The 55,980-nt window shown below is 44.9% G+C and overlaps 1 protein-coding gene across 1 annotated transcript; it reads left to right on the forward strand.

Moving 5' to 3' along the window:
• The first annotated feature begins 645 nt into the window (after positions 1 to 645).
• On the forward strand, positions 646 to 32,939 carry SMC1A (structural maintenance of chromosomes 1A). The gene is made up of 25 exons (XM_019943520.3): positions 646 to 831; positions 6,146 to 6,334; positions 6,453 to 6,565; positions 7,873 to 8,076; positions 8,170 to 8,408; positions 9,031 to 9,289; positions 9,393 to 9,533; positions 10,379 to 10,461; positions 10,616 to 10,823; positions 12,157 to 12,342; positions 12,436 to 12,615; positions 12,716 to 12,862; positions 12,958 to 13,095; positions 14,077 to 14,193; positions 14,300 to 14,406; positions 17,525 to 17,666; positions 19,643 to 19,788; positions 19,877 to 20,030; positions 21,083 to 21,193; positions 29,381 to 29,537; positions 30,013 to 30,167; positions 30,287 to 30,438; positions 31,539 to 31,608; positions 31,894 to 32,004; positions 32,434 to 32,939. The coding sequence occupies exons 1-25, from the start codon at positions 723 to 725 to the stop codon at positions 32,515 to 32,517; spliced, it is 3,702 nt and encodes a 1,233-aa protein (XP_019799079.2). The 5' UTR covers positions 646 to 722; the 3' UTR covers positions 32,518 to 32,939.
• Positions 32,940 to 55,980: the final 23,041 nt, after the last annotated feature.

Raw genomic sequence — 55,980 nt, forward strand, 5'->3', positions numbered from 1 at the left:
GAGGGAGGCGGGGGATAGGGACAGTACCTCTGGCCATAGTTTTCCCCAGCCCGTATCCCAGTCGCTCCAGAGTATCCTCATCTCCATCCACGCCCCATCCCCCTTCACACCCCATCCCACCTATAACCCCACCCCACTCCACTTCCAACCCTACTCCACTCTCAGCAAGATCTGAACTCTAACACGGAATCCTCCCGCTGGCCCCTCCTTCTTGTACAGCCCTCCGCTCCCTGGGGTCCTTCCAATTCCCGACCCCGTTCTTGTTTGAGCCTTCCCGCCGGCCAGGCAAAAGCCGCAGCCGAGCTCCCACCTTCCTCTTGCCCTGGAGGGCATAATCCTGCTGTGACTCCTGGCTTGTCTCCGCAAGGATCTGCTCCTTCAGGTTTCCCTCATCCCAACAGCTGCAGATTCCTCCCGGCCCCGCCTGCCTCCTCCAAGACTATGTTGGGTGTAGCGGCGGTTTGCGTTGCCGTGCGACGAGAAAGTGGGGAGGAGCCCAAACGCCTGTCGTAACCTCGCGCCCTGGCAACGGATCTAGAAAACCTCCACGTCAGCCCGAAGGCCCCGCCCGCGCCGGAAGCCGAAAATCCCGTTAGGCCTGGACTTATTATCGCGAGGTTTGCCGTCCGCCCGGCCTGCACTGCGGTGTTTCCCGCGCGGGCTATCCCAGTTCGCGGGCGTACGGCGCGGCCTTTCTAACAGCCGCCGGCGCCGCCACGGTCATGGGTTTCCTGAAGCTGATTGAGATCGAGAACTTTAAGTCGTACAAGGGTCGGCAGATTATCGGACCATTTCAGAGGTTCACCGCCATCATTGGACCCAATGGCTCTGGTGAGATAAACCCGGCTGCGGCCCTGCTTAACGTCCCAGCCTGGACTCCCCTATCCGGCTGCACAGTAGTACAAACCAGCCTGTGCAGCCTGAAATGTCGCGAACCCTAACAGGTTCCTTGCCCTCCTGAGGGGTTCGACCTGGACCCGCTTTTCCCGCTCGGGTGCTCTGACGCGAACCTCTTCCCCAGGTGTCAGCTGCCCGCTCTTTGTGCGACCCCCTTCCCGGCCCGAGTGGTACGGGCCGAAGTGTACGTTACCCCGCCCACTGCCCCCTGCAGCCAAAAGTGGCGCGTCCGGAGCCGGCTGCCAGTCGCTGGCCACGCAGTTCCTCCCCGGAGCAGCTGCATCCGGCCTCCACGCATTGTTTGAACCCCCCGGCAGATGCAGGACCGCTCGTGGCCCTCCCGTAGCTTCCGGGCCAAACGGTGTACTTCTGCTTCATCCCAGTGCCCCCTCCCGCCTCGCGTTGGTACACTCCAATTCCTTTTTTTTTTCTTTCTTTTAAAAACTCTTCTCTGGAGGCGGCACTTTTGAATTTCGGACTCCGTGCTCGCGTCTCCGGAGTGCTTGGGGTCTCGACTCCCCGGCCTCAACTGAGAGGTCGGGATGCCTCGAATTCGAGGCATGCCTTTCTTACCACTGAAACCATCAAAAGTCAGAACTCATTCGCTCGTCAAATTTATTGAATGCTTACAGCTTTATAAGGAGTTATTCAGTCAAGGTGCTGTGGAAACAGCGGAGAACAGAATAAGCCATGCTTTCGGAGAACTTACATTCCAGAGGGGAAAGACGATAATAAAGGAGGAAATAAGTTATTTTTCGGCTGTGATAAGTGCTGTGCAGGATTGATGTGATACAGTGATGTGATAGAGTGACTTGGATGGCTTTTTAGGAAGAGTGGTCATTAGTTAACAATACTGTATTGTATATTTTGTATGTTTTAAAGTAGAGCTTAAAAAAGTCACAAGAAAAAAATTAACTGTGAGGTGATGGATGCTAACTAAACTTATTGTGGCAACCATTTTGCAATATATACAAATACAGAATCATGTTGTACACCTGAAAGTAATACAGTGTTGTATGTCAGTTATATCTTGTTAAAACTGGGAGAAAAAATAAAAAGAAAGAAAAAGGAAGGAAAGGAGGAAAGAAAGGGTAGTCAGATAAGGCCTCTATTTCATATCTAAATTCCCCATCTCTAAATTATACACCATGGAGTCCTCCCATCTACGGACATTAGAGGTCTGTTTGGAATCCTGCTGTGTTCCTTCACCTCAGAGGTGTTCCAGCTAAATCACTTTCTAGCCTGAGGGGCTGCTCTTGCTGAAGTAGCTGTAACTGATGACCTTCCCTGGAGTCTTGCCTAGATATGGCTCTCTTTTAAGCAGGGTTTCTCAACAGCAGCACTGTTGACATTTCCAGTGAGATAATGCTTTGCTGTGGGGTCCGTGCTTGTAGGATGTTTAGTAGCATCCTTGGCTTTTACCCACTAGGATGTTTAGTGGCATTGTAAGGTGTAGGATGTTTAGTGGCATCCTTGGCTTTTACCCACTAGGTGACAGTAGCAACCCCACCCCCACCCCCTCCAGGTGTGACAATCAAAAATGTCTACAGGGCTTCCCTGGTGGCGCAGTGGTTGAGAGTCTGCCTGCTGATGCAGGGGAGACCGGTTCGTGCCCCCGGTCCGGGAAGATCCCACATGCTGCGGAGCGGCTAGGCCCATGAGCCATGGCCGCTGAGCCTGCGCGTCCCTAGCCTGTGCTCCGCAACGGGAGAGGCCACAACAGTGAGAGGCCTGCGTACCGCAAAAAAAAAAAAAAAATGTCTACAGATATTACCAGATGTCCCCAGGGGGGAGGGGCAAAATCACTCCACCCTCTCCCACCTCATTTGAGAACTACTGGCCTAGACGGCTAATGCTTGGGGTTCCACTGCAGTTTCTTAGGATTTTGGTGTGGTGGCCCCTGTGGAAAGAGCTGAGATGCACCTCTTGGCATTCAGTCTCCTCAACATGGGTAAATTTGTATACCCAGGTATTCCGAAAAGGCCCTTGGTCTGACTGGCCCTCCCGTACCCTGTGTTTTTTTTTTTTTGACAGGCAAGAAGTAGATTTATAGGATGCTTGTGAGGGATACAAGTGGGAAGGTGAGGGAGCTCTGCTCCAAGGATTAAGTTGAGCTACATTTTTATAATCAAAGGAAAGTGGGGGAGGGGGAAGAGACCGCCTTCTTCCTCATTCTTCGAGTAGATGTCAGGCTTACATCCGACCCCATTCTTCAGTGCCCAGCTCCACAAAGCATTCTTTGATTCCCCTCAGTGAATTTCTCTCTGCCACATAGTAGACACTTGCTACATGTTAACGTTTATTCTGTTTTGTATCTTCATCACTGGTCTATGGAGTGCCCCAAAGAAGACATTCCTTGAAACATTATATCGTTGTTCAGGTCATAATGCTTGTTATAAAAATGTTTACAATATTGAATGATTGTGAGTAGGGAGGCCTTTGGTTGTGAGATGTTCTTGCCATCCTTGGAGAGCATGGGAGAAGCCCAAAAGTTGGAAATGGGTGCCTAAAAGGCTGACTCCTGGTCAGCATGATGTGCTAGTCCTGCTGTGATGAGGGAGACTAAGCTAAGAGTCCAGACTGGTTAGGATAGGATTGCCATTTATTGAGCATTCACTGTGTGGCAAGTACTTTATTTATTAGGACACTTTACATTTAAATTCTCACAGTGACCCTAGGAGGGAGATACCATTATCTTTGTTTTATAGATGAGAAGACCCAGGCACAAAGAGTTGTGATCACTTGCACACTTGATTCTCAGAGCCAGGATCAGAACCTGTGCCTGTCATACCTGTGCTCCTGCCACTCCCACAGAGAACTATGTGCCAACCATTGTTTTAGATGCTTTTACCCATGAGTCTTGGTTTTTCAGATTTTCCAGGTGAGGGAAAGGAAGGTCAGCTAAGAAGTGGTGAAACTAAGATTAGAACCTGGTCTGTTGGACTAGAACCCAAGCTCTTTTTTTTTTTTAAATTTTATTTATTTATTTATTTATTTTTGGCTGTGTTGGGTCTTCGTTTCTGTGCGTGGGCTTTCTCTAGTTGTGGCGAGCGGGGGCCACTCTTAATCACGGTGCGCGGGCCTCTCTTGTTGTGGAGCACAAGCTCCAGACGCACAGGCTCAGTAGTTGTGGCTCACGGGCCTAGTTGCTCCGCGGCATGTGGGATCTTCCCAGACCAGGGCTCGAACCCGTGTCCCCTGCATTGGCAGGCAGATTCTCAACCACTGCGCCACCAGGGAAGCCCCTAGAACCCAAGCTCTTAATCACTGTCTTGTACTGCCTCTGTGGAAGGACCTGGGCTGCCATTTTTATAGTTGGGTAGAAGGGTTTTAGAAATCAGGTCCTCAGTTCAAGGTCAGATAGCATGTTGGGGGGAATCTTGAGATAGAATTTATAGAGATTAAACTATTCCCTACCCCCAACCCCAGTCTAAATTTTTTTTAATATATTTTTTTCTGAGTCTAAAATAGAGAAGGTAAAAACTGTGACTCCACTACTGAAAAGATAATCATGTTTAATGTTAAAAACCTTATTTATTTGAATAGTGAATATATGCACATGGTATAAAATTCAGAAAATTCCAAAGGATGTACAGTAAAAAAGAAGATTCTCTCCCTTCCCTGACTTGTTACCTATTTTCTTTCCCAGAAATGATCACTGTTATACTGTTTATATTTTTATGCCTTTCCCTCTCCCCAAGTTTTTTATTTTTATTTTTTGGCTGCATTGGGTCTTAGTTGTGGCATGCAGGATCTTTCGTTGCAGTGTGCAGGCTCTTCGTTGCGGTGTGTGGGCTTCTCTCTAGTTGAGGCGCGTGGGCTCATTAGTTGCAGTGCGTGGGCTCTCTAGTTGTGGCATGCGGGCTTAGTTGCCCGCGGCATGTGGGATCTTAGTTCCCCTACCAGGGATCAAACTGGCATCCCCTGCATTGCAAGACGGATTCTTAACCACTGGACCACCAGGGAAGTCCCCCCAAGTTTTGATTATGAAACTTTTCAAACTTACACCTGTGTTTTACTTAATCATTTGAAAGTAAATTGCAGACATAATGACGTTTTACCCCTAAAGGATTCAGCATTCATCTACTAAGTTCACTCTTCTCCTGTTTACCAGTATACCATTATCATACCTGAGAGAATTAATTTCCTCATGTCATCAGTTATCCAGTTTATATTCAAGCTTCCCAAATTGCTCCCCAAAATGTCTTTTTGGGATTTTTTTGGAACCAGAATCCAATCAAAGTTTGTGTGCTGCCTTTGCTTGTCTCAGTAATCTCTGTATCCTGGAATGGTTCTCCCTAAAAGACATTGACTTTTCAAAAAGACCAGACCAGTTGTCTTGTAGAATATCCCACATTCTGTGTTTGTCTTAAGGTTTCTTCATGGTGTCATTTACCATGTTTCTCTAACTACTGTATTTCTTATAAACTGGAAGGTAGGTCTAAACGTTTGTTTAGATTCAGGTCAAATATTTTTGGTAAGATACTTCATAGGTGATGCTGTCTGCTTCATGTATCACTATAGGAATATGCCTTTTTAAAAAAAATTATGTTAAAATACACATAACATAAAATTTACCATTTTAACCATTTTTGAGTGTACAGTTCAGTAGTGTTAAATATATTCATATTTTTGTGCATCCAATCTTCTGAACTTTTTCATCTTGCAAAACTGAGACTATGCTCATCAAATAACAGCTCTGCATTTTCCCCCTTCCCTCAGCCCCTGTGTGTTTTTTTGTTTTGTGTGTTTTTTTTTTTAAACTTGGTTGAGATCAAACTATGTTGAGTTTTGTATCATGCTTGTTTCTCCTGTTGTGGGTATTTTCCCATGTCATCAAAGGTTGTAGAGGGACTTCCCTGGCTAATACTCCACACTTCCAATGCAGGGGGCGTGGGTTCGATCCCTGGTTGGGGAACTAAGATCCCACAGGCTGCACGGCATGGCCAAAAAAAAAAAAAAATGTTGTAGAATGATTTATTCTGTGAATATACCATTTCCTTAGATGGGGTTCTAGTTTTTGGCTGCTGTAAGTGGTAACTGCAAAGGAGCTGTTTTTCTAAGCCTTTGATCCAGGGCTTTGGTCAGGCCTAGCCTTTACAGGGGCAAAGCAGTATTTTGTCCTCCTGTTAGTCTGTGCACTGAGTGATTAGGGAACATTTATGTTCTTGTCAATGTCTCCTTTATTCCTTTTCCTCTCCCCTTCTTCCTGACTTCCCCTCCTCTACTTTGTCCTGTCCTCCCTTAGGTAAGTCAAATCTCATGGATGCCATCAGCTTTGTGTTGGGTGAGAAAACCAGCAACCTGCGGGTAAAGACCCTGAGGGACCTGATCCATGGAGCTCCTGTGGGCAAGCCAGCTGCCAACCGGGCCTTTGTCAGCATGGTCTACTCTGAGGAGGGTGCTGAGGACCGCACCTTTGCCCGTGTCATTGTTGGTAGGTGAGGCTGGCCAGAGGTTCTCCTTGGGTCCACGGGCATCGGGGGGTGGCTAGACTAGTTTGTTGGGGTAGGAGGGAGGCCTAACCCTCGGCTGACTCATGCATTGTCTTGTAGGGGGTTCCTCTGAGTACAAGATCAACAACAAAGTGGTCCAGCTACATGAGTACAGTGAGGAATTAGAGAAGTTGGGCATTCTTATCAAAGCTCGTAACTTCCTCGTCTTCCAGGTGGGCATTTTTAACAATTATTGGCTACCTGCTTTTTGTTCTATTCCCCACTGGACCTGCTCCATCTCTGGCTTCATCATCTCTCCCCTGAACTAATGTAACAGCTTCCTCACTGTGCTTCCCGACTCCAGTCTTGCCCCTTCCTGTTCATCCCCTAGGCCAGGATCATCTTATGGGAGCACAAATATGTTTCTTTCCCTCCTCTCCTTAAAACATTTCAGTGATTTCTCATTGCCTTCTGATGGCAGTTCTCAAATTGTAGTCTCCAGATCAGCATCAACTGGGGACGTGTTAGAAATGCACATTCTCAGGCCCTACCCCAGACCTATAGGGGCAGAGACTATGGGGTGGGGCCCAGCAATTTGTGTTTTCCCAGGCTCTCCAGGTTATTATGATGCACACTAAAGTTTGAGAACCATTGCCTTAGCATGAAATCCAACTCCTGTCATTCATGAAACACCACCCTTTGGTTCTTGCTTACCTCACTAGCCTCATATGCCATTACTCTTCCCTTCTAGCCCTGCCCTCCAGCCTAATTAAGGCTTTTACAGTTCCCCAAATTCACCTGCTTTCTTTAGCCTGCAGGCCTTTGCAATATTAATTTTCCTCTACGTGAAATAACCTCATCTCTCTTACTTTCTTTTTTTTATAAATTTATTTATTTATTTTTGGCTGTGTTGGGTCTTCGTTTCTGTGCGAGGGCTTTCTCTAGTTGCAGCGAGCGGGGGCCGCTCTTCATCGCGGTGCGCGGGCCTCTCACCATTGCGGCCTCTCACCATTGCGGCCTCTCGTTGCGGAGCACAGGCTCCAGACGCGCAGGCTCAGTACTTGTGGCTCATGGGCCTAGCTGCTCCGCGGCATGTGGGATCCTCCCAGACCAGTGCCTGAACCCGTGTCCTCTGCATTGGCAGGCGGACTCTCAACCACTGCGCCACCAGGGAAGCCCCCTCTCTTACTTTCTTGGTTAGTTTCTTCCTCATCTTCCAAACTCATCTTAGATGTCACCTTTGGGAAACCTTCCTACATAGGTACCCCTACCAGTCTCCTACACTCAAGCTTCATTTAGTTCTTTTTCTGTGCTACTGCTGTCACTGCACGTAACACACGGTGTTGTCTCTGCTTCTATCTCTTCTGTTCCCCATGTACCTCAAAAGGCAGGGAATATGTCCTCAAAGCTCATTGGTGAAATGTGGCACCCAGTGTGGGGAAGGGATCAGTGAACTTTTTCTGAATGATTGAGTCGGAGTGGGTAGCGGGAACTGGGCTGGCTAGGGTCTAAGTGGGGAGAGTGTTTTGACCTTTACTAGGGCGCTGTGGAATCTATTGCCATGAAGAACCCCAAAGAGAGGACAGCTCTTTTTGAAGAGATCAGTCGCTCTGGGGAGCTGGCCCAGGAATATGACAAGCGAAAAAAGGAAATGGTGAAAGCTGAAGAGGACACGCAGTTTAATTACCATCGCAAAAAAAACATCGCAGCTGAACGCAAGGAGGCCAAACAAGAAAAAGAAGAGGTAGGTGGCCAGGTTGCCTCTGGGCTCTGAGAGGCCAGATTGAAGCCAGTGCCTTACTGATGCACCCCTGCCTCCACACCCCTATTTGCACAGGCTGACCGCTACCAGCGCCTGAAGGATGAGGTGGTGCGAGCTCAGGTACAGTTGCAACTTTTCAAACTTTATCATAATGAAGTGGAAATCGAGAAACTCAACAAAGAACTGGCCTCTAAGAACAAGGAGATCGAGAAGGACAAGAAGCGGATGGACAAGGTAGAGGATGAGCTGAAGGAGAAGAAGAAGGAGCTGGGCAAAATGATGCGGGAACAGCAGCAGATTGAGAAGGAGATCAAGTAAGTGGCAGGCCTGGGCATGTGACATGTGGAAAGCCAAGAGGCTGTGCTGTTTCCTTGGGCTCCTCTGAGCCCAGAGCCCAGTGCCTGTACTAGTTTCTCTATCTTCCCCTTGACTTGCTTTGGCTAGAATCAGATACATTTGTTGACTTGCATTTTAGACAAATAGAGTATTTAAGTACTCAGACTCCGGGTAGATAGGTACTCAGAAGATGAGAACTTGAAAGGGGTGGTGGCTTTGCCAAGTGAGAGGAAGTGATGGGAAGCCACTCGTGGCTGGTAGTCTCTTCCTAGAAGAGGAAAACTGGAGCTTGAAGTTTAAAGGACAGAAATTTGAAAAGGTTAAGTCAGATTACGTGAACACAGGTTACTCTTGGGAGTTGTTACTGAGGGCCCTGGCCTGGCTAGGGTTGAGGCAGGGGTGGTAGCTTTACCTTATAGAGTGGCTGGAATGCATTTCTAGGGAATAGCCCCTGTTTTGAGGATCTGTGGGGCATCAGGCCCTTGTTCTTTTAGGCACTTCCCTGAGGCTTGGAGTTTAGGCCCCCTTTGGATTAAAAAGCCTTGGAACCCTCCCTTCTCCCACAGTGCTAACTGGTTTCCCCCTCCCCTCTGGCAAAAGGGAGAAGGACTCAGAGCTGAACCAGAAGCGGCCTCAGTACATCAAAGCCAAGGAGAATACCTCCCACAAAATCAAGAAGCTGGAAGCAGCCAAGAAGTCCCTACAGAATGCTCAGAAGCATTACAAGAAGCGTAAAGGTGACATGGATGAGCTGGAAAAGGAGATGCTGTCAGTGGAGAAAGCCCGGCAGGAGTTTGAGGAACGGATGGAAGAGGAGAGTCAGAGTCAGGGCAGAGATTTGACCCTGGAGGAGAATCAGGTAAGCTCTTGGGCGGGGGTTGGGGGGGCGGGAGTAGAGAGATCGCTGGGCTGACATGGACTGACTTGGTCATCCCTGTCCTCTTTCCCTGTCCCTGACACAGGTGAAGAAATACCACCGGTTGAAAGAAGAAGCCAGCAAGAGAGCAGCTACCCTGGCGCAGGAGCTTGAGAAGTTCAATCGAGACCAGAAGGCCGACCAGGACCGGCTGGATCTGGAAGAGCGGAAGAAAGTAGAGACAGAGGTGGGCATGCTGTACAAGATTAGGAATGATGGTCCAGAGAAAAGGAAGTAATGATGGCTTAACAGTAATGACAATAGCTAACATCTAGCAAACACTGTGTGCTAGACACTGTTTTTTACATGTATGCAGTCATTTAATTCCTCATTTTCCAAATGAGGAAAGTACAGCACAGAGGTGAAGTAATTTGCCTAAGGTTATTAAGTGGCAGAACTGGGACGTGAACCTGGGCAGTCTAGCCCACACTTTTTTGGTTTGAGCCTGTCTTGATTGGTGAGGAAGTTAGCCCAGGCTGGGTAGAACACCTATGAGAGGGTTTCATAGGGCCCAGGGTGACCCCATCAGTTAGCAGAGCCACATTGAACACCATCTGTGTGTCTGCTTTTTTTTTTTTAAGATTTAATTTGATTTATTTTTGGCTGCGATGCATCTTCGTTGCTGCTGTGCGGGCTTTCTCATTTTGTGGCGAATGGGAGCTACTCTTTGTTGCGGTATGCCAGCTTCTCCTTGCGATGGCTTCTCTTGTTGCGGAGCACGAGCACTAGGGTGCTCGGGCTTCAGTAGTTGTGGCTCATGGGCTTAGTTGCTCTGCGGCATGTGGGATCTTCCCGGACCAGGGATCGAACCCATGTTCCCTGTTTGGCAGACGGATTCCTATCCACTGTACCACCAGGGAAGTCCCTATGTGTCTGCTTTTTAATGGGCCTCCTGCACTAGTGACCCATTGTCCGTGACTGTTGGGCTCTTGGATGAGCAGGCACATGGGGAGGGGGATGAGCCAGGGCCCCATGGTCTTGGAGTTAACTTACTCAGCCTATGGTGATGTAGTGTATTTGTCTTTCTCCCAGGCCAAGATCAAGCAAAAGCTGAGGGAGATTGAAGAGAATCAGAAGCGGATTGAGAAACTGGAGGAATACATCACAACTAGCAAGTATGTGGCCTTGTAACCTTCCCTCTTACTTCCAGGCCTGTTCTTGTGAACCCTTCCTGTCCTACCTCTCTCCAGGCAGGACCCACAGAGTCCCTCTCGGCCAGGAATATTTTCTGGCCAGCCAGGGTAACCCTTGTGTTTCCTTACTTTGTAGGCAGTCCCTCGAGGAGCAGAAGAAGCTAGAGGGGGAGCTGACAGAGGAGGTGGAGATGGCCAAGCGGCGAATTGATGAGATCAATAAGGAGCTGAACCAGGTGATGGAGCAGCTGGGGGATGCACGCATTGACCGCCAGGAGAGCAGCCGCCAACAGCGTAAGGCAGAAATTATGGAAAGCATCAAGCGCCTGTACCCTGGCTCTGTGGTAAGAGTGGAGAGGGAACTCATTTCCTGAGCACTTACTTTCACACTCACTGTCAGATAATTTTCACAGCAGCCCTGTGAGGACAGGATTGCTAATCCCATTTTTACAGCTAGGGAAACTGAGGGTCAGGGAGGTTAAATGACTTGCTCAAAACAGCATAGCTTATAAGTATAAGAACTGCAATTCAGGGACTTCCCTGGTGGGGCAGTGGTTAAGAATCCGCCTGCCAGTGCAGGGGACACAGGTTCGATCTCTGGTCCAGGAAGATCCCACATGCCTCAGAGCAACTAAGCCCGTGCGCCACAACTACTGAGCCTGCGCTCTAGAGCCCGAGCGCCACAACTCCTGAAGCCCGCGTGCTTTGAGCCCGTCCGCAACAAAAGAAGCCACCGCAGTGAGAAGCCCGTGCGCCGCAACGAAGAGTAGTCCTCGCTCACCACAGCTAGAGAAACCCTGCGTGCAGCAATGAAGACCCAACACAGCCAAACTAAATAAAATTTAAAAAAAGAAAAAAAAAACTGCAGTTCAGACCCAACTTGTTCTGATTCTTAACCTCGTGTTCTTTGCATCACACCAGTTGTATCTTCCTGAAAGTTTTGTCTTGCTTGTGTCCACTCCTTTGTGGGAGGTGGGGAAACTGGAGAGGGCTTTGGGAAGGGAAGGGGCCACAGGGCAGGAATTAGCTCCCAGGAAGTAGCTCTGTGCAGGCTTCAGTATGAGCTTCTTTGGCATGTAACAACCAGCTCATTCACTAGGCTTTATCAGATCTCTTGGCCTCTTAAACCAAATCCTGAGTCCCCAGATTCCCTAAATATTATTCCTCTATTGCTGTAATTCCATCCCTGGGTTCAACTTAATTGAGTTCCACAACTATTTCCTGATCTTTCCTATAGACACTGCTGGGGAGTTGATAAGGAGGAGTTAGGCTCAGTCACTGCCCTTAAAGATCTTACCCTTTATCTGATAGTTCTTAGGGAACCATGGTTGATTTGGGAGACATGGGGGAAGTGAACTGAACAAAGAGATTTACTTTGCTGGGTGTTTGTGAGAATTTGATATAATGCATATAGGGTCTCTGGCATAATGCCTGGGGTGGCAGTGGTCTGCGAAATGGTAAAAGTGAGGTTTAGAAAGATGATTTTTGGATTCAGACATGACTGCCTGAAGTTGTTGTTGCTTTAAAGCCAGAGTAGGTTTTTCTTCCGTAGTGTGGGGGCTGTGTTCCTGATAGAAATTCTGACCTGCTCCCACCCCCTTCCAAGCTGGGAATTGGGGTTCCCAAGCCAGCTCCCAAAAGCCTCATGCTTCACTTTTCTCTTCTGACTTTCCCTAGTACGGCCGCCTCATTGACCTCTGCCAACCCACACAAAAGAAGTATCAGATTGCAGTAACCAAGGTTTTGGGTAAGAACATGGATGCCATTATCGTGGACTCAGAGAAGACAGGCCGGGACTGTATTCAGTATATCAAGGAGCAGCGTGGGGAGCCTGAGACCTTCTTGCCTCTTGATTACCTGGAGGTGAAGCTGGTGGTCATGGGGTCAGGGCAGTGTGAGAGGGCTGCTCCTCCTAGCCCTCCGTGTTCTGCCACTTAACTGAGCTTCTTCTCACAGGTGAAACCTACAGATGAGAAACTCCGGGAGCTGAAGGGGGCCAAGCTGGTGATTGACGTTATTCGCTATGAGCCACCTCACATCAAAAAGGCCCTGCAGTACGCTTGTGGCAATGCCCTTGTCTGTGACAATGTGGAGGATGCCCGCCGCATTGCCTTTGGAGGCCACCAGCGCCACAAGGTATGGATTCCCTTGCCCATATTGGAGCTGGACAGGCTTAATATTGGCAGTTCCTCTGTTTAGCTTCTCCCCTCTCCTCTCTTCTCCCTGCTGTGTGTAGACAGTGGCACTGGATGGGACCCTGTTCCAGAAGTCAGGGGTGATCTCTGGCGGGGCTAGTGATCTGAAGGCCAAGGCCCGGCGCTGGGATGAGAAAGCAGTAGACAAGTTGAAAGAGAAGAAAGAGCGGTTGACAGAAGAGCTGAAGGTAAGCCATAGGCAGGGCTGTCCCTAGGAATGGGGGTCCGAAGCCCAGGCCAGCCGACCACCTTCTTACCACCTAGCCCCTCTCGTCCACTTTAGGAGCAGATGAAGGCAAAGCGGAAAGAGGCAGAACTACGTCAGGTGCAGTCTCAGGCCCACGGACTGCAGATGCGGCTCAAGTACTCACAGAGTGACCTAGAACAGACCAAGACACGACATCTGGCCCTGAATCTGCAGGTGGGGCCTGGCCTTCAGCCCTGTTTGCCAAAGGCCATCCTCACATTCCTGGCCTAGGTTTTTCTGGGGGTGGGGAACTTGTCCCACTTCCTTTGGGGAACTGCTTTGGGGAACCAGCCATAGCATAGAGTCAGACAAGCAGGGGTTCAGATCTTGGCTCTGTATGACATTAGGCAAGTTACTAAACCTCTGTGTTGTATCTGTTCAAATCTTTTGCTCATTTTTGTATTGGTTTGTAAGTTTTTTGAAAAATATATTCCAGAAACAATATCTTTGTCAAGCATATGTATTGCAAATACTCAAAAAACAAAACAAAACAGGAAAAAAAACAAAATAAACCTCTCAGTGTCAATTTTTTCATCTTAATCTGTAAAGTGGGAGGTAAAATTATAGGGTCCTTACAAAGATTGAATGAGTTAATATATGTGAAGTATTTAGAGTGATTCCTCATAGCCAGTGAATGTTCAGTAAATGTTAGGTGCTATTAACATAACTAATTCATTCAACAAATATTTGAGTTTCTTCTGAAAGTTTTCAAAGTGAGCTACAGATATTTCAGTCCCTGTGAGTGGGGGTACTTTTATAGATATATTAATGTGTTTGATTATGGGTGCTTCCCCAGCTAACCCTGGAGGTGTTATGTAATATGTAGTATATGTATCATTTTTCTAAAATCAAAAAGTCTGAATTCCAAAACATATCTGGCCCCAGGGGTTATTGATGAGGGAGTGTGGGCCTGTAAGTAATGATGTTTACTGTGTGCCCAGCCTTTTGGATTGAAGTTGGCTGACTAGAGACCAGGGAGGAAGCCATGTGATGGTCCAAGTGAGAGATGATGCAGCCTTAACAGCAGTGCTAAGTCAGGTTCTCTCAGCATGTGGCGAGTTAGCCCTTTTTGTCCATGGGGCCAGTATACTCAGGGTGGCTCTTTTTCTCCAAGGATCCTGGTCTCTTTTGTCCTCTCAACCCTGTTTCCTTCAGGAAAAGTCCAAGCTGGAGAGTGAGCTAGCCAACTTTGGGCCTCGAATCAATGATATCAAGAGGATCATCCAGAGTCGAGAGAGGGAAATGAAAGACTTGAAGGAGAAGATGAACCAGGTTGGTAGAGGATGAGCCATGCCAGCATGTGCATCAGGGCAGGACTGAGGCTGGAAGCAGCACTCTGACCCAGAGGTCCTTTTCTCTCCCTTGCTTCTCCCCTCAGGTAGAGGATGAGGTATTTGAAGAGTTTTGTCGGGAGATTGGTGTGCGCAACATCCGGGAGTTTGAGGAAGAGAAGGTGAAGCGGCAGAATGAAATCGCCAAGAAGCGGTAGGTGGAAGTGTGGTTAGAAGGGGAGACTGGGGTGCCCTTGAGCCCCTAGCCTGACATCTGGGAAGTCAAATGCCATCGTAAGGCAGGGAGCAGCTTTTACAGCGATGGGCATTTATGGTAGGTCAGCCTTAACAGGGACATCATGGAAGCATGTGGCACAGTATAGGGATTAAGAGTACCAGCTTTAAACGTGGTTTACCTGGGTTAAAATCCCAGCTCCATGGTTCATTTATCTTGGGCAGTGACTTGACCTCTCTAAGCCCTAGTTTCCTTATGCGTCAAGTGGGATAATTGTGATACCTATCACATAGAATTGTTGGGGTGGATCAGAGGTTGGGCTTAATCCTTATAAAGTATTTAGCATGATACTTTGCACCTACTAAGAGCAATAGGTATTAGCTTTTTTTTTTTCTGGTTGCGCCATGTGGCTTGCAGGATCTCAGTTTCCCAACCAGGGATTGAACTTGGGCCATGGCAGTGAAAGCACTGAATCCTAACCACTAGACCACCAGGGAACTCCCAATAGATATTAGCTTTTATTATTGTCATTGTCCTGATGGGTGATGTGGGAGAGGAGGACCAAAGTTCTAGGTTGGAAGAATAGTAAGAACAAAGCAAGTTTCTCCTTTCTTTCCCACCTTAGTTTATTCATTTGTTCAACAAACCTTGTTTGAATACCTACTTGTGCCCAGTTGTCCTGTGCTAGGTATTGGAGAGGGTGGGGAGATGAGGGTAAGACAGATGAACATGACACAGTCTCTCTGAAGGAGGTCACCCCCTGGACCCAGGGCTTCAGTCAGCAGTTCGTCTAGCCCATCACCCATACAGTAACTGTTCATTGCTCTCCTACCCCCAAGTCAGGCTCAAGGGATATAGAATTGAATCAGAGACTGTTCCTGTCCTCAGGGAGTTTTGGAGTAATGAGGGAGACAAACAAGTAGATCAGCAGTTTCAGAATGATGCTGTACTTGAGGTAGATAGAAAATACAGAGGAAAATGTTCAAGGAGCTGCAAATCAACAAAAGGAAAAATAAAAACCTAGAGACCCAGTAGAATAATGGAGAGAGGATGTATTAGCATTTCATGGAAAGAGAAGCTCGAATGGCTAATAACTGTGAATTGATGTTCCATCTCATTCCTAATTAGAGAAAATGCGAATTAAAACAATCTAGCAGTATTTGGTGAAAATAAGTCTACACGAGCCCAATGACTTAGCAAAGCCACTCCTGAGTCTATATCCCAGAGAGGGTCTTAGCCACAGGGTGACAAAGAGACACATTCAAAGTTGTTCATCTTGGCATAATTTGTAATAGTGGGACATTGGTGGCAATGTAGACGGCCATCACTGCAGAGAAGTATAAGTTAAATGTGATGACTATACAGACTATGGAATACTGTGTAGCAGTTCAGACAAGAACTAGATTTACAGGCAGTAATAGGATAAATTTATAACACTGTACATTTGTATAAATTTAAAAACAAAGCAACATTTTACAAGGATATGCATTTTTAAGGTTATATACGTACGTATGTATGTGTGTGTATGTATGTGTGTGTATGTATGTCTGTATGTCACTTTGGTGTACATGCTCACTGTAGGGAAGATAATAGGAGTAGAAATCAGATTGAACCAAAGGAGAAAAGGGAAAGGTCTTGTACAGACAGCGATCGTAAGTGTTTTATGGACTATGGGGTATGATTACACCAAAAAGGGAGGAACCCAACAAATTGTAATAGAAACTAAGAACCTGCTCACAATCGTGAAGAAAGGTTTTATAGACCAAGGAGTGATGAACTGGAGACCTGTAGAGTGAGTAGGATTTAGCCAACCAGGCAGTAGACAGAAGAAAGGAGTTCCAAGCAGTGAGAACAGCATGCGCAGAGGTGTGAGAGAGCATACTATGTTCTGCAAACTAAGTATTGAATGTCTGGAGCAGAAAAATGGGGTCAGGAGGAAGGCGGAGGTGTTGGAGAGGTCAGCAGGGGCCAGATCACAGAAGGCTTTGTGAGTCACGCTTAGGAGATTGAACTTAAAATTGCATAGCTCAAAATTATAGTTAATTACATTCCATTTGGATTATAGTGACTAATAGGTTTAAGCTGCTAGCGTGACATCTGGCAGCATCTGTCACACCATATTGGGGGGTGGAGGGACAGTTGGAAGTTAGACCGGCCTGTCCTGCTAGTATCTGCATATGCTGGTTACATACTCTTGAGTTTCTATAGAGATGGGGAGGAGGGAACTAGCAGAAATCTATTTTCTCCATTTTTTTTTTTTTTTTTTTTTACTACCCAAGCTCTGCCCTTTAGAGATTCTGGAATGTTGGGGCAGGCGTGTATGCGGGGGTTTGGGGGTAGTTGGAAAGAGTGAAAGCCCATGAACTGAATATGAACTGAATACAGCCAGTATACCTGGAGATGGTGATGATAACTAAAATTTGTTGAGTGCTTACTGTGTACCAGGCATGGTTCTAAAGACTTTATACATATTAACTCCCAATAACTCTGAGGTAAGTACTATTATTATTTCCATTTTTCAGGTGAGGAAACAGGCATGGAGAGTATGACTAACTTGTCTGAGATTCATTACTAGTAAATGGCAGAGTTGAGATGCCAGTCCCCTTATCCCACCACATTATATTGCAAGGATGCCAGGAGAAGAAACCCAGATTTTGGTGTTTACACCTGGGATCTAATCTCACTTTGCCAGCTCTGTGGCCTTGGGCAAGGTCTTTTACCTCTTGGCCCAAGTTTCCTCATTTGTAAAATTAGGATAATAATGCCTTCTTGTGGAGCTGTTCATTAGAGGATTAGAGGTAATGTATGTAAATTACATAGAAGCTTAATAAATAGGAATTATCATAGCTGGTGGGTTCAGGTGGACCTTTTTGTGCCTCCTTCTAGGAACTCAGAATGGAGGCTCCAGTGTTTAAAGGAGGATTCATGGAGTTTGGCCCAATCTCCTCTGCCTTGTGCCATATCTACAAAGCGAGGCCAAGGAACTTAGTTCTGTAACTTCAGGGGACAGTTTTATGTGGATGAGCTGAGTGGTGACTAAAATTCAGCAGTAACTGTGTCCCTGTGCCCTAGGCCTAGTTCTCCTTTCTCCCCACAGTTTGGAGTTCGAGAATCAGAAGACTCGCTTGGGCATCCAATTGGATTTTGAAAAGAACCAACTGAAGGAGGACCAGGATAAAGTACACATGTGGGAGCAGACAGTGAAAAAAGATGAAAATGAGATAGAAAAGCTCAAAAAGGTAAGGAAGGAGACCATGAAAAACTAAACTAAAAGCTAAGAGGAAAAATTGGAAGAGATAATATCCATACTTTATAAAGCCCTCTTCTAAATAAGAAAAACACCAAGACCTAAATAGGGAGAAAAAATGAGTAAGTGGCACAAACAGTTCAAGAAGAGATTCAAATAACCCATAAACACGTATATATAATTTAGCCTTAGTAGAAATCAAAGGAATGCAAATTAAAACAATTATGTGTAATTTGTTTCCTATCACATCACCCAAGATTTTTTTTTTTTTAAAAAAGGATACTGGCCATGATGCACAAAACCAGCATTCTTAGGCCATATGGCACCATGCATTGAGAGTCTTCAGAATACATTTCTCCTCAGTAATACATGAGGAAATCCAAAATGCTGGCACATAGGTTGATGTTTTTGTTTTTTGTTTTGTTATTTATTTATTTATTTATTTGGTTGTGCCGGGTCTTAGTTGCAGCAGGCGGGCTCCTTAGTTCTGGCATGCGAACTTAGTTGCGGCATGCGTGTAGTATCTAGTTCCCTGAACAGGGATTGAACCCAGGCCCCCTGCATTGGGAGTGTGGAGTCTTATCCACTGCACCACCAGGGAGGTCCCCCAGGTTGTTTATTTTTTAATTTTTAAAAAATTATTATTATTATTTTTTTAATATTTTGGCTGCTTTGGGTCTTCATTGCTGCACATGGGCTTTCTCTAGTTGTGGCAAGCAGGGGCTGCTCTTCGTTGCGGTGCGTGGGCTTCTCATTGTGGTGGCTTCTCTTGGTGTGAAGCACAGGCTCTAGGCGAGCAGGCTTCAGTAGTTGTGGCACACGGGCTCAGTAGTTGTGGCTCCTGGGCTCTAGAGCACAGGCTCAGTAGTTGTGGCACATGGGCTTAGTTGCTCTGTGGCATGTGGGATCTTCCCGGACCAGGGCTTGAACCCGTGTGCCTTGCGTTGGCAGGCGGACTCTTAACCACTGTGCCACCAGGGAAGCCCTGTATATTATTTCTTATGAGCCATTTGAGAGGAAGTTGCAGATATGTCCCCTTCTGTGACTTTCAGATCAAAATGAAAACATTCTCCTTTAAAAAAAAATCAGAACATAATAGGTAAGATGACAGTCCCCTTTGACTGACCACTCTCAATCCCAGTCCCCTTACTCTTCCTGGGGCTAATCTCACGTAGGGTGTATTCTTCCAGACCTTATAGGCATTTACTTAAATACTTTTTTTTTTTTAATTTTTTTTTTTTTTGTGGTATGCGGGCCTCTCACTGTTGTGGCCTCTCCCGTTGCGGAGCACAGGCTCCGGACGCGCAGGCTCAGCGGCCATGGCTCACGGGCTCAGCCGCTCCGTGGCATGTGGGATCTTCCCGGACCGGGGCACGAACCCGTGTCCCCTGCATCGGCAGGCAGACTCTCAACCACTGCACCACCAGGGAAGCCCTACTTAAATACTTTTGCATTCATATATATGTACTCATGGAAAGTACACAGTATTGTTTTTGTGGGTGTTTTAAAAACATTGATGTTATTGCTCATGACAGTAGTCTTGGTGTGGAAAAGATGCTTAAATAACATTAAGTCAGAATATAGACTTTTAATTACAATCTAGTCTCAACTATGTAGACCTGTCCATAAGTAATGCTGAGGGGAAATAGGCTAAATGTTAATTGATTCTCTCTGGCTGGTGGGATTACAAGTAATTTCTTATTTTCCTCCTACTTCATACTTTTCTGTACTTTTAACTTTTCTACAGCAGGCAACTTGTATATTGGAGTGGGGAGGAGGTCAACAAAATAATTTGGAAAAAGGTAATAAAAGAAGTCAGAAGGGTGATGGGGGTTTGTAAAAGCAGAGCTCACTGAAGACAGATTCCAACAAACTGCCTGGTGGAAAGGGTGGGGACAATGGGAGAAGATCCCAAAGTGAGCTGGGGAAAGCCTTCACTTCTTTTCGTGTTCACCGTGCTGGGACCAGGAGGAACAAAGACACATGAAGATCATAGATGAGACCACGGCCCAGCTACAAGACCTGAAGAATCAGCACCTGGCCAGGAAGTCAGAGGTGAATGACAAGAACCACGAAATGGAGGAGATTCGTAAGAAACTGGGGGGTGCCAACAAGTGAGTGGGTTCAGGCCTGGGCTTGGAAGTACGTAGTATTGGCAGCTTGCTGGACTTGGGTCTCACCTATCTCTCTGGTTCATTTTAGGGAAATGACCCATTTACAGAAGGAGGTAACAGCCATTGAGACCAAGCTTGAACAGAAACACAGTGACCGCCACAACCTGCTACAGGCCTGCAAGATGCAGGACATCAAGTTGCCACTGTCTAAGGGCACCATGGACGATATTAGTCAGGAAGAGGTGAGTATTATTGTTGGTGGTGGGTGTGGGCTGTGAACAACATAACCAGGAATGGGGGATGAAGGTGGCTAGGGAGGGAAGGTGAGAGAGAGAGAGAAAAGGATGGTGGGTGCAGGTGATGAGAGACAAAAGGACGGATGCAGGGGAGATGAGGCAGGGTGAGGCTGTGAAGGCAGGTGAGGTGAAAGGTAATAGCCTTGGTGTGAGAGGGCAGTTGTTGGGGGATAGGGCTGCATGTCAGTAGGTGGTGAGGGAGGTAAGCCAGGAGAAGAGGAAGTCATTCATTAACCTTAGGGACTTGAGCTAAGATAGTTCCAGCAGGTGATGGATACTGGTAGGAGTGGGAATTGAGGGACATTAGCCAAGAGCAAAGGAAGGTGGAATTGAGGGACCTGAGGGATGGTAACTTAGCTGCAGTGAGGGAGGTTGGCCAAGAGAGAGTTGGGTAAGGGACATCAGCAATACAGAGGTGATGAAGCTTAGTTATGGGAAAGGGAGGGACACCAGCCAATAGAAGAGCCAAGGCATTTTATCCACTGGAAGTGAAGCTTGGTAGCAAGGGGGTGGGAATGTTAACTGAGAGGAGGTTTGCAGATATCTTGTCTTTGACCTGAACATGTATTTCAGTCCCACATGTCTTTCTCCCTCCTTTCTTCCCAAATAGCATTTCCATTTAATTCAGCAAAATATTTTGAACACTGGCAGTGTGCCAGGCATCATGGTAGCATGTGATATAATTACTCCTAATCCTAAGCACAGCCCTGCCAGGCAGGCATCGTCCTGTGTTACAGATGAGGGTTTGTGTGTTTAAATGAGGATTCAAGCAACAGCATGGCTTGCCCAGGGTCACACGGTTAGTCAGCGGTAGAGCCCAATTTTGAACTCAGATCTTTCTGCTGTCAGAGCTGCTTTTCCTTTTGCCACAAGTACTTTCTAGCAAGGTGCTTCTCAAAGACATCGAAGGCTGCAAAGGAGCCCCTCAGCCCCCTCCAGAGGAGCAAGTGCTCTTATGGCCATTCGGGTCCATTTGACTCTCCCTCTCGCCATTGCAGGGTAGCTCCCAGGGGGAGGATTCAGTGAGTGGCTCCCAACGAACTTCCAATATCTATGCACGAGAGGCCCTCATCGAGATTGACTACGGCGACCTGTGTGAGGATCTGAAGGTGAGGCTCAGCCTCGGGGAGTGGGTACATCCTCCCAGCTGTCCAGAGAGAGGGTCAGCTCATCTGGGGGCCCTGTGGAGACAGACCATGTCTGGAAAGAGGGGCGAGCTGGCAAGGCGGGGCGGGGTGGAGTTGTGATCCATGGCTTCCCCCAATATGCACACACAGACACAGGCACATCTTCCGCCTCCACCCCCAGCTGCCCCCATCCCTGCCTGTTGCCAGTCTTCCCCTTCCACCTGTGTACACATCTCAGCCCAGATACACGGAGAACAGGCTCCTGTACAGTGAACAGATAGACCTCGGGGGTTCCTCAGGGCTCTGTCCCAGGCATCCTTTCCTTCTCATTTGGCGTGCTCTCATCCTGGGTGTCTCCTCTACTCCCCTGGCTTCAGCTGCCATCTCTGTGCTAGGGCCCACAGGTACCTCAAACCCCAGCCTTCCTCCCCAAATCGGCCTCTTCTCTTCAGTGCCAGCCCCAGGTTCAAACCAGAAATCTGAGCCTTGTCCTTAACTCTCTCTCTCACTTTGCATATTCAGTGAATTACCAAGCCCTGTCAATTCTACCTTCCAGATATCTACTGAATTCTACTTTTCTCTGTTTCCACTGTCTCTGTAGTTCAGGCTGCTTTCACCACTCACATGGACTACTGTAGGAGCCTTCTAAATAGTTTCTGATGCTTTCCAGTCTTTCCTTATAGCCAGGCAGGGGGACTTGATTTTTTTTTTTTTAACTTTTTTATTATGGAAAATTTCAAACAGATACAGAAGTAGAGAGAATGATACAATGAACCCCAGGTACCCATCATCCAGCTTCAATAATTAGCAACATATGGTCAATCCTGTTTTTTATACCCTTCCCCCTCCTGATTGGCACATTTTAAATCAAATTCTAGATATTCCATTCATAATTACCTCAGTATATATCTCTAGGACTCCTTTTTAAAAAATGTAACCATGATATTATACCAAAAAATTAGCACTAACTCTGTAATGTCACCTGATATTCAATAAATGTTTAGATTTCCATGAATGTCCCATAAATATCTTTTTTAAAAATATTTTTTCTGGGCTTCCCTGGTGGTGCAGTGGTTGAGAGTCCGCCTGCCGACGCAGGGGACACGGGTTCGTGCCCCAGTCCGGGAAGATCCCACATGCCGCGGAGCGGCTGGGCCCGTGAGCCATGGCCGCTGAGCCTGCGCGTCCGGAGGCTGTGCTCCGCAACGGGAGAGGCCACAACAGTGAGAGGCCCGCATACCGCAAAAAAAAAAAAAAAAAAAAATTTCTGTGTTTAAATCAGGATTCAAGTGAGGTCCATGTGTTAAAGTTGGTCTCTTATGGTCTATAACATTTTTTTATCCCTTTTTATTTTTTTCTTGCTATTTATGGAAGAAACTGGGTCATTGGTCTTGTACAATTTTCTATACTCTGAATTTGGCTGATTGTGTCCCATGATGTTTTTTAACATGTTCTTCCATCCTTGTGTTTCCTATAAACTGGTAGTTAAATCTGTGGTTCGATTGGATTCAGATTCATTTTTTATTTTTGGCAAGAATATATCATAAGTGGTACCATGTACTCATGAACTTCCTTTTGCATCGCATCAGTAGACACTGAATGTCAGTTCTCTCTGTCTTTGTAATGGTAAGATTGATGAATGCTCAACACTACCTATGAAATATTCTTGCCAAAAACTCAAACAAGGATCTGATTAAGCTTTTATGTCCACCAATTATATGAAACACTGGTGCCAGAGGAACATGTTAAGTAAAAGCACAGGGATGCAGTTAACTAAATCTAGACTGTGGGAAACTCTAAAGGACAAAAGACCTGGTCTCTTCCATAAATAAATGGGAAGAAAGAAATGAACAGAAAGGGAGAACTTTTATAGGCTTATGAGACAAATCAACCAATTACAATGTGTGGCCTTCCCTTGAATCCATTGCAAAGAAAAGAGAGGCAGGGGAATTTATAGATTAAATGAGATTTAAGAGACGTATCAGCCAATTGTAATGTGGGCACCTTATTTGGAACCTGCTTTGAAAAAAACCTGTAAAAAAATTTTTATGTTAACACAATTGGGATGATTTGAACACTGACCAGATAGTTTATGATGTTCAGGAATTGCTGTTAATATCTTTAGGTGATAATGGTATTGTGGTTTTATTTTTAAAATGTCCTTACCTTTTACAACAGTGGTTCTCAATGGGTGGGGTAGATTTTGCCTCCCCAGGGGACATTTGGTAATGTCTGGAGATACTCTTGTCACAGCTAGTTGTCGCAACTGGGGCAGAGGTTGCTACCAGTATCCAGTGGGTAGACAACAGGGATGCTGCTAAACATCCTACAGTGCACAAAGGACAGCCCCCACAACAACAAATTATTTGGCTCAAAATATCATTAGTGCTGAGATGCAGAAACCCTGTTTTAGAGGTACATACTGAAGTATTTATGGATGAAACATTTGAGATTTGGTTTAAAATAGTTGAATATAGAAAGAAATTGGGTATAGATGGCAGAGTATTGGCCATGAGTTGATAATTATTGAAGCTGGGTACGTGGGGTTCATTGTATTATTCTCTGCATTTCTGTGAATGTTTAAAAATTTACGTAATGTAAAGTTAAAAAAGGAAAAACAATCATGATCACCATGTTCAGGTGTTGTTAGCCCCATCAATCTTATAAAGTTCCCTATCAGCCTTTCACAGCTGGTTTTAGCAGCTATTAATGAACGATCATTGCCTACATCTATTAAGGGCTGCAAAATGGTAATTTTCTGATTCTTTCATTCCTCCTACATTTATTAATTTGATTTCTAAAAAAGAACTTTCTCACATCAACTGTTTAGTTCCCTTGAAATTCAGTTAGTACAGAAAAGGTAGAATAAATACTTAATTCTTTGCCTTTATTTACCAGCTTTCAGAATGAGTTGGTTATCTTTGTAACCTTTAAAGTTAGTGACCAGTGAGGTTTCTAATTTATATTTATTATAAACTTAAGTGTTTAAATGTCTTTTGGTATGTTTCAGTCTATTTGGAGTCATTTTTCTTTTTGATATTCAAATTGTCCCATTCTTGGCCAGAGGGAGCCACTTCAAGTTGAGTTTTGCTATTGTTCTTATTAGATTTTTTATTATGGAAAATTTCATATGCAGAAGCAAAATAGTACAGTGCTGTCTCATGTGGCCATCACCAGTTTTAGCAGTTAGCAACTCATGGCCAAACTTGTTTCATATGCACCCCCCCACACTCCATCCTCCCCTTCCCACCCCCAGGTTATTTAAAAAATTCTGGCCACCATGTCATTTCATTTGTAAATATTTCAGAATGTATTTCTATAAGAGAAAATTCTTAAAAATATTTAGAATCATTATCATACAAAAAACCCAATTACTTAACATTGGAGTTATATATTATTATATAATTCCTTAATAATAATATTATGATTAGTATTCACATTTCCCTGGTTGTTATACACACACACTCACAGTTTGCTTGCTTGAACTGGGAGTCAAGTAAGATGAAAGAGAGATAGATGATTGATATAGTGATTGGTTGATGATGTCTCCTAAGTCTCATTTAATCCAAAAGTTCCCCCTCTGTCTGTTTTTATTTTTCTCTGCAATATTTACTGTTGTTGAAGAAATTCGCTCATTTCTCCTGAAGGATTTTCTACATTCTGTACTTTGTTGATTGTATCCTGTGGTTTTTAAAATGTTCCCGCAGAACAAAGCAAAAAAAATAAGTTCTGCTGTCCCCCATAGTTCCTGTAAGTGGGTAGTTAGATGTAGATTAGTGTTGTTCAATAGAGATACAGTATCGCCCACATGTGTAACTTTTAAAACATGAAATTTAGTTTAATACTATATTTTGTTTAACCGAGTATATCCAAAAGAATGATCATTTCAATGTGTAAACAGTATAAAAATTATTGATGAGAAATTTAACCATCTCTGTACTAAGTCTTCAAAATTCATTATCTATTTTAAGCTTCCAGCACATCTCAATTTGGATGCTAAATTTTACTCAGAAATACTTGATCTGTATTTAGATATCCTAAAATTTACAATTGAAAAAGGAGAACCACATACCCAAGTTGTTCCAAATATACTTAGAAGTTTTGTAGTAACTGAATTGAGTATCAGTTTTTAAATTTAAATTAGCTAGCATTCAGTAAAATTAAAACTTTAGTTCCTCAGTCACACCAGCTGCATTTTTCATGCTCAGTAGTAACATGTGGCTTGTGACCACTGTATTGGACAGCTCAGATCTAGAGGTTTGATTAGATTCAAGTTTTGGGGTTTATTTTGGTCAAGACTACTTCATATGACGTCATTACTTCCATCAGGAGGTTTATAATGTCTGGTCATTGGCTCTTTTTGTGTGGCTTGCAGCCATGATGATTATTGCCTAGATCCATTACATAATTTGTCAGGGGTTGCAAAATGGTCATCTTATTCTATCATTTCTTTATTAGCTGGAATACTGTAAAGAGATTTCCTCCGTCAATTATTTGGTTACCCTGAGGTAGTTTGTATAGGAAAGGCAGGATATATGGCTTGATTCTTTCCCTTTACTTACCAGTTTATAAAATAATGAGTTGGTTCTTTGGCATTCTCAAGATTTGTCCACTGAGTTGTTTTCATGTTATTATGAACTTAAGGATTTAAACACATTTGATGTGTTGCACTCTTGTGGTTATTATCCTTCTCATTGCATAAAGGTGTTGTATCTTCGGCCAGTGGGAACTCGTTCAAGTTGGCTTCTGAATAATTTTGACACAACTCTTGTAGTCTTTTTTTTTTTTTTTTGGCTGTGCCGCGTGGCATGTGAGATCTTAGTTCCCTGACCAGGGATTGAACCCGCCCCCCCGTATTGGAAGGCAGATTCTTAACCACTGGACCACCAGGGAAGTCCCCTCTTGTAGTCTTTGATATCTTCCTTGCTTTCTGGTATGTCCAGGCTCATCCTTTACGTTTCCCACCCCAGATCTGGAATTAGCCATTTCTCTGAGAAGCTCTGACTTCTTTTAGTAGGGAATGCTATTATTTAGCAACTACCATCTGGACACTGGAATGTTCATGACTGCTTGGTTGCTCGGTGCTTCTAGAACTTTTCAGTAGACTGGGCTACAAAATGCATTTTTTATTTGAGGGAAAAATGTATCATGAGTTCATATTGATACTTCCAATTGAAATTGTAATTTTCACAGTTTAACATTGATTTTATGTTTGAGTTTCCAATTATTCTTGCTAAAAATCTGGTTTCTAGCAAGTATTCAATAGTATATTTACTTTAGCCTATCATATATGTAGAAACTCATAATAAGATATTATTAGTAACAATTCAATTATTGAATGCTATTTAAGATTTCCTTGATGCTAATGGCTCATTAAGCTAATGGCTCATTGAGCATGGATAGTCGTGTTCCTATGTTTTAAAGTGATTTGAAAGAATCTTCTGAGTGTTTAACCAGCTAATATATAGTCAGACTTCTTTTGTTTAGTTTTCAATTTTTAAAGGATTTTGCTTTTTACTATTCTCCTTTATTTTTTCCAAGTTTAATTTTGAAACTTTTCAAACCTACAAGAAAAACTGAAAGAATAGTACAGTTGAACACCCATATGCCTTTCACCTTAGATTGACCAATGGACATTTTCCCAGTTTGCTTTCTCTCTTATCTCTCGACTCTCTCCCTCCCTCTGTACTGCACACTTTTTTTGTTTTTGCTGAACCTTTTGAAGGAAGTTGTAGACTTCAACTCTAAATTCTTCAGCATGCTGGAGCAAGGGATTCTCCTCCATAACCACAGTTCAATTTTATACCTAAGAAAATTAATAATTTTATGTCTAATATTCCACCCATATTCAAATTTTCCTAGTTGTTACAAAGTGTCTTTTGTAGTAGTTTGTTTTTTTTAAGCTGTGACCCAATCAAATTCATGCATTGCTTTTGGTTGTTCTGTCTCTTTAGTTTCTTTTATTTAGTTAGTTTCTTTTAATGTGGAACAGTCCCCTCACTTTTTTTCATAACATCGGTCTTTTGAACAGTCTACATGTTGTCTCGAAGAACAGGATATGTTATGGGTACATTATGGATATGTCAGTTTCCTTTCATTACTCTGTTTAATTTGTTCCACCTAACCTTGTGTTTCCTATGAATTGGAAGTTTGAACTATTTTAGAGGCTTGATAGATTTGGGTTAAGTAATTTTTTGGCAAAAATATTTCACTGTGTGCTCCCCCTCCCCGCCAGCTGTGCAGCGTGGCTTGCCAAATCTTAGTTCCCCGAGCAGAGGTTGAACCCAGGCCATGGTAGTGAAAGCACCAAGTCCTAATCACTGGACCGCCAGGGAACTCCCCACTATGTACTTTATATTGCATCATGCCAGGAGGCACATAGTGTTAGGGTATCCCACTATTCATGATGGTAGGTTTGATCCTCAGTTAAGGTATCAATTGCCAGATCTCAGTGCTAAGCATACACTTTTACCTTTGTAAGTAATAAGGAATCTTTAGGGTGATTCTTTGGCATCTTGTCAGTATCTTGTTCCCCAACAGTTTTTTTACCCAGTGGCTTTCACATTTTGATTCAGTTTAATTTTGTTTTATAATTATGTAAATTCTTCATTTGATTCTGAAACCATAAGTATAATACAAGGTATGTGAAGAGAAGTTTAGCTTCTTTTCCTGTCCAACTTCACCCCCCTTCCTGTATGTGTGACCATTTTAGTTTTTGGATTATCTTTTTGTTGTTGTTGTATTTTTAAAATACAAATATATTTGTATGTAAATTATTCACATTTCCTCTCTTAGATAAAAGATAGCATTCTATTGTGTACCTTTATACTGTATCCACGAATCACTCCATACATATATATAGAGAGAGATGTTCAGAAAGGCTTTTCTAAAATATATATATATATATATATATATATTCATGTCCTTCCTGTGCTTGAAATCATTCAGTGGTACCTCACCTCCCTTGGGATAAAGTCCAAATTTCTTAAAAGGCCTGTTATCATTGGGCTTCTTCATGTGCCTCCAGCTTTGTCTCTTTGCCTAGCGGACAGGCACGTGTGTGCTTACACACACACACACACACACACACACACACACACACACACACACACACAGTTGCTACTGTTGCCATGTTGAATTGCCCTTTGCATATTTGTTTGGCCTTTTTGTTTTTCTGCTGTGCTGTGTGGCTTGTGGGGTCTTAGTTCCTTGATCGAGGATTGAACCTGGGCCCGGGCAGTGAAAGCGCTGAGTCATAACCACTGGACCGCCAGGGAATTCCCCTGTTTGGCTTTTGAAGTTCATTAAAGTTGATTACTTTTTTGAATTTCTTTGATTTCCTTGAATGAACCATGAATAAACCCTGGTCTCGCATGTGATACTCCTGTCTGCATAGAAGACTGTTCCTTCTCTCTGTCCTCACCATTCATCCTATGGGCCTGAGCTTAAAAATATTCCTGGAAGCCTTCCCTAGCCCCAGTGTCTGAGTTAGGTGCCCTTCTTGTGTGCTGACCCGTCACCATCTGTTTATCATTGTTTGGGTATTCACCATACAATGTTCTGATTGTTTGCTTATATGCATTCCTCTGTTAGTCCATGAGCTCTATGAACACAGGAGCCATGACTCACAGGATATGAGTGGCCAGTGCCTGGCATTGGAAGGCATTCAGTAAATATTTATTGACTAAAAGTGGCAGAAAGGCACAAGCCCAGACATGCATCACAATATCCATAAGACCTAAAACCAAGTTCAAATGGAATTTGCTCAGGTGTGGTGATCTGAGCAGAAAACGTGAGTTGCCTTATTCGTTGTAGAGCTGTAAGTGGAGTCCAGACCAGCCTGTGTGGGAGCCTCTAGGTCACCCTGGGATGGCGCTGGCTCATGGCCTGGGCTGAGAGCCAGAGAGGGGCACCACCAGCTGCTCCTCCTGAGAGATGGAGAGGTTGACAGGGCCTGGGGGAAGGGCTAGAGATGAGAAAAGCGACGTCAGCCTGTAATTTCTAGGGACGGTGGGAATGGTTACTGTTGGCAGGACCTGATGAGAGGAGCAGGGTTAGGGAAAAAGAACCTGCCTTCTGCGTGGGAGTAGGTCCCCAGGCCCCCGCCCGGATCAGGTATCTCTGTAGGGGCCTGGCCCTTCTTGATGTTGCTGGGCCTGGGATTTGCAGGATGCCCAGGCCGAGGAGGAGATCAAGCAGGAGATGAACACACTGCAGCAGAAGCTGAATGAGCAGCAGAGTGTGCTCCAGCGTATTGCTGCCCCCAACATGAAGGCCATGGAAAAGCTGGAAAGTGTCCGAGACAAGTTCCAGGAAACCTCAGACGGTAAGGGTTTCCTCTTCTTCTTGGTTCTAAGATGAAGGCAGGAGGCTAGAGGTATGGCAAGGGCCTGTTATACATCACAACAGCTCCTGTTTTTACGTGCTTTCTTGCTCGAAACTCCCAAGAGCCCTAAACAGTAGGGATTATCACACCTGTTTTATAGAGTAGAAAACTGCTGAGGTTTAGAGAGAATGAGTGACCTGCCTGAGGTCACACAGCTCGTTGCTGGTAGAGCCCAGGGAAGAATCCATGTTATGTGGCTGCGAGCCCATGTTTCTTCCTTTGCACTATGTGGCTGGCCCACTGGATACAGGTGATCGTGGAACTGTCTTCCTGGGCCCCTCCGCAGGCATTCCTCTTCATGTGGGATGTCCCTGCTCTGTGGATTGTCAGTTGTAGGTCATTTTTGCCAGGGCATGGTCCTCAGCCTTGGCAGAGCCTGGGTACTGAGGGGTCACCTGTCTTTCCCTTGTGGCAGAGTTTGAGGCAGCCCGAAAGCGAGCCAAGAAGGCCAAACAGGCATTTGAACAGATCAAGAAGGAACGCTTTGACCGCTTCAATTCCTGTTTTGAATCAGTGGCCACCAACATTGATGAGATCTACAAGGCCCTGTCCCGTAACAGCAGTGCCCAGGTAGGCTGGAGCCCCTTACCCAACTAGCCCCTACCCATCCTCATTTGCCCTTCCCTCTAGGCTTCCTGTCCTCATCCCCATCTAGACCCAGACTCTTGACCCATCTCCTTTCCCCCTAGGCATTCCTGGGCCCTGAGAACCCTGAGGAGCCCTACTTGGATGGCATCAACTACAACTGTGTAGCTCCTGGCAAACGCTTCCGGCCCATGGACAACTTGTCAGGGGGGGAAAAAACAGTAGCAGCTCTGGCACTGCTCTTTGCCATCCACAGGTATGGCTGTGCCCCTCCAGGGCAGTTGGTGGGGACTGTACTGAGGCCACTGGAGGCTCTGGGGTCCAAGGATATGCAAAGTTATGCCGAGGTGAAGATGATCTGGTGGACTCTGGATTGAATCCCTGTTTCCCTACCGACTACAGCATATCTGGCCTTGGTTTCCTGGACCTGTCTTCCCAATCCAACCTCATCCACTCAGCATGCCTTCCCCTGCATGTATTCAGTCCCACCTCCAGGCTTTTGCTTACATGGTTGCTGGCTCATAAGCCCTTTTCATGCAAATCTAGCTTGGCCATCACCTTCCACCCCTTCACATCTCATTCTCTTCCTCCTGTTCCTCTAGGAAGCCTGCTTCAACCACTGTGGCATACCCTGACCTCCCCCTCCTGAATGCCAACAGTACTTGAATCTGACTCCCCCCCACAACTTAGTGCTTGATTGTACAGCATCATTCAGTGAGCATTTCTTGAGGGCTGCTCTGTACCAGACCTTGTTGGGGGATTAGGGACACAGATGAGTCAGACATGGTTTTTGTCTTCGAGGAGCTCATGGTCTACTGGAAGCCAGATGTGTAAACAAACAGTGAGCTAAATGTTGTAACCGGGTGAGCGTGTGAGCGGTGGATGCACAGAGGAGAGCCACCAACCCAATCTGGGAAAGCCTTTCAAGGGCAGCCAACACTTGAGCAGGAAATGCAAAGGATAAGTAGAAGTTAGCCAGAGAGACCAGTAGGCATTCCAAGGCAGAGGGTACAGCATGTGCAGAGGCAGGGAGACATGGTGTGAGTGGGTGGGGTAGACCTCCAGGTAGCTTGGTCAGTATGGCCAGAGCCTAGGACAGCTTTATCTCCCCAGCCAACCTGGAGGCTCCAGAGAGGATCATGTCTTCTGTTCTGTGGGATCCTGGAGCGCAGGGCTGGATGCAAAGGAGGACTCAGTTGGTATATTGGGCTTTAGGGGCTCAGGCAACATTCAGACCTGGGTTTTTTAATCTCTGAAGAAATGGAAGGGGGTGCTGGCCTGTATGATGGGCTCTGGGGCTGTCATGCCCTGCCCCTGCCCCCATCAGTGTCAGCTCACCTACTGGTTCCCTCCCAGCTACAAGCCAGCCCCCTTCTTCGTCCTGGATGAGATAGATGCTGCCCTGGATAACACCAACATTGGCAAGGTGGGTGCAAGGAAAGTGGGGCCCGGGAGGGAGGCCCCCAGGTCGGGGCTGGGTTTCAGGGAACAACTCCTGAGTGCGCCCTAGCCATTCCTGCAGCCTCTTCTCTGTGCCTGGGAGGCTGGGCCCAGGGTCATCCGCACTGTGCTAGTCAGTGGCCTCCTTTCAGCCTCTCTTCCCCCAACCCTCCGCCCCGTACCCCACCCCATCTGCCTCTGGTTCTGACTGGATAAGACAGGGAGTGTTAGGGCTTCAGCCCTGCTAAGTGCTCCATGGCCCCTCCCACAGGTAGCAAATTACATCAAGGAGCAGTCGACTTGCAACTTCCAGGCCATCGTCATTTCTCTCAAGGAGGAGTTCTACACCAAGGCTGAGAGCCTCATTGGAGTCTACCCTAAGGTAAGGTGGGCCTGGCTCAGGAGCCAGCCCCACTCCCTACCTGACTCCCCAGGACAGGAAGGGAAGGCTGCAGTGGAGGGGCACAGGGGTGGGGGAGCATAGGGACTCAGGTCCTGAATGGCCATCTGGGCTTGTTGGAGCCCTGCCCTGGAGGCTTAGCCAGCTCAGCTGGGCAGGGCCATTGCATTTGGGGACAGGTGGAAAGGCGAGGCAGAGGCAGCCAGACAGCAGAGAAAAGGAGGAGAGTGCAGAGATAGGCAGGAAAGGCACATGGGACTGAGCACATCCTCTCATACCCAGAGAACCATTGCCTGGGCTTTGGGCAGGTATGTAGGGAGGAGGGTTTGAGGCCCCACAATCCTGGGGCACTTGACCCCTCTTAATTCTCTCCTTACAATTTTATTTTTCTTTTTCTCCCTCCTCCTTCAGCAAGGGGACTGTGTGATCAGCAAAGTCCTGACCTTCGACCTCACCAAGTACCCAGATGCCAACCCCAACCCCAATGAGCAGTAGCAGTAGTTCTGCCCTCCTGCCCGGTCTGGATCCCTAAGTTACGCCTCTCCCAATCTCTGGATATTTGGCTCCCAACCTTTCCCTACCTCCTGTCCCTGTTTGGTATAGTTATGGGATTTAGGCACTGCTGTCAAGCATGAAGAGGAACAGAGGTGATGTTAGTTCTGGAGCAAAAATTCCTGAGCTTCAGGGAGCATCCTGACCTCTGGAACGAGGTGCTGAGCTGAACTGAGCTGAACAGGGCCATCTGTCCATCCCCCCTTCTGCCACCCTGGACCTTACCCCGTCACCCATAATCATGGATTCCTTGGGCCCCCTGCATTTTGCTTGTGTGTGGTATGTACATGTGTGTATATGTGTCCACATGTGCGCATGTGGGTGTGTTTGCAAAATAATAAAGATATTGGAGACCCATTTTAGAAGGAGCCTAGGCTGAATTTGATTCCAAGAGAGCTTAGTATGACAGCACCCCGGCGCTGGGCATAGTTATTCCAGACCTCAGGATTCAGGCCGTTACGTGAAACCACCCTCATTCACTCATTAATGCTTTCATTCATTTCCTGTGTTCATCAAATACATACTGAACACCCTCTTTGTCAGACTCTATGCTAGGAATACAGAACTGAATCAGACATGATCTCTACCCTCCTACTAAGGAGATGCTAGTGGGTTCATGAGTTCCTGTGGTTAGCTGAATCATGTATAGGTGCTTTGAATTTGAGAAGAGGATGATCAGCTCCAGGCTTCCTGGAGGTCACATTTGAGCTGGACCTTGACAAGTTGGTAGGATTTGGTTGGGTGCTAGGAGCAGAGCCTAGGCTCTAGGGACAGTTCTAGTCCCATTTTTTTATCACTTACTAGCTTGACACTGGGCAAGTCATTTGACCTTTCTGTGCCTGTTTCCTCAACTGTAAAATGGGGCTAACAGTATTTACCTACCTCGTAGGATTTAATGATGTCAAACTCCTCACTGGAGGCCTTATCCCTGCTTGGAGCCCACTAGGTGCCAACCCCTCAGAATCCAAGCCTTCTCATGCCTAACCCCTGAGGGCTTCTGATCCCAGTTGTTAGGGACAGAAGGAGCCTCCAAATCTGGGAAGTGTTGAATGCCCTGGTTATTGGGGAAGTTCCAGGGCATTGATGGGGTTTACCTGGTAAGTGGAGGACCTAAGGAACCCTATCGCTTCAATCATGTATGATAACTGGGTGCCTAAGCCCCAACCTGGGTTGTGAGGAAGTAGGGGAGAGGTAGCCTGGGCCGCATCCTGGCTGTGTGTAATGTTCCTTCTGGGAACTAACCGCATTAGTTGCAGGCACTGTGCAGAGGCAGTGCAGTCTGCTGCCATGAGGTCGGTCTTTGCTTGTTCATGTATACTGTCAGACCATCACCTTGTCCGATCTGTATATTACATTTTTTCTTTTTAAAAGTTAAATCAGTTCTAATTATCCAAGTAATGCATGAATCCATTTTCTTTTTAAGAAATTAGATTGTTGCAAATAAAGCTAACTTCATTCGACTACCATTCCCCCTCCCCCTCTCAATTCCTATAATGTCTGTTGTACATCCATCTTGACTTTGTTTTAAGACTTTTACGTATGAATTCATTGAAAATACTGTGTTTAATGCAGATGGTATATTGAATCATTCTGCAGTTTTCTTTCTTAGCAATGTTTTTGAGATATATGCATGTTGCTAAATGTAGATGCAGTTCACCCTTAGTAATTGTTATGTAAATTGCCATGATGTGACTCTGCCACATTTTATTTACCTATTTCTCGTGTGATAGACAGTAAGACTTCTGTTTTTGCTGTTATAAGGATACTACGCAGGAGCATCGTGTGTGCGTGTGTGAAAATTTACCTAGGGTTGATTCCTACAAGTTGAATTACAGAATCGTAGGTTATTTATATTTTTGTTTTTAATAGATACTTCCAAATTGCCTTTCTGTACTGTTTACTCAGTATTTTTCTTGAGGTTGTCTTGGGTCTAATATCGTTATCTACTTCATTTCATCCTGAGTAGTGATAACCGTGAAACCATGGGTGAGATGTGCTAATAAGTATGTATTTTCTAATACATATTAAAAGGGATAGCTATCAAAACAAAATAAATTTGTCTGTGTTCAACCAAAGAAGTCACATACCACTAGTGGTATGTGTGCTGTAATTTGGGAAATGCTGGCATATGTGGAACAGCACAACTGGGGAGTCACCCTGGTTCAAATACTAGCTGTAGAAACGTGAACCTGTTAGTTCACCTCCTTGAGCCTCAGTTTCCTAATGTAGGAAAGCAGATAATATACACCTACCTTGCAGCGGTGTAAGGAAGATGAAATGAAATATATCTGAAGCAATTTGGCTGGCATGTAGATTATCACAGGACTTTAAAGGTAGCGATTGCTGGGCTTCCCTGGTGGCTCAGTGGTTGAGAGTCTGCCTGCCAATGCAGGGGACACGGGTTCGAGCCCTGGTCTGGGAAGATCCCACATGCCGCAGAGCAACTGCGCCCGTGAGCCACAACTACTGAGCCTGCGCATCTGGAGCCTGTGCTCCGCAACAAGAGAGGCCGCGATAGTGAGAGGCCCGCACACCGCGATGAAGAGTGGACACTGCTCGCTGCAACTAGAGAAAGCCCTCACACAGAAACAAGGACCCGACACAGCCAAAAATTAATTAATTAATTTTTAAAAAAGTGATTGCTATTCTTCCCACTTTGCAGATGAGGAGACTGAGGCCCAGCAAGGTTAAATCACCCAGCTACCAGATAACAGTGAGGGTTTGAACCCACACCCTCCAATTCAGTCTTGAGCTTTCTCCCCTCTAAGGGTGGTTATCAACCTTACCTGCGAAGCTTTTTCCTTTTCCTTTTTTTTTGGTTGCACCACGCAGCTAGCAGGATCTCAGTTCTCTGACCAGAGATTGAACCCGGGCCATGGTAGTGAAAGCCTGGAATCCTAACCACTAGGCCAGCAGGGAACTCCCTCTTTTTCCTTTTTAAAAATCAAAGCAATATATACACCAGTTAGAAAATAAAATAGTACAGAAGGGCTTATAATGAAAAGCAGCAGTTCCCTGCTGCACCCCCATGTCCAAAGGATGTGGAGCTCCTTGCTCTGGTCCCACCCCTGGAAATCTAATTCAGTAGGTGTGGATGATAATCTGAGTAACTAATCCCTATCTCACGAGGTAGAAAGCATTACATGAGATGCCTTAGGATAAGACCCTGGCACATAGGAACAGAAGTGCTCCAAAAGATTTAAATCCTGAGGATCAGAGAGGTGAGATGACTTGTCTGAGATTCCAGTGGTTCGCTGGCAGAGCCTAGACTTCCACTGGGATCTCCTCTGTGCTTGCCCAGTGCTTTCCCTTGTGCCACACCACCTCCTATCATCACAAGGCAACACGTGCTCAGTGCAGGCTGTGCCCAGAGAAGAGCAGACACCATGGTGTGTTTCCAAGAGCCAGCTGGATCTAAGTAGAATCCCTAGGGCTAGTTGGAGGACACTTGGTTGACTCCCTTATGTTCTGGACCCGGTAGCCTTAGTCTCGGGACACAAACATGAGTCAAATCTTTCTCCTGTCTTTGAGGAACTCACTGTCTAGTTGGGGAGGCAATTCATAAAGCAGTGTGATCAGTGCTCTGACAGGAGCATGGATAAAGGAGGGGCATCTAGCTTAGGTAGAGGTTCAGGGAAGACGTCCTCTAGTCTAGGAAGTGACACCTGAGCTGACTCTTGGGGGACTGGCAGGAATTAGCCAGTTGAGGAGGAAGTGGAAGGAGTTTCCAGTTAGAACAGTATGCACGAAGACCTGAAGGCAAGAAACATCCTAGCAATTCAGAAATACGGAAGCATAAAGTTTCCTGGGCTGGGGAAAAGCAGCAGGAAATGAAGCTAGAGAGGTAGTCAGGAACCAGATTTGAAGAGGGTCGTAAGAGCCTGGCTACAGAGCAGATTTACCTCGTAGGACAGTGTGGTTCTCAAACTGGCTGTGCATCTTGGGGCATCCTGGGCCCCAACTTCTAAAAATTCAATTTCCATAATTGGAGTGGGGGCCTTAGGATCTGGAGTGCTTATAGAGGTCTGCACACAACTCCAGGGTGCAGCCAGGTTTGGGGATTGTGGGTTGGAAACAGCAGGGGAGCCGTGGAATAGTTTTAAGCAGAGGAGACTCCAGATAAGATGTGATTTTAACAAACCCCTTTCTGGCCAGCCAGTGTGGAAATAGATTAGGTTAGATGCTCAAGCTGTATGCTCCCATGCCTGTAGTTTCCTTGTTCAATTCTCACACTGTTTTATATTTGCTTGTTTTGTCTCTCTGAATAAGCTGTAAGCACCACAAGGGTCAGCCTGGGGTTATCCTGCTACTGGTATATCCCCAGCAAAAAGCACAGTGCGTGACCCCAAACAGGCACCTAATAAATAGTTTTTGAATGAATGAATGCATTTGTGAGGGAGAGAGGGGAGACATTAGTTAGGGAACAGTTGAAAATACTAGGCCCACTCAAGGGCAAGGGCAGTGGGAATGGATTGGAGATGAGCTGTTAAAGGAAGATGATGAAGCAGACTTGGTGACTGATTATTGGATGTGGAGGGTGACTGAGAGGATAGAATGAATACTCGTTAATAGCCAAGATTCCTACCCTATCTCAGTCATTCTTCTTCCTTACCCATCTGACTCAGAATCTCCTTCCAGCCTCCTCAGCAACTGGAATTCCTCAAGTTAGGTAAACATTCTTTGTGTGCTGTGTGGTCTCCCCCCGCCCCCCCCCCCCCCCCCCCCCCCCCCCCCCCCCCCCCCCCCCGCCATTGATTCATTCATCAAGTTCAATAAATCTTGGCTAAGCACCTCCTGTGCTTTTCCAAGCCAGGACTCTGACTCCCTCTTTCCTACCTCAGATGTTTTTGTGGGCTTCCCCAGATAAGACTTATATCCCTTATACAGTAACCTAAAGGGAGATACCCAGATGTCAGACCTGTAAGTGAATTTAGGATTTTGTCTAACCCCTTCCTGAGGCTCTCAGAGGGGAGGGAACTTGCCCAAGGCCCCTCTACTAGGAAGTGTTGGAACCAGAACTGGAACCTAAGTTCCCTTTCCACATTGCCCCTAGAGCCTTGATTTCTCCCATTGCAGATCAGGACAGGGAGAGGAGGCCATGGAGAAGGTGGGACTTAGGTTGGCCTTGAAGTGCGATGTACTGGACAGCCCAAGAAGCAGCTTGCCAATTACACTGCCCCCTTCTGGAAGCCCTCAGCAGACCTGCCATGCCCACAGTCCCTTCTAAGGGGTTTCTTAAGCATGAGTTGCCATGTTCTGTACCATGTGACCTCACAGTCCTGGCCACAGATGGTTAAGTTGGGGTAGTATCTTACTCAAGGACAGCCAGTCTCTAAGCTGGCCAGTGGCCTACTAGGTGGACTGATGTAAGAACTCTGCCTCCTAGTGATGGGCTGTATCGGATGGCAAATATATGAAACAATCAGATGCTTTTTCAGGGAGGTTGAATGTGAGGCATTCAGAAGAAGTGAACAGTTAATTAGAATTTATCAAGGCAGGAGTGGTGGTGGATGAAGGGTGTCAGAAACTGAACAGTGAAAGCAAGGAGAAAGCTGCAGAAATAATGAGACATCATTAGAATGCGGGGCCACAGGTAGCAGAAGCCATGAAGCAGCAAGACAATGGGTCAAAAGGGCACAAGCCATGAAGCAATAGGAGCCACGATGTAGCAGTAGCCATGAGGAACAGAAATCATGAGACAAAACCCTGAATCTGTGAGATTAACGAAGCAGCATACGGCTTGAACAGACAAGATCCATGAGGCAGCAGAAGCGATGAGACTGCAAGAGCCACAAGGTAGCTGCAACCACGTGGCAGCAAGGCATCAGGAATCAAAGAGGCAGCAGGATAGACAAGGCAAGCAGAAATTACAGCACATAGAAGCCCTGGATTAATTGGAACTGAAGCCCCAGAAGCCAGGAAGCTGTAGGAGCCAGGAGGCCCAGAAGCTTTGAGGCCCTGAAGGCCATGGGCTAGGGAGGAGGGGAGCAGAGAAAAGGTAGTCAGTAGCAGTAGGAGGAGTATAAATACTGCCAGAAAGAAGTTGAGTCACCATTTTGGGAAGCACTAGAGAAGGGAGCAACAGATGCCTGCAGCTGAGGGGGTGACAAGATAAGCCAGGCTCTAGAGCTGCTTTGGATCATGAACCATTTTCAAGTTTCTGTTCTGTGAGGCTGCCTGTGTAGCTGTTTTTGTCTTCCTTATTTCCCTGTGAATGCTTCAATAAATCTCCATCACTAACCTGAGTGTGTCTGTTCCTTGTAATCTAAAAGAGGTTAACTCTGTGGCGTGCACTTTAGATGGGTGAAAAGCAGGGCAGAAGGTCTTCCAGGTGGGTTTGAACCGAGACACAGAGGTGGGAATTTATTCATTCTTCTCTCATACCCTCACTGGCACAGGCACTTTTCAATCATTTACTCATTGGCTTCTTTTTCTCATTCATTCATCTGGTCATCATTCATTTATTCACTTATTCATGTATAACTCATTCATTCACTTATTAACTTATTCATTCATGCATTAATATAAGCATTTGCTCATTTCTTTCCAGTATTCACTCGGTCATAACTTTTTCATCCATTTGTTCAGCAAGCATACATTGAGTTCCTGCTGCATGTCAGGCCCTGTGCTTGGTTCTGGAGATGAGATATACTCCCTGAACTCCAGGAAGTCACAGTTTACCTGGAGACTCAGATAAGTAAGCAGATAAGTGCACCAACTGTGACAAATGATCTAACAGAAGTCTAGATGAGGCAGAGTAGAGAATATAAGACCATCGGATTGTTCTTCCTTAGGGTGGGGTGGGATGGAGGGAGTAATCAGGAAAGCCTTTATAGAGAAGGGGGTACTTGAACTGAGTCTTGAAGGAAGAGCTGCTGTTTACCATGGAGAAATGGGGGAAAGAATATTCCAAGCAGAAGAGCTGCCTAAGCAAAATTACATAAAGAGTGTGAAAGCACATGGATTTTGGGGGGAGCAGTGGAAGAAATGGTGGAAGCCAGGGAGTCAAGCTTAGCTTTGATTCTATGGGCAATGGGAAGCCATAGAAGGGTTTGAAGCAGGGAAGTGACAGAGTCAGATTGGTATTTTAGGAAGATCACTCTGATAGCTGCTTTGAAGGATGGTGGGGGCATGAAACATTGACCTGAATAACATACTTGAAGAAACAACATGTAAGTGTCATAACTAGAGGCATGAATGAAGACTCGGGAGTCACCGAGGAGGAAGGAAGTTCTGCCAGGGGACTAAGGAAGACTTTTTGGAGGAGGTAGAATTTGAGCTGAGCCTTGAAGAATAAGGAAGACTCCAACTACTGGAGATAAGGAGTAATTTTTTTTCCAAGCAAGGAGATGAGCATAAGTATGGCAAGCTTGGGCTAACGAATATTCAAGTTTGACTGCAGTAGAGCTACATTTAAGGGAGAGGCAGGAAGGGAGACTGCAAGGTTTCTCAAATATTTGTAAATTCTGCTGCCATTAGGTCTGCAGGGACAAGGGAATTTGCGGGGAGGGAGTAAGTGGTGGGGAGGAGTGTCCTTTTTCTGCTTTTAAAAATTAATTTTAAATACACTTTCATTTTAAAATAGAAGTAATGCATGCACGTTGTTCAGAAAACAAATCAATAAACTCAAATTAGTACAAAAGGAAATGAAAAGAGTCTACTGACCCACACATCCCCACCACCGTTCTACCACCTTTAGTTATTAGCAACCACTTTTAGTTATTTCTTCTGATTTTTATCTCCATATCTAAATACTATGCCATGTGATTTGTCTTTTATCAGTTTCAGGCATTACCCATTGATGTCCTGCTATGACAGATGAGGATTTAGATAATTTACACCAAGTTCAACTCTTGTCCTTCCTGCTTCTAATATAATTTAGTTTCTCTATTAGATACTTTTCTGAATTTAAGCAACATTGTGATTCCTTGTTCCATGAGACAATTTTTCTTGACCAGAATTTTGTTAGCTGAGAATATCTTTTTGCTTTCTTCCCCACAGTTCAACCTCTCAACTTCTGTCATCTGGTCTTTTATGTGTCAAAGTTGGTAACATTGAATTCTGTTCTGTAAACATGATTAAGGCTTTTTCTGTGTGTTTTGTCTACAGTTTAATAGTTTGATTCTAAAAGTTTAAAAGCAATAAGCAGTTATTATATTAATATGACTAATTGTTCATTGCAGAGCCAATTATGTACTTTTTAAAAATAAATTTATATTTTTTTATTTTTGGTTGCATTGGGTCTTCGTTGCTGTGCGCGGGCTTTCTCTAGTTGTGGCGAGCGGGGGCTACTCTTTGTTGTGGTGCGTGGGCTTCTCATTGCGGTGGCTTCTCTTGTTGAGGAGCATGGGCTTTAGGTGCACAGGCTTCAGTAGTTGTGGCTTGCAGGCTCTAGAGCGCAGGCTCAGTAGTTGTGGTGCGTGGGCTTAGTTGCTCCGCGGCATGTGGGATCTTCCCGAACCAGGGCTCAAACCTGTGTCCCCTGCAATGGCAGGTGGATTCTTAACCACTGCACCACCAGGGAAGTCCCAATTATGTACTTTTATAATTTTTTCCTTGTAGCAGTTTTTCATTTTTCCTGAAGTTTCTAATTCTTTGCTTCTCTTTCACTATTTTACTTTTTCATATATTCCATTTTTTTCTTTCCCAAAATCTCTATCACATTAAGTACATCAAGTCCACCCCCCCACCAAAAAAGAAAAAGACCTTCTTCTTGGAGCCCTCCATCTCCTTTCTCAAATCTGTACTAGTTGCTCTCTAGGCCTGATGCATGGCTGTCATTTTGAGACTTTCCTTCACAGCTTTCCTTGGTTATATCTACTGTTTACTGGTTCCCAGGGTTTTTGTTTTGTTTATTTTTTCCATTGTTTTGATAGTATACATCCTCAAGTAACTTTCTCAAAAAAGGTTGTGTCGGGGGTAGACTTCCTGGGTCTTTGCATATCTGAAAATATCCATATTCCATTCTTATACTCGGCAGAAGTTTGTTTTGGGTTTTTTTTGTTTGTTTATTTTTTGGGGTTTTTTGGCCATGCAGCATGCAGGATCATAGTTCCCTGACCAGGGATCAAACCCATGCCCCCTGCAGTGGAAGCATAGAGTCTTAACCACTGGACCACCAGGGATGTCCCCTAAAGTTTGAGGTTCAACATCATTTTCCCATAGAACTTTGAAGGCGTTGCTCCACTTTCCTCTAACATCCAATTTTGAGGATAAGAAGCCTAATATTAGTCTGAGTCTAATTGCTTTTACATAGTTCTACCCATCTCTATTTCTTCTCTCCTGGGATCTCAGTGACATGAATGTTATATTTTTTCTTATACTGTCACAGGTCCCTGAGTCTGTTCACTTTTTTCCCAGTCTATTTTCTCTCTGTTTTCTAGATTGGGTAATTTCTATTGTTCTATATTCAAGTTAACTGATTCTTTCCTCTGTCCCCTACATTTTGCTGTTAGCCCATCCATTGAGGTTTTTGTTTGGGTTATTGTATTTTTCAGTTCTAAAATTTCCATTTGATTCTTCTTTATATCTTCTATTTTTTTGTTGACAGTTTCTGTTTTTCCACTTGTTTTAAGCATATTCCTAATTGTACATTGAGGCATTTTTATGATGTCTCCTTAAAAACCCTTGTCAGATGATTTTTAACATCTCTGTCATCTTGGTGTTGGAGTCTATTGAGTGTCTTTTCTCATTCAAGTTGAGATTTTCTTGGTTCTTGATAACATAAGTGATTTTCTATTGAAGCCTGGGCACTTTGGGTATGGTGTTAAATACGGGGATTTTTAAAAAAAAATAAATTGATTTATTTATTTAGTTTTGGCTGCATTGGGTCTTCATTGCTGCACTCAGGCTTTCTCTAGTTGTGGCGATCGGGGGCTACTCTTCGTTGCGGTGCACAGGCTTCTCATTGCAGTGGCTTCTCTTGTTGAGGAGCACGGACTCTAGGCACACGGGCTTCAGTAGTTGTGGCGCGCGGGCTCAGTAGTTGTGGCTCGCGGGCTCTAGAGCACAGGCTTAGTAGTTAGTGGCGCATGGGCTTAGTTGCTCCATGGCATGTGGAATCTTCCTGGACCAGGGATCGAACCCATGTCCCCTGCATTGGCAGGCAGATTCTTAACCATTGTGCCACCAGGGAAGTCCAATACGAGGATTATTTAATTGTTTTAGCTTGTCTCCTTAGACACTGTTCCAGCAGTGAAAGAGGAGACACTGCCTTGTTACTACCAGATGGGCATAGAAGTCCAGGATCCTCACTCAATCTCTGTTCACACCCCAGAAGGAGGGTTTCCTCATGATTCTTGGGTGAGGGTGGTAGTTCTGGCTCCCCACACAGCCTTCTCTGACAGCACCCCAGTGAGAAGGGGGAAGAGTTATTCTTTATAGCCAGCAAAGGTAGAAGTCTAGGCTCCCCACTTGGCCTTTGCTGGTGGGGCCACAGTTTTTTCTTTTGTGTTTGGCTGGAGTAGAGTGGTTATTATCTAACTGCCATCTTCTCCAGCACCAAATCTTGGCTATGTGAGGCAAAAAGCAAACCAAGGGAACTCACTACCATGTTGCTCCTCTGCTACTGAGGTCCCCAGGAGGTTTGCCTTCTCTCCACCTCTCAGTCTTCTTATGTTTATATGTAATATCCCAGAATTTTAGCTGTGCTTGGGGAGAAGAATAGGGAAAAGTACTTTTACTCCAGCCACTCCCCCACACACCTTTAAATAGTTATTTTTTTAAAACTGTATTCTTGGTGTCCTAAAATTTCTTAATTATGTGTTTAAGTTTGGGGATTTGTCGTTCATTGTGATGGTCATTGGTTAGGTCCCTTCATTTTGAAGTTCTTTAACTCCGGGAATTCTCTTATATTATTTCTTTGATACATTCCTCTTTTCTGTTTTTGTTTTTGTTATTGTTGTTGTTCTCTCCTGGAACTCCTTGAAGTTGGATGTTAGACCTTCTGAACTGATCTTTTGTATTTTTATCTGTTCTCTCAACTGCTGCCACACTTCCCCGCTCCCTCCCTCTCCCTTCCATTCCTAGTTCTCTCTCTCTCCCTTTTGTTTACTTTCTGGAAGAAGATTTAACTTTATTTTCCAACTCTTCTATTAACATTCCTTTTCATTTTGCCAATCACATTTTAAAATTTCCAAATATCCATTCATGTTATCTTTTCCTTTCTTATAGCATCCTGTTCTTGTTTAATGGATGCACTATTATCTTGAATCTTTCTGAGAATAATAGAGGTATTTTTATATTTCATTGTGTTCTTTGAAATATTTATTTCCTTTGGGATTTGTTTTCCCTCATTTGTGTATTTTGATCTCTTTCAATTTGTAGTCTTTTCTCAAATACCCAGTGATCTATAGTTGTTTACTCATATTTAAGAATGTAGCAATAAAATTTGATTGGAAGCTCTGTATATGGGGTACAGAGCTAGGTGACTGGTGGCTTACCTTTAGGATGACTGGAGAATAGCTGACTACTATGCTGTGCCAAAATGCAAAGATCTTTTCTCCAAGGTTGTTCAGTTTCCTTAAATAAGAAACCTCTGGTTTTGCCTAATGGGTAGACACCTGGCTGCTGTGAATTGTACACAGGGTGGTGGGTTAACAGTTTGATATACAGCCTTCCAGTTAATCTCCCTGTTTTCAGCCCCACATCTCACTCCCACTCTATACCATACCTGGCATTGTTAAGACCCAAGACACTCCAGGCTTCTACAGAGAAAGATCAACTCCTTCCTCGGTGACATCACCTCCATGCATACTCCAGGCTGTGGCTTCCTCCACCGTGCTTCATCAGTCACCATTTCTCCATTTACTTCCTATCTTCCAGACATTTGTTGGAATCTCTCTTTTGCTGATGGACCTGCTCCTGATGGACATTCTCTTCATCATTGTGTTTTTATACTTTTTTAAAATTCCTTTACTATCATTTTAGCAAGGTTTCAGGTGGGAGTGGAGATAAACATGTGGTAAGTCTACTATCTTGTCCTGGAAATCTACTAGTCTACTTATAACTGCTTATTTTTTACTTTTCTGATAATAATCTTCATATCTCTAAATAATATACAATTTTTTCTATTTATCAACTTATCACTTTCAGACATTATCTGTTGACTTCCTGCTTATTAATACCACCCAACTGCCCTCCTCCAATGCCCCAATATAAACATATCACTAGTTATATATCCTCTATTTCTTACCTTTGTACCTTTAAGTAATAGACTTATATTCCCTCTTTCAATCTATCAACATTTATACTTTTACTTCTATATTAACAAGATTAATAATATTTACATTCTGTTCTATAACCAAAATTAAGTCATCCATACTTTGCTGACAGGTCATTCTAAAAGCTTAAAGTCAATAAAATGTTTATGTTATTATGATTATGTAAATGTTGTTCCTAATGCTCCAATCAGTGTACTTGGATTACATTTCTTTTCTTATACAATTTTTTTCCCTGGAGTTTCTAATTGTCTTTTCTGTTTTCCTTGCATCTGTCTGACTTTATCTACCTTCTTAAGTTGTTCCAAATTCTTAAGGAAAGTATAAAATCGTTTGAATCCCCTTTTTTCCCAGATACCTTCCCTCCTGGAGCCCTCCTGTCTCCTGCTCCAATTTGGACTGATTGCTCTATAGGCTTGCAGCAAAACTGTCATCCTGGGACGTCCCTTCATTACTCTTCTGGGTTGGACACAATCTTTCCTGGACCCCATAACTTCCTCTTTCTTAGTTTACTCCTTTGTAGTGGACTTTGTAGTTGTTCTCCAACATCCATTCCTCTCCTCCCCCATTGTACAACAACTATGCAATTTGAGTGAGACTGACCCCATTGCCAGCTCTAGGTATAGAACTTTATGGATAATCTCTCTCTCCCCTTTGCCACAGTGATGATTGGTTCAGAGATGATCCAGTCACAATGAAGCTTTTGTTCAGTTTTTGAGGGAAGACGTAGCCTGTCTTCCCTTGGACATGAACAAAGAAGCATGTAGCCTGGTCGCTGCTATTAACCATCTTGTGAACATGTGGAAGGCCTACCTGAGGATGGAGCTGACAAATGGAGAAGGCACAGCCAAGAGAATTACAGGGAAATGGAACCATATTCCTGATCATACCAGGCCTGAAGTCTTCCCTGCCTATGGGCTTGTCGGTTAAGCGAGCCAATAAATTGCTTGTGTTATTTAAACCAGTTTGAGTTGGGTTTTATATCACCTGCACCAGAAACCATTATAACTTATACTTGCTGGTCTCACCCTTCAGAGAAGGAATGAGTGCATTTTTTGGTTATATGACGCACTATATTGTGAAAGCGTTTTTTTAGAGTAAGTCTGGGAAGAAGGGTATATGTGGATGTTGGCCAACCAAAGGAGTGAACTCTGTTGACTGCCTAGTATCTAAATCTCCATCCTGATTGGGGGGATTCCCCATCGTGTGAGTCTCGGTGGAAGGCAGGCCCCCACTTCCTCTATGGAAACTGAAGGTGGTCAGATTTCCTTTCCCTGCCCACCAGGCAGCAAGGGCTGGATACTCTGTTCATGGCTTTGAATCCAGAGTAAGCAACACAAAGGAGACAGAAATATACAAGATTAACAGGTGGGTGATAGATTAGGAGAATATATTTGCAATGAGCAAAACTGACAAAAGATTAATAACTAGAAAAAGAAGATAGTAAACTCAATAGGAAAACAGGCAAAGGATATGAAGAGTAACAGAATGAGAAACTTGAATTTACCCAAGAGGAAACTTGAATATATTAAAAGATTTTCAACTCTCTTAATAATTAAAGAAATGAAAATTAAAATAACATTGAGAAATCAATAAAAGGATGGCAACATGTAGAAATTCAGATATTATCAAGTGCTGATGAGGATGTGAGGAAAAGGAAAAGTGTGGGTGGGAGTGTAAACTGCTACAGGTATTCCAGAGACTAAGTTGGCAGTACCTCCTGAAATTCAGTAGGTGTATACCCTACGACCCAGCAATTGCACTCCTGGGTATATACTCCAGAGAATTCTTACACAGGTCATTAAGGAAATATAGTTGAGGTGGTTTTTTGCAGCACTGTTTGTGATAGTGAAGAATTGGAAGCAACCCAGGTGACCATCACGTGTGACTGGATAAGCAAATTGATATATTCATAAGATGGAATATATAAAACAGTAAAAAGAAAATAGCTAAATTTACATATAGTCACATAGATAGGTCTCCAAAACCTAGTGTTGAATGGAAAAGGTGAAAAAGAGAATGAGACTTACAGCATAATACCACCTGTGTAAATGTAAAACAACACTGTATAATATGATGGCTGTGCATATATCTAAGGAGATCTGTGGAAGATGGATTGGAAGTGTATATACATGACAAACACTGGAGTTGTTCACTGAAGTGGGCAGGAGAGTGGGAGTTGGGGTGGGGTGGGGACTGACAGGGAAAAATAATACTACAATGAAATCAAGCAAAAAAGGGGCCTTGAATGGACTGATGAAAATAATGTGCCATGGACTGAAGAGCATGATTAACACAATGCTGAAGGTGACCACAAATAAATGAGAACAGACAGAAAGATGATTAGAGTTCATCTTCAATGGCATGTGATGCTGGGGTCACGTCCAGGGGTCACAGCAGTGGGGCTAGCAGTGACAGTAGCAGCATTCAAACCCAGCTGTCCCCCCAGCATGGCCTTAGTTGTGGCTTCTCCTGCCCGATTCTCCAGACTTCTGTGAGCTACAATAATGACCTTGCAATAAATCCCTTTTCTGCTCTAGTTAACTAGAGTCAGCTTCTCTTACTTGCATCCAACAATCCTGACTGATACGTCACATATTTTGTTGGAGAACATCCTCAAGTAACTTCCTAAGAAGGCAAATTTTGGGGTCTTTGCATGTCTGATAATGTAGCATTATTTTACCTTTATATTTGAATGATAGTTTGTCTTTAGAATTCTACGTTAAAAATATTTTTCCTCTGAATGTTGCACATATTGCTTTTAGCATGTAGTGTTGCTGATTAGAAGCCGGGTTCTAATTTTTTGTTGGCGACCTGTTTTCCCTACCTCTGGAAGCTTACATTTTTTTCCCTTCATACTTAAGTGTTTTGAAATATCACAATGATGAGCCCAAAAGTGTGTTTTTTCCTCATCTGTTTTACTGGGCACCTGGTGGTTGGGCCTTTTCAATCTGAAGACTCAGGTCCACCTCCTCTAAGAAATCACTGTTTTATTTCTTTGCAAATTTTCTCCTCTATTTTCTCTGTTCCCTTTCTAGACCTCTTGTTAGTTGGATTTTGACCTCCTGGGTGATTGTCTTTTTATTTTCTCTCATATTTTCCATATCTTTGCCTTTTTGTTCTGCATTCTGGGACATTTTCTTGACTTTATCTTCTATTGAAGATTTTTATTTTTGGCAGTCATTTAAAATTTCTAAGCACTCTTTCTTATTCTCCAAAGATGCCTTTTTCATAGCATCGCTTTGTTTTGTTTTGTTTTTTAATGGATGCAATATCTTCTCTGTATGTGTGCTTAATAGAATTTTACAGGAGTCTTGGCGATAACAGATGATAATTACCAGGCCACAAAGGAAAACTGTAAATGGATACCAGATATTACCTCTCCACAAGAATGTCACCCACGCTCCTCTGAAAGGGACCGCTTATTGGCTGTCCCTCTCCTTAGCCCCCTAGCCTGGTATCATGTGTGGGAAAGATTATTATCCACCAACTGGATGGTTTTTGGCCATATGCTCCCTACCTGGAGGCCAGATCTCCAGCTCTCACCTTGACATCAGAGAGAGGAGGTCACTGTTCTGTTCCCCACTCCCAGGCCAACTGTATTTCCTGCACCAGCACGACACTGCCCATATCCATTTTCTTTCTGGGATATTCTCACACCTACTTCCCACAGTGGTGACCTGGTCCCTGTGTCCTACACAAGGCAATCACAGTAGTCAGCAGCACATTTCATAGGGTGGATTGTCTTTAATGTTAAATAGCAATATATGTTGTGGAAACAATAATCCAGACTAGTTCCTTTTTATGGTCCGTCCTCCAATAGGAGCCAACAGCAATCCAAGCCTGCACATTTTTTGATGGTCCAAACTGCGTATCTCCTGTGAGCAAAAGCCTGGGCAAAAATATGCATGCACTTCTCTCAGGAACAAAAAATAATTTTCAGGGACAGTTCAGTCCAAGCCCATGAATAGGACAAAAAGAAAAAATAAAAAAGAGAAACGAACTCAGTACAAGCATAATACTGTTGTAGTACACCCAAATTATGTCACTGTTCAGGACGTTTAACATTTGTATCACAGTAGGTAACATTTGCTGAGTGCTTACTCTGAACCAGGCACTTGGATTACCTTCATTCCCTAAAGAAGAAAAGTGAGGCTACCAGGTGTCAATTGCTCAGGGTCACAAAGCCAATAAAACGGCAGACAGGAAATTGCACCAGGACTGTCTAACCACAGTCAACCCATGTGACTGCTACACAGTGCTGTACTGGTTTCCAGCAGCCACATTCAGGTTAATAGTGATGGCACAATTTTCTGTAAGATCAGTGTGTGGATACCCGAGATTCCTTAGCCCAATAAAGACCCAATTCTGGTTAGTTTGCTTCTAAGGTGAATGGATGTCCTTTTCTCTGGAAACAGAAAACTGCCACCAGTTTTTATTTTTTAAATGTTTTTCTTTCATAGAAACCATAGCACATTATTTCTAAGTTTTTACTTTTCATCAAAGTAAGACTTGCGCATAGTTGAAAAATAAAAGTGTTCTAAAGAGCTCATAATAAACCCCAGCAATATCCTGTCCCACTCCTTCCCACTGCAAGTCCTGCTCCCTAGAGGCAAGAACTTTATTTTGCCAGTCTTTGGCTTTTTCTTCTGTCACTTACTACTCCAAAACCCCCTTCTCCCTTGCCATCTCCCACTCAGAGGCTGAAGAGTCAGATACTTTCTTAGCCCCCCTTGAAGCTAGAGATGGCTATGTGTTCCAGTTATGGCCCTCAGATGTTTGCTGGGGCCTTCTGAAAGGCTTTTGTTTTCCTGAGACACACATATCTGACAATGTCCCCTTCCTTCTTCTTTCTGCCTTGAATATAGCTGTGCTGCCTGGAGCTGTGACAGAAATCTTGTGATCATGAGGGGATGAACATGAGGATGTAGACTCCACACATTAAGGAAGAAAAAGTTAGAAAGAGCCTGGATCCTTAATGGCATCACTGAGCAGCTGAACACATGCCACACTTTTGTAAATATAAGTTAACTTCCTGAAAAATAAAAAAATAAACAAATGAATAAATAATGCTATATGTGTTGAAGGCACTGTCAGTTGGGTTTTTTGTTACTTGTAGCTGAAAGGATTTTTCACTGAAGGACCACCATGCTTCTCTATTATGTGCTTATGCTACTATTTCTTAACTTAGCAATTTGAGACATTATCTTTTGACAGCTTGTTATGGTAGAAGAAGATTTTATCCCCCTCCACACACACATTCCTATTTTCCCTCCCTTCACTTTTCCAATATGTTTATATCCCAATTCCTAGCGAATCAGTAGCTGCAACCGAGCCAAGAATTGTACTATTATTACCTGGATTTGGGGGGGGGGGGCTTTGACCTTGTTTGAGGTGTGTTACTGAATTTAATAATTGCTTGGGTTGTTTTTTCTTTTTTTTCCACTCGGAATGTGCCCAGCCTTAGCTTTTACCGTTTGTTTCATCAGTTAGTTCATAAACCTATCAGCATATTTCCCCACAAGTGTTCAAACCTCTCAGCCCATTGATTTAAGACGAAATCAATAAAAAGTTGATTGGTTGGGAGCCTGTGGAAGGAGTAGGGGTTTGTCAAGTCTGCTATTAAATTTCCCCTTAAGGTGACTGGGTGGGGACCACCTGCTGGAGGATCTCTATGTCCAGAAAGTGGAGGCTTTGCTCTGGGTCTGTTTGATTTCTTTGGGGGAACTCTCTGTTTTCTGCTTGAGTATAGATGTTTGGCTCTTGTGGTTTCTACCCACGAGCACAGGGAAGGTTAGAGGGAGGGTGGGGGAGTCAACTGTTCCAACACGTACTTTCAATTCTCCCCCCGCTGGGGGCTCCACACTTCACTCCCACTGTCAGGATACCTTTTCTGCACCACAGCCGCCTCGCCAGAATTTTGCAGGATAGACCAGTGCTCTTCTCATGGATCCCCTCCCGTGTGTGGACTGTGCCTCACCTTTCCCTGATGGGCTTTCTCAGTACCACCCCTCCAGCCCCTTTCTGCTTGCCAGAAACTTGCTAAAATCTCTCCCTGATTGATGGAAACTTCTCCAGTTTTCTTTGGAGATATGGGTTTATACACATGATTCCTTTACTCTTATTTTATGACGTCTCAGGAGTTAGAGGAGACAGACGTGTTCCACCTTCTTGAATGGAAGTTAGAATCTGAATTTTTAACTGCCCCAGATTGTCTGAATATGCCCCAAGTGTGTAGACCAACATTTGTGAACCACAATGAGAAGAGCCCAGGTTTGGGAATCTGGTGGATTTGAGGTTGAATTCTGACTCGCTGACCTCCTTACTCAAGTCACATCCGTGAGCCTCAATTTTCTCCTCTACAAAATGGGAATAATAATGTTTATCTGATAGAATTCTGGGAAGATTTTCTTAGCTACTGTATGTAAAGCATCCAACACAGGGCTTGGCAGACAGTAGGTGCTCAAAAATGGGAGTGACTACTTTTTAATGGGAGCAAGTGGGAAATGTAATTGGAGGGATTTGAATCAGGTTCCAGGAGGGCCTCAGACACCAGAATTTAATCTTGTGACACCGAGGAGCCCTGGCAGGCTTGTGAGCAGGTGAGTGATTTGATCCCAAAGAATTTGTCAGATTGTTCCCTCAGTCTGATGTGGGGAGGGAGGAAGAACCCATTAGCGCAGCAGCTCTTAGGTTAAAATTGTTGTCTTCATCTGCGTTGTTTGTAACCCGTTGTCATAGCAACAAGTTTGGCAAGTGAGCTGGTGCTGCAACCTCCTGACAGTAGGGAGAAGACGGAAGGTTTGGAAGGAGGGGGTCGTCTGTGACCAGCGCCTCACTTTCCTCTGATTTGTCTGAAGCTTTCAGCTGGAGAAGAGGGTGAGCATCCTCCAGGGAGAATCACTGGATGTTGGAGACTCTCTTGCCCAATCTCCTGATATTCCAGATGTGAAAGTAGGCCCAGAGAGGTTCAGCAGCTGGCTCAAGGCCACACAGTAAGTCAGGGATGGAGACAGGATTAGACTTTTTTAAAAAGGGCTCAGGGTCGTAGAACTGAAGCATAACAAACCTGGAGAGGACCTCTGAAAACATTTCATCCACCTCTCCACCAACACACATATGCTTTTATCGTCGTTGTTGTTCATATGGAAAACCTGGGACCCAAAGTGGGTTAGAACTGACCCAGGCTCACACGGCAACTCGGGTGACGACTTGAGATCTGAACCCAGAGGCCTTGGTCTAGGTATTTCCTGAGGAAGTAGCAGTCTGGGGTTTACTGTTCAGAGAAGTCCCTCGCTCCTGACTGTCAAGATACGGCCTCCCAGGGTAAGAGTGATTTGACTGCCTTGGCCTTTGATGCTCTCAAATCCAACACACATGTGTTCAGGTCACAATATCCCCTCCCCACACACCTCCTTCTTCTGTAAGTAGGTGCTTCCCACTGCCAATGGCAATGCTGTCGCACAAATGGCAGCCCAGACTCACCTCACCGTGGATCAAACACACCTGCCCCACATCTCCCCCTCCAAATCACCCACAGGGCTCGGCACCTCCTGGACATTCTTTTATGTGATTCACTCCTCACAATAATCATTCTCTGTCTCTCAATTTAGCAGGTGGGAACCTAAAGGACCAGAGGAAGATAAAGCGACTGGATCAAGGACACACGGTAAGTCTTAGCCTGAACCCTTCCTCCTCCAGAAAGGTGTTTCTGCCCCTGCTATCCCACGCTGAATTCTCAGCCCTCAGAGTTCCTCCCACCATGATCTCAATCACTCCCTGGCACATGTGCTATATATTTCCTCTGCTTTACGTGCAGCCCAAACTCCCCTTCTCTCCTCAAAGACAATCCCTCACCAAGTCCTGCTGATTCTCCTTTCTGTCTTCCAAATACTCCACCCTCTTTCCTCATCCTCTGCCACTGCCCTGCTCCAGCCTCAGCACCTCTCACATGAATGACCCCAAGTCTACTCCCCGGCTCCCTGTTTCCAGACTGGCCGCCTTTAACCTACTATTCTGGGCACTAGCAGTGAGACCACATTGGTTTAGAAGTCAACACGTCACTTCCTTCTGTGACACCCCATCCCCCCACAAGGATAAAATTCTAGCTCCTTGTTGGGCAATTAAGGCCACCCACAGTTCTGGCCCCTGCCAAGCCTCTCGAGCCTCATCTCTTGCCACCCTGGCCTCACACACTGTGCTCTGGCCACTGAACTGACTACACGTGGGTCCTTCAATGTACCAGGCTCTCCCTTCGGTGTCTGTGCAATGTCTCCCGCATGGAAGGCCCTTCACAATGACTCCCCAAACCTAATGAACTCACCTCAAGTTTCACTTCATCCAAAAGCCTTCCTTGATTCCCAAGCAGGACTGGATCCTGTTCTCTGGGCTCCCACAGGCCCCAGAGCTCCACTCTGCCCTGCCCTTTGTGGAATTGATGTCTGGGGTTCTCTCTCCTACATATGGGAAGCTCCGAGAGGGCAGCTGACTCTGTCTCCAGCAAAGCCCAGCACCTGTCTGGTCCTAGAGGAAGGGTTAGCGAATATTCATCGCATGCATTCAGGTGCGTGAATGGTTGAATGACGAACGAAATTTGGGTTCAGCTCCGTGGTTATGCACTCCTGCCCAAAAGTTTTGGGCTTGTGTGAAGTCCCTGTTTTCTGGCAGGTTCCTCTCAGCTCCGGGGCGTGGTTGCTCCGGGAGGGGGCGTGGCTTGGTTCACCAGCTGACGCAGGGTGAGGCAAACCAGCCAAGTGAGCAGGGAGGTGAGGTGTGGTGGGAGAGACGGGGTGCAGTGCGGATAGAAGGTGAGGGCACCCACCGAGGCAGGAGCTCTTATTTCCCCTCCCCCTTATAGGTAAATAAAGTGAGGCACAGGGAGACTTAGATGACTTGCCAAAGCCACACAGCTAAGTACAGCAATGGTGAGACTCCAACTCTGATCAACTCCAAGTCACTTCCACATTGTCCCCAACATCCCCTTTAGACAACAGATTTGCGGTAGTTAATGGTGGAGTCATGCCTCGAACCGGCGTCTTAGAGAAGCAATTGTCAAGGCAGGAGAGAGAGAAGAAATCATATCCTGAACACCTACTTGTGACCTTGTGCTGTGGTGACACCAAGACGTATCGAGGCGGGGTGGCGGGGGTTTGGAGCGTGAACGTTTATTGAGCTTCTATTACTTGCTGGGTTTTGCTATACATAACCTCTTAACAGTCACAGCAGCTCCTTTATGTGGAAACTTAATATCCCGGTTCATCTCTGAAGAACTTGAGGCTCCTAGACAGGAAGTGACTTACAGAAGTTTAGACACCTAATCAGCAGCAAGGGCAGGACTTGCATAGGAATGTCAGGCTTCACAGTGAAAGGGGATGAGGAAAGTTCAGAAGTGAAGTGGATCATGGCTTCAGCAAGGGGTTGGGACAAGAGTGGCTGGGTTGAGAGAGGCCTGGCCGATAGGAGGGACCGGTGGGGGCTGAGCTTTGAAAGAAAGGGTGGAGTGTGGCCTTGGAGGGTCCGGAGCTAGAATGCCGGACCCACATAATATATTTTTATATGCTTCTATTAAAAAAATATATATATATGTATACATTCTCTCTCTTTCTCTCTCACCCTCTGCTCAGAAGTCCCCAAACAACAAAATAAACGCCCCTCCCTCCAACAGTAATACATGCTCATTGATGAAAATTTGGGGAAAAAAGCCACATCCTACTACCCAAAGAAAACCAGTGTTAGCATCTTGATGCATTTAGGGTGTATTCTAGGCCTAAAAACCATATTAAAGATCAGGCTGTATAGTCAATTATATATTGCCTTTTTTTTTTTTTTTTTTTTGCAGTACACGGGCCTCTCACTGTTGTGGCCTCTCCCGTTGCGGAGCACAGGCTCCGGACGCGCAGGCTCAGCGGCCATGGCTCACGGGCCCAGCCGCTCCGCGGCATGTGGGATGTTCCCGGGCCGGGGCACGAACCTCTGTCCCCTGCATCGGCAGGCGGACTCTCAGCCACTGCGCCACCAGCGAAGCCCCTATATTGCCATTTTTACGTAAGCATTTCCCCATTAAAAGTCTTTATAAACATCATTCAAATGGCCGCACGATATTCCATTGAGTGGGTATACTTATGGAACTCCTTTCTGCATGGGTTTTGGCATTCCTTTTATTACTTTTCTTTCCTCCTTTAGAACTGTTTGGCCAGGTTTTAGGTTTGATTTCCTCTGTGTCTTATTTTGAGAGATAGCATAAGAGAGATCGTTGTCTTGTTTTGTTTTGTTAACATCTTTATTGGAGTATAATTGCTTTACAATGGTGTGTTAATTTCTGCTTTATAACAAAGTGAATCAGCTATACCTGTACATATATCCCCATATCCCCTCCCTCTTGCGTCTCCCTCCCACCGTCCCTAGCCCACTCCTCTAGGTGGTCACAAAGGACTGAGCTGAGAGAGATCGTTGTTTGAATGCAGTTAGGAAAAGCAAGGTAGGCTTGTTGGAAACAGTATTCGAGGGGAACTTAGGATTATATTAAACACGCACAGGATAAAACCTTCAAATGACACATGAAGGTACACGGTGAAAAATAAGTCTCTTTCTCACCCCACCCTCAGTTCCCCAGTTCTCTACTGGGGATCTCCACTGTTAGCACTTCCCTGTGTGTTCTTTGTGTGCATAGCTGTTTCTATTTTTTAACAGCTTTATTGAGATATCATTTCCACACTAGACAATTCATCCATTTAGAGTGTATAATTCAATGACTTTTAGTATATCCAGAGTTGTGTAACCATCACCACAATCAATTTTAGAATATTTTCCTTACTCCCCCCAAAAAACCTGTACCCATTTGCTGTCACCCCCAAAGCCCCCATCTCCCCTTCCCTAGGAAACCACTGTCTGTCTCTGTAGATTTTCCTATTCTGAACATTTCCTATAGATGGGATCATACAGTATGTGACCTTCGGCAACTAACGTCTTTCACTTAGCATAATGTTTTCCAGGTTCATCCGTGTTGTAATATATATCAATACTTCATTCCTTTTCTTATATATAGACTTTATTTTTTTGAACAGTTTTAGGTTTACACAAAAACTGGATGGAAAGTGCAGAGAGTTTCCATATACCCCCCTCACCCAACCCAGTCTCCCCTATTATTAACATCTTGCATTAGTGTGGTACATTTGTTACGATTGATGAA

This window comes from Tursiops truncatus, chromosome X (genome assembly GCF_011762595.2).
Source record: "Tursiops truncatus isolate mTurTru1 chromosome X, mTurTru1.mat.Y, whole genome shotgun sequence".
Classification (NCBI taxonomy): domain Eukaryota; kingdom Metazoa; phylum Chordata; class Mammalia; order Artiodactyla; family Delphinidae; genus Tursiops; species Tursiops truncatus.

What these genes read in the sequence shown, in the direction of transcription:
- SMC1A (XM_019943520.3), top strand. Translation starts at nt 723, where the DNA reads ATGGGTTTCCTGAAGCTGATTGAGATCGAGAACTTTAAGTCGTACAAG. An exon ending in CCAAACAAGAAAAAGAAGAG is followed by an intron (nt 8,077 to 8,169) that starts GTAGGTGGCCAG and finishes CTATTTGCACAG; the next exon opens with GCTGACCGCTACCAGCGCCT. An exon ending in TGCCTCTTGATTACCTGGAG is followed by an intron (nt 12,343 to 12,435) that starts GTGAAGCTGGTG and finishes TTCTTCTCACAG; the next exon opens with GTGAAACCTACAGATGAGAA.